This window comes from Salvelinus namaycush, chromosome 2 (assembly GCF_016432855.1).
Source record: "Salvelinus namaycush isolate Seneca chromosome 2, SaNama_1.0, whole genome shotgun sequence".
Taxonomy (NCBI): domain Eukaryota; kingdom Metazoa; phylum Chordata; class Actinopteri; order Salmoniformes; family Salmonidae; genus Salvelinus; species Salvelinus namaycush.
The window spans coordinates 22,885,826-22,957,914 of NC_052308.1; the positions used below are offsets into that span (position 1 = coordinate 22,885,826).

The 72,089-nt window shown below is 41.7% G+C and overlaps 4 protein-coding genes and 1 long non-coding RNA gene across 5 annotated transcripts in view; 1 reads left to right on the forward strand and 4 right to left on the reverse strand.

The window, feature by feature from the left end:
* LOC120024908 overlaps positions 1 to 612 on the forward strand; it is a 1,642-nt gene extending 1,030 nt beyond the window's left edge. Inside the window, exon 4 of the long non-coding RNA XR_005472956.1 lies at positions 1 to 612. This exon is cut by the window's left edge and continues 67 nt beyond it. This is a non-coding gene — a long non-coding RNA (uncharacterized LOC120024908).
* Positions 613 to 2,990: 2,378 nt separating this feature from the next.
* On the reverse strand, positions 2,991 to 26,850 carry grm6b (glutamate receptor, metabotropic 6b). Its single transcript, XM_038964388.1, has 10 exons — positions 26,308 to 26,850; positions 22,928 to 23,144; positions 22,632 to 22,767; positions 22,315 to 22,469; positions 22,029 to 22,169; positions 21,720 to 21,920; positions 6,858 to 6,997; positions 6,106 to 6,729; positions 5,618 to 5,929; positions 2,991 to 3,230 (listed from the first exon to the last, which is right to left on the reverse strand). Exons 1-10 carry the CDS (start codon positions 26,848 to 26,850, stop codon positions 2,991 to 2,993), a joined length of 2,709 nt encoding a protein of 902 aa, XP_038820316.1.
* Positions 26,851 to 30,292: 3,442 nt separating this feature from the next.
* Positions 30,293 to 33,582, reverse strand: comtb (catechol-O-methyltransferase b). Its single transcript, XM_038969285.1, is given in 5 exon segments — positions 30,293 to 30,475; positions 30,651 to 30,782; positions 30,930 to 31,123; positions 33,075 to 33,192; positions 33,412 to 33,582. Coding segments are annotated over 5 exon segments (798 nt in total).
* A 3,814-nt stretch (positions 33,583 to 37,396) lies between these two features.
* Positions 37,397 to 42,546, reverse strand: LOC120020690 (SRSF protein kinase 3-like). Its single transcript, XM_038964401.1, has 13 exons — positions 42,216 to 42,546; positions 41,993 to 42,101; positions 41,790 to 41,877; positions 41,265 to 41,352; positions 41,033 to 41,139; positions 40,722 to 40,887; positions 40,412 to 40,437; positions 39,243 to 39,615; positions 38,842 to 38,939; positions 38,569 to 38,676; positions 38,410 to 38,479; positions 38,228 to 38,320; positions 37,397 to 38,048 (listed from the first exon to the last, which is right to left on the reverse strand). Exons 1-13 carry the CDS (start codon positions 42,544 to 42,546, stop codon positions 37,864 to 37,866), a joined length of 1,842 nt encoding a protein of 613 aa, XP_038820329.1. The 3' UTR covers positions 37,397 to 37,863.
* A 5,636-nt stretch (positions 42,547 to 48,182) lies between these two features.
* ccdc120b (coiled-coil domain containing 120b) lies at positions 48,183 to 58,153 on the reverse strand. The gene is made up of 10 exons (XM_038969296.1): positions 58,001 to 58,153; positions 57,811 to 57,916; positions 56,621 to 56,739; positions 54,405 to 54,509; positions 54,182 to 54,302; positions 53,786 to 53,845; positions 51,986 to 52,136; positions 50,220 to 50,321; positions 48,827 to 49,843; positions 48,183 to 48,707 (listed from the first exon to the last, which is right to left on the reverse strand). Exons 2-10 carry the CDS (start codon positions 57,857 to 57,859, stop codon positions 48,611 to 48,613), a joined length of 1,821 nt encoding a protein of 606 aa, XP_038825224.1. The 5' UTR covers positions 57,860 to 57,916; positions 58,001 to 58,153; the 3' UTR covers positions 48,183 to 48,610.
* Positions 58,154 to 72,089: the final 13,936 nt, after the last annotated feature.

The window sequence follows — 72,089 nt, forward strand, 5'->3', positions numbered from 1 at the left end:
CCTCCCAAGATCTCCATCTGCCTTACGCTTAACAGTTTTCTGGAGTGACCTGTGACCTTTCCATACCTGACTGATGCATGTGTGTCAGTTGCACCTCTGACACTAGGGACCAGCCCGTCTGGGGCAATATAGAGGAGCAACCTGAATAGGTTTACCGGTCAGGTAAAAAATAACTTGGACATCTTGAGGGCCTGCTCCAAGCTTTGGGCATGAATGGGCATAGCTGCTAGTTTGATGAAAATATTTAATTTGGTTTATTGAGACTTCATTTGGCTCATGAAACCCCCTGTCTGTTTAGTAATTTTGTGTTGAGACATTTCATTTTTGTCTGGTTTATAATTTTGAGTGTGAGGAAGAGTTATCTGCTGACTGAAATATATCATTACTAGCATCTGTGACATGTCAGGCATTTGACTCGGTTGCACATTACACAAATCCAAATTTTAGCCATCTTTCACACTTGAACATTTCTTGTTTTACTTACTGTCTGAATATTGTAATACAGCATTGTATTGAATATTTTGAAGTTGTTTCCCATTTGGGGCGGAAGGTAGCCTAGTGGTTAGAGCGTTGGGCCAGTAACCGAAAGGTTGCTAGAGCGACTCCCCGAGCTGACAAGGTAAACATCTGTTGTTCTGCCCCTGAACAAGGCAGTTAACCCACTGTTCCTATGTCATCATTTTAAATAAGAATTTGTTCTTAACTGACTTGCCTAGTTAAATTTAAAAAATCCCCAGAACAGCATCCTCTTGTTTCAAGTGCAATTTCTTTTAGATGCATACTTTTACTTGTGATTATTGCGTAAGATCTCGTCAAATAATAAACTATTGTTTTTTCATAAACTGTTGAGTGTGGTGTGTTAAACTGTTTGTTTCTCCATTCTACACAGACCTGGATAGGGTTTGCTGCAAGATGCGTCTCACTATGATACTGTAGTGTATCTCCACAGGGCAAGTAATGTGTCACACTCTAGTCTCCACACTACAGAATGGTTAGCTTACCCAGTAAGTAGTTCTGTTTTACTGTACAGTTTCAATAAATCTCCCACAGGGGGCAATGGTAGCCTCACTCAATGGAAGAAAGCTACAGCTATATAAGTACAATACTTAGGTGGAAGTGTGGGGTACTGTATGTACTATTGGGTTTTATCAAATGGAGTTGTCATTATTCAAATTTTAGTATAACCGTATTTGAAAATATAAAATGCCTATCATTTACATTTTTTTCAATCACCTTTTTCCCTTAACCTGAGCATAACCCCGGCAAAGTAAAACATTATCTTACTGCAAATAACAATGTTGCAATCTGAGCCACCACTCCATGGCGTTCGACCTCACAAAATAGAAACTCGGTACCCCTCAGCAGAGTGAATGCTGCATGCGTTCTGTGATCTAGGACTGCTAGGAATGTGACCTTAACTGGGCTAACGTGGTTTTGTGGACCATTATGGTGCCACAATATTCATTTACAAATAGGTTTACATAAAATCACTATGTAATTTAAATGAAGGAAAACATGTAACATTTTGATACCACAAACCTGTGATTTTATGGCACAATACTGACAAACAAAAGTAGTCATTCGAAACACAAATTATATTCCCAGTGAAATCTAGTGTTACCATAACTGTTCTCACAATCACAACCCCAGCAGCACTGTAAAGATATTTGGAACAATCTAGGGAAATGCCATACATTGTTGTGTAGTGTCTACCATAAGTTGTTCTAACAACTCAATTGTCCCAGGTGCCTTACAGAACACAATATCCTGTTCAGAATCACTGGTTTCCTGTTTAGAGAGACTGCAGCAGCATATACAAGTCTTTACCGCTAAAACAATTAACACAACTGAACCAAAGCATTTACTGTAGATGTTATATTAAAATGGTCCCTTATATGAGGTTTGATCTGGTAGTATTGATGTCAGTAATCACAATTCCCTACAATTGTTTCTCTTTAAGTATGTCCTCCAAGAACCCTACACCTATTCCAGGATTTAGTCATGTATAGAAAAGCTAGTTCCTTCCGGTGAAATCAGTAAAAAAGAACGAGTCAAAGTTAACACTCATACACACAATACTATGGAAGCATTCCTATAATGTACACACAACCCATGCAGTGCTGATTAAATCAAGCAAACAAAGCTTCATTGTTTTCAAAATATCCTACTTTGGATCATCCAGTCGGGAAAAGTTGATCAACTACTGACCCAAATAATTGTCCTGAGGAGAAAAATCAAAGACTATTTCATTTCCATGGTCAATTTGAGATATCCTACTGTAAAAGGAGACACTGTGTCCTGAAGTCTGGCAAAGCTGTCTACAATGTTCATTGTGTTCTGTTCAGGAATCAGGATGATCCAGGAGGATGATCCAATGTATCAACTGTTCCGTTTACAGTCAGGTCACAGCACTTGTTGCGAGTCAGTCAGTGTTTATTTAGAATGACAAAGTTAGCGTCTCCTTTTCATTTTATTTCCATCCCACCCATGTGACAGTGTAGCCTTCACCATTGATCAAAAGCTGTGCTTTGCCAAGAGAGACCATGCTAAGCTGTCATCTGTAAGGCGCCAAGTGTCGCATTCATCTCTGGTTTCCTGCTGGGTTATCTAAAGTGATTGAAGAGAGAGACAATTACTATTGTCTTAGTGAAAAATGAACACTGTAATCTGTTTCTGTCATTGTGAATACATACAGTAACACAGGTGAAGGATCAGTGGACACAGAAAAAAGGGTTCCGAAGGGGTTCTTCGGCTGTCACATAGGAAAACCATTATTGGTTACAAGTAGTTAACTTTTTTGGTTCCAGGTAGAACACTTTTGGTTTCCATGTAGAGGTTCTACATGGAACCCAAAAGGTTTCTAAATGGAACCGAAAGGGTTCTACCTGGAACCTAAAAGGGTTCTCCCATGGGGACAGCCGATGAACCCATTTAGGTTCTAAATAGCATCTTTTTCTATGAGTTCAGACTGGACACCGTCTCTGCTTTACTCACTGTGATCTGTCAGGGACTATGGCGCCACTTTTGGACTCTCCATTCTGCTTGTCTTCTTTCTGGGAGAGTTGTGTGGTCACTGCTGAAGCCACAGCCTTGAAGCTGCGTTTGCGTTTCTGCATGTTCTGCTCCGGATGGAAGATGATGACATAGACCTTAGGGATGTACAACATGCCGAGCGACACAGTGGCACTCAGGCTCATGGACACCGTCAGGGTGGTGGTCTGGATGAACATCTGGAGCAGATAGAAGGCAGGGTGAAAGTTAACAATAAATACCTCAGTATAAACCTATACATTTTACAATAGGGGTTGGATTGCCTGGCTGGGTACTACGTGATGTCACGCCCTGACCTTAGTTATCTATGTTTTCTTTATTATTTTGGTTAGGTCAGGGTGTGACGAGGGTGGGTATGCTTGTTTTGTATTGTCTAGGGTTTTTTGTATGTATACCACACTGCGCCTTGGTCTCCTCCCTATGACGGCCGTGACACGTGAATTGCATGTGTTGCATTCACAACTCAAAATATAAATTTTCTTTACAAAAATTTAAAAAAATATCCTATGCCTGTAATTCCTTCTATTAATCAGAGAATAACATGAGAATGAGTATATAGTATTCTGAGAATATGCTGAGAATACAGTAAACATTCAATAAACAATGTATGGAGGTTGTCTTACATAATATATTCCATGGCAATCCCCATGACACCTTTATTATGCCTAACTACTATACGATGTCTGAAGAAGCTATATGATGAGAAATCTCAGCGGTACACAGCATACAGATGTTGTTTCTTCATCTGAATGTTCAGGAGCTGTTCTGGATGACTGTGTGATAATGCTCTCGGTAGCCGATGTGAGCAAGACCTTTAAACAGGTCAACATTCACAAAGCCGCGGGGCCAGACGGATTACCAGGACGTGTACTCAAAGAATGCGCGGACCAACTGTCAAGTGTCTTCACTGACATTTTCAACCTCTCCCTGACCGAGTCTGTAATACCTACATGTTTCAAGCAGACCACCATAATCCCTGTGCCCAAGGAAGCGAAGGTAACCCGCCTAAATGATAACCGCCCCGTAGCACTCACATCGATACCCCCTGTATATAGCCTCGTTATTGTTATGCTATTGTTACTTTTTATGATTTTACATTTTTTACTTTAGTTTATTTGGTAAATCTTTTCTTAACTCTTCTTGAACTGCACTGTTGGTTAAGGGCTTGTAAGTAAGCATTTCACAGTAAGGTCTACACTTGTTGTATTCGGCGCATGTGACAAATAAAGTTTGATTTGATTTTAGACGGCTGTGTTTTTAGCCGAATACAACTATAACTATAAACACTGAGGAGTGGTGCTCTATTCATGGGTATTTTACCTAATCATCTTGGTGTTCCTCTGTTGTCAGCCTGGCAACAACAATAATGAGAACAGACTTGTGGTCTGAGTCCAATGCACTGACAACTCAAAAGCAGTACACCTCATGAATTAATAAATAGCTACATGGCACAATATCCTGAGGGGATAACCCACATATCTTTTTATTTCTATATTCTCTGTCCTCTTCTTTGTTATGGTTTTTATTGGCTCTCAATGGCCAGCACTGATGTGGGAACGCATGGATGACCAGAGAGCACCGTTCACATCCGTTAATATTAAAGACATCACTGACCCCAGGCTAGTGCTAGGTACAGTATGGCTCGGCAACTAAGTGGCATTGAAATATGACAAAGAGCAGTTCTAATGAGACCCAAAGGCAATACAGACCAGAGAGAGATATTTTCTTATCATGTGCATCAGCAATCAAGTCAACCATCCACACCAAAACAACACACATTGAAGCAAGTCAGTAGAAAATGTAAAAACATAGCCAACCCTAAGTTTGCCGTGCTCTCCCAAATCTAACACCTTCCATTCACACTTCCCTAATGATCAGCATGCAATTATTGACACTTTTCTGAGTACCTCTCAAAATCTAATGCATCAATACCCCTGCATTCCTATCTAATAACACTGTTTTACTGTTATTGTGCTGTTATAATACTGTCTGCAACTAATGCAATCTGACAACTAAATGTTATTGATGCTATATTTAGACATTCTAAGCTATGAGTAACTGTGTAATTGAAAAGCATGTATGGGGTATTTTTTGTCACTCAGGGACCCATTTTGTCCCTGAGCTCATCTGACCTCATTTCTGAGTTCCCCTATCTTTGATTAATTTCATTTCCATTTGCAGAGGGTAAAATACTTTTAATTCACCTGGGGGTTGGATCATTTCAATTTGACTGACTCTTAATAACACACCCTACTAGTCTGAACATACTTCCATCTTTTAAATCCTGACCATTGTTCCACTGCTTTGTAAGCATAGAAATAAGCCACAAGCTAAATTGGCATCTGTCATTCAATGAAGAGGATGCTCAACATACTGTGAGTACGACAGGTAACAAACTATCATTTGATAACAGTGTTGACAGTTCGTCAATAGAGAAGTTAGCTCTAGAACCAATTCTAGAAAACATAGTTTTAGGGTTGCTTTTTTTAAAAGCACATCAAAAATGAACTTTTTTCCCGCAGGGTAAATACCAGCAATTATATAAATATAACATTGAATTTCAAACCTTCTCAGTAGACTGGGCTGTGCCAAAGAAGATGGGCACAAAGGCCAGCCACACAATGCAGGTGGTGTACATGGTGAAGCCAATGGGTTTCGCTTCGTTGAAGGTCTCAGGCACCCCTCTGCTCTTGATGGCGTACACAGTGCAGGTCACCATCAGCACGATACTGTAGCTCAAGCAGAGGACCAGGGCCAGGTCGGACATGTCACATTTCAGGACCCCACGTGCAAACTCTGGGTTGGGCGGGCGCTGCTCCTCATAGTCTATGATGGTGTGTGGGGGCACCACTCCGAACCAGATGAAAACTCCAAGTAACTGTGGATATACACAGAATTAGCAAAATATTGATGTGGCCCATGGTTCAGCAGTTCGAGCTAATTCTATTATATACCATTCCAGACACCATTTCCTGTGTCTTTAACAAAAAACACTGTTGTATTACTGCCTCGTTTTCATCACATGCAGTAGGAGAGAGGCAGAAACCCACTCACCTGCACTCCAATGAGTATAAAGGTGATGATCAGCTGAGAAGCAGGGCTGATGAACGGAGGTGGCGTGACTGCTTTCTTGCCCTGCTCAAAAATACGGTAAATGCGGTTGGTCTTGGTGAGCATAGCTGAGTAGGTAATACACATGCCCAGGCCCAGCAGCAGCCTGCGGAACGCACATACTGGGGCGCTGGGTTCTGCAATCATGAGGAAGGTGATGAGGTAGATGAGGAAGATGCCTGTCAGGAGAACATAGCTGAGCTCCCGGCCGGAGGCCCGGACGATGGGGGAGTCGTTAAAGCGGATGAAGGTGATGATGCATCCAGAGGTGGCTAATATGCCCAAGACAGCCAGGAACACAGGGATGATGGCCCAGGGGGAGCTCCACTCCAGCTTGATAATGGGTGTGGACCGGCAGCCCGTCCGGTTTGGCATGGGACGCATGTCGAAGGGACACACGTCACAGTTTAGCTCATCCCGCTGGTACTGATATCCGTCACACAGCTCACAGTGCCAGCAGCAGGGCACACCCTTCACCATCTTCTTCCTCTCTCCTAGCTCACAGGGGAAACTGCACACCGAGTCAGGGACTGCACTGTCCCCACCCGACCACTGCATCTCCTCAGCCTTCCACAGAAACAGAGACAGAAACAGACATAGTGACAGAAACAATGCTGAAGAACATCAAGTGATAACAACACTGATAAAGTGAACATCAACATAGCTAAATTAAATAGGCCAAAACAAATGTTTACATTGAGTCGCAGATGGTTTGTCCACTGGCCAATACACCGGTAGCCAGGGTTGGTGGTGTTGGAGAGTTGGAACTGGAAGATGTCATAGCGACCAGGAGCATCTCCATTCTCATTGAACATGACCCCAGTCCCTGCACTGCCTGTTGAATAGAGGAGCAAGGACTTTCAACAGGGCTACCCACTATTGGGCAGTATATTGTATGCACCATAAAGGGTCAGTAGTGTTCCCTGGTGCAATGCCTTTACCTTTGACCAAAGAAAAATGTAACATTAGAGGAGGTGAACCTATAAGACTCGTGTCTCATGCAACCAGGGCAAAGCTGAGCATAAGATTCTTCCTGTGGAGGGTTCTTTTCCATACATGATACTATTCTTTCTGTAATCTCTAGTCTGTTGCCTTAACACTATAGCTTGTTCCTGCCTGTTCCGTTCAGGCACTCAATCAGAGAGGGCTTTCTATACAAAGGTCGTCCACTAAGAGGGAAAAGGAAATAGCTATGCTTTCATAGAAAGCTCCTTGGACTCCAAACAGTGATAAAGAAACATATTTTTTATGAAAGATGGAGCTAAAAAGAGGAGTGTGTCTTGTGTATGAAGAAAGAAGAGAGGCCCTGGGGAAGAAGAGTGCATTGAAGGGATGTGCTGTGTACTGTGGCGTAGTACATTAGCAGAGATCAAGGCTAATGCAGAGTACAGTGCTGTCTTCAGACTGAACTCCCTCCACACTCCTCTCTTAAACCCATGGGACGTGATGGGAACCAGGAGTGGAAAAGGCTTCACGAAACCATGCATTAGGCACACCATGTCATTTTAATGTGGAAATTTGGGTAACATTTGGTTGAGAAGTTGATCAATGAGATTTCAACATGTATTCACCCACTCAGAAAGGCAGCCAGAAGGTTGTTGAATTCTCAATATGTTATCACTATGCTTTCAACAATCTTAAAGCACAACCAAATTCCAATGGAAAAACAATGTCAGAATTTTGGTTTAGTTGTCATCTAAATGTATTATCACTGCACTTTCAACCATTTAAAATCACAACAAAGTTTAATAACATTTTACTGCAGTTGGCTAAATCAGGGTCACAAAGAGTGTTTCTTGTTAGTCTTAAACAAATCTACTTTGAAACAAAAGTATATACCTCACACACACTATTAGGGGCTTAAAAAAATGAAGACACCTGTTGTGTATTGATATTCTAGTTTTGTCCATTTAGGGCACATGTAACCCCCCTTGCTTACCTACGTTGAAATGCTTGGAATGTTCTTCCTATGGAACGCATTAAACAATGCCCACGTTAATTTCTACTCCCGTCTCATGTCCTGTCCTTATATTAGTTGTGTAAGTAATACAGTGTGCTATACAACAAAACTGGCGACGAAGAAGAGACGTTCTCACGTTTGTGCTCATCATCTTTGGCAGAAAGTCTGAGTTAAAGTCGTTATTTTTCTTTCGCCGTAGAAAGACGCAAACAAAACGTGGAGCTCGCCAGTCGAGTGATGCTTGCTAGCTTTTGATGACACTGCAACGAGAGCCTCGAGGGATAGGAAGAGTTTCGCTGCGGGAGAAAGTGAAGTCAGCTTGAGTTAAAAGAAAGAAAGAAAAGGGTCTGGGAGTAAGGGACCGTCTAAAAAGTGTGAGAAAGAAAAATAAACCGAAAATGTCTGCATTGATTGGAAATATAGGAACATTTGATGAATCTGTGGAACAATTGAGTTCTTACACAGAACGTTTTAAGTACTTTGTGTTGGCAAATGGAATTAAAGCAGAAGTCGTTGTGCCAACATTTCTGACTGTTATGGGGGGAAAAACATTCAATCTACTGCGCAGCCTAGTAACGCCTGAAAAACCAGGTGATAAATCATATGATGAAATTGTGGCTACCTTAAAAGGACATTATTCTCCCAAACCACTGATAATCGCAGAGAGATTCCGGTTTCATAAGAGAAATCAAGATGAGGGGGAATCAATCTCACAGTTTGTGGCTGTATTGAAACAGTTATCTGAACACTGTGAATTTGGGAGATCAATGAGTGACACTATACGTGATAGGTTAGTGTGTGGCATGCGCAGCCAGGCAATTCAGAAACGCCTTTTGACTGAGAGTAACTTAACATTGCAGAGAGCAATAGAAGTGAGTACATCAATGGAAATGGCAAATAAAGACGCACAACAGCTAAGTGCATCGACCAAAGTGCATAAGGTGTCTACGTGGTTAAAAAAACAAGGCAGGAGGTGGCAAGCCATGCTATCGCTGTGGGAAACCAGGTCACCAAGCAGAGGAGTGTTGGTGCAAAGACTTAGACTGCAGAAGTTGTGGGAAAAAGGGTCACATCAAACGTGCATGTAAAAACAAAAAGACACAATCAAACAAAAGTACTGAACAAAGGAAAAGCGACTTCAGGAAGTACACAAAGAAAGTGCATAAAATGGAGCACACAGAGGATGAACAAAGTGATACCCTGTCTGAAGGTGAAGAATCTTTGCATGTTATGTCCATTTCAGACAATGGATACGGCTACTGGGTGACACCACTACTGGATGGAAACGCAGTACGGATGCAAGTGGACACTGGAGCAGCCATATCTTTGCTGTCTGAGGCTGTATACAAGGAGAAACTACATCACCTCACACTACAGCCCACAAAGATGACGCTGAAAACATACACTGGTGAGTTTGTTCCAGTGAGAGGAAGCGTGATTGTTACGGTGGAGCTCAACAAACAGAAGGTAAAGCTACCACTCTACATTGTGAAAGGCAACCATCCAGCATTGCTAGGTCCAGTGAATGTTAGTGAATGGGCTACACCCATTGTTCCAGTCATAAAAAAAGATGCATCACTCAGACTCTGTGGTGATTTCAAAGTCACCATTTAACCCAGTCTTGACTGCTGAAAAATATCCACTACCCCTCATTGACGACCTCTTTTCTGGTTTAGCTGGAGGACAAAAATTCAGTAAGATAGACTTATGTCAGGCCTATCTACAGATGCATGTGGACCAAGAGTCACAAGAACTGTTGACCATAGTGACTCACAAAGGACTGTACAGGTACTGGAGGCTTCCTTTTGGAATCACCTCAGCTCCGGCCTTGTTTCAGAGAGCTATGGACCAGATACTGAGCGGGCTCACTGGGGTCCAATGTTACCTCGATGATCTACTCATCACCGGCAAAGACGAGCAGGAGCACCTGAGAAACCTGAACGCTACACTACAGAGATTGGAGGAGTACGGTCTGAGGGTCCGGAAGGACAAATGCGAGTTTTTCCGGCTCTCTGTTGAGTACCTGGGCCACGTCATCGACAGTTTGGGGCTCCACAAGGCGCCATCGAAGGTGAAGGCCGTTGCGGAAGCTCCATCCCCACAGAACGTGAGTCAGCTGAAATCATTCTTAGGACTACTGACATACTACGCAAAGTTTGTGCCAAACGTAGCTAACATGTTAAAGCCACTGCATGTCCTGTCCTTATATTAGTGTGCTATACAACAACACCTGTATCACAATATTACACGTTATATAAATCACAGAACACTGAAATATAACAAAACAGTTTGACATAGAAACACCGTATTTTCAGTGTTTTATTATTTTTTATACTGTTGATTAATTACGAAATTATGAAAAAAATAAAAAACATTCCACCCATGACGCCACTAAAAGGTGATTTGGTATTTTGACTAGAGGTCGACCGATTAATCGGAATGGCCGATTAATTAGGGCCGATTTCAAGTTTTCCTAACAATCGGAAATCGGTATTTTTGGGCGCCGATTTATTATTATTTTTTAAATTTATTTTTTACACCTTTATTTAATCTTTATTTAACTAGGCAAGTCAGTTAAGAACACATTCTTATTTTCAATGACGGCCTAGGAACGTTCTGCAGAACGACAGATTTTTAACCTTGTCAGCTCGGGGGATCCAATCTTGCAACCTTACAGTTAACTAGTCCAATGCTCTAACACCTGATTACATTGCACTCTACGAGGAGCCTGCCTGTTACGCGAATGCAGTAAGCTAAGGTAAGTTGCTAGCTAGCATTAAACTTATCTTATAAAAAACAATCAATCAATGACTGTCATTGCTCCAATGTGTACTTAACCATAAACATCAATGCCTTTCTTAAAATCAATACACAAGTATATATTTTTAAACCTGCATATTTAGCTAAAAGAAATCCAGGTTAGCAGGCAATATTAATCAGGTGAAATTGTGTCATTTCTCTTGCGTTCATTGCACGCAGAGTCAGGGTATATGCAACAGTTTGGGCCGCCTGGCTCTTTGCGAACTAATTTGCCAGAATTTTACATAATTATGACATAACATTGAAGGTTGTGCAATGTAACAGGAATATTTAGACTCATGGATGCCACCCGTTAGATAAAATACGGAACGGAATAAACGTTTTGTTTTCGAGGTGATAGTTTCCGGATTAGTCAAAGGTACAGTGGGGCAAAAAAGTATTTAGTTGAAGTTGAAGTGTACCTATGATGAAAATTACAGGCCTCTCTCATCTTTTTAAGTGGGAGAACTTGCACAATTGGTGGCTGACTAAATACTTTTTTGCCCCACTGTATATGGTTTAGAGAGAAATAGTCGACGCGTTATAATTCCTGTAATAACTTGCGGCTGAACTTGAAAGGGGTTCCTTCGTTATTTTACCGTTCATGTCTTCCATAGAGAATGTCTTGATCTACTTCAAATAAGGTCTGTGTTTCGCAGCGGAGCAGACTGACAGGGGACCATGCAGACAAGCTCTGCTTTCTGCACTACAACCTAAAACTTAACTGGGAATATTGAAGACCCATGAAAGCTGGTGGTTCGTTTTAACATATGTTCATGTTATTTGAGACTAAATAGATTTTATTTATGTATTATATTAAGTTAAAATAAAAGTGTTCATTGTTTATTCAGTATTGTTGCAATTGTCATTAATACAAAAATGTGTGTGTGTATGATATATATATAAATACATATATATTTTTTTTTTAATCGGACTATTAAAACTTCTTTGGGATAGGGGGGCGCTATTTTCACTTTGGGAAAAAATCGTGCCCAATTTAAACGGCCTCGTACTCTATTCTAGATCGTACAATATGCATATTATTATTACTATTGGATAGAAAACACTCTCAAGTTTCTAAAACCGTTTGAATTATATCTGTGAGTAAAACAGAACTCATTTTGCTGCAAACTTCCTGTCAGGAAGTGAAAAATCTGAAATCGAGGCTCTGTTCCAGGGCCTTCCTATTCATTTGCTTGAAATCTATGGATATACATGCACTTCATACGCCTTCCACAAGAGGCAGTGAGAGGTGGAATGGGGTGTCTAGCTTGATCTGAGGTCGAACAAGAGCTCTTGGAATGACGTGACCCCAAATTTCCTTTGTTCAGCAAGGCGCGGGAAGGAACCCTGGATTGCCTTCTGAAAAGCTTTCGGTATAGACGGCTAATATCTCCAGCTTTGATTTTATTTGATACATGTGATAATATCATCGTAAAGTATGTTTTTTCAATATAGTTTTATCAGATTATTGAACGTTTATCGGGAGTTTTGGCGTTTTCCGTTCTCTGCGTTTGAAGATGGACAACTTCGCGTCACTTGGCTAGCTTTGGTTGCTAATTCGACAGGAGAAGAGGACATTCTAACACCAAACAACGATTATTCTGGACAAAGGACTCCTTGTACAACATTCTGATGGAAGCTCAGCAAAAGTAGGAACCATTTATGATGTTATTTCGTATTTCTGTGGAAAATGTTTAGTACTATTTTCCGCCCTCATTGCAGGCGCTGTCTCGCTATAACGTAAGCTGTATGTCGTACTAAAGTTATTTTTAGAATTCTAACACGGCGATTGCATTAAGAACTAGTGTCACGATCGTCATAATAAGCGGACCAAGGCGCAGCGTGAGAGACATACATCTTCCTTTTATTAGACGAAGACTTAACACGAAACACTCTTACAAAACTAACAAAACAATAAACAACCGTGAAGCTATAAACGAAAGTGCACACACAAGCTACTAACGTTCAACATAGACAATTACCCACAAACACCTAAAGCCTATCGCTGCCTTAAATATGGCTCCCAATCAGAGACAACAATAAACAGCTGTCTCTGATTGAGAACCAAATCAGGCAACCATAGACTTTCCTAAACACCTACACTGAACACAACCCCATACATACTACAAAACCCCCTAAACAATACACACACCCTAAACTAGACAAAAACACACAAACATCCCATGTCACACCCTGACCTAACTAAACTAATAAAGAAAATCAATATAACAAAGGCCAGGGTGTGACAACTAGTGTATCTTTCATTTGCTGTACAACATGTATTTTTTAGTAAAGTTTATGATGAGTTCTTTGATTAGATTAGGTGAGTGTCAGAAATATATCCGGATAATTTTGTGCAGTTTGGCTACGTATTCACATTGTAAAACCACGATTTGTACCGCTAAATATGCACATTTTCGAACAAAACATATATGTATTGTGTAACATGATGTTATAGGACTGTCATCTGATGAATTCTGTCAAGGTTAGTGAATCATTTTATATCTTTTGCTGTTTTTTTGCGATCGCTACCTTTGCGGTGAATGAATGCGGTTGTGTGGTTGGCTATTGTGGTACGCTAATATAATGCTATATTGTGTTTTCGCTGTAAAACACTTAAAAAATCTGAAATATTGGCTGGATTCACAAGATGTTTCTCTTTCATTTGCTGTACACCATGTATTTTTCATAAATGTTTTATGATGAGTATTTAGGTATTTCACGTTGCTCTCTGTAGTTATTCTTGCTGCTTCGGTGCTATTTGTGATTGTAGCTGCAATGTAAAACTATGATTTATACCTGAAATATGCAAATTTTTCGAACAAAACATAGATTTATTGTATAACATGTTATAAGACTGTCATCTGATGAAGTTGTTTCTTGGTTAGTGACTAATTCTATCTCTATTTGGGGGTTTTGTGCAAGCTACCTGTGCTGTGAAAGAAATGTCTGTGCTTTTTTGTATTTGGTGGTGAGCTAACATAAATATACGTGGTGTTTTCGCTGTAAAACATTTAAAAAATCGGACATGTTGGCTGGATTCACAAGATGTTTATCTTTCATTTGCTGTATTGGACTTGTTAATGTGTGAAAGTTAAATATTTCTAAAAAATATTTTTTGAATTTCGCACGCTGCCTTTTCAGTGGAATGTGGGGCTAGACAGGTTAATCGGTATCAGCTTTTTTTGTCCTCCAATAATCGGTATCGGCGTTGAAAAATCATAATCGGTCGACCTCTAATTTTGACTGCAGGAAAGGTCTACAATGGGAATACAAAGTCAGATATTTTGTATTATATCACTGTGCTTCATCTATTAGCACAACTAAATGACCTGGATTGCAGTTGAGATTACATTAAGAGTGCAAGTGATAAATGCCGTTCAAGATTCTGCACAGATTAATGTAGCAACTGTGAAGATCTCCACAGACCTGGGATCTTTGCATGCTATCTCTTCAACATGCACACTTTCTATGATAACATAAGACATTTATAGTTACAGTAACCTCAAAATGTGGCCATGGACGTGTTCCTCATTTTAGGTTGAATAAATACTGATACATTAGTTTGTAAAATAGTCTTAACTTTAGGCTATTTACTGTATTATAAAAGTCATATTGAATTGTACCCAACCAAATATCACAATTTAAAGGAGATGTATCTAATACTTGGACAGTTCCATCTGAGCCTCTGGCTTAATCCTATTCTTTAACTCGTTTTTGGGGTTAAGTTGGAGACGTGAATCCAACATATGATTTATTTGTCGACAAGTTCAGAGACTATTTACTGTATTGCAAAGTTATATTGAATTGTGTTTGGTTGTCAACGCATGAAAATATTAACATTTAAAGGAGATGTATCTTTTGTGCCACGGAATTAGTCTGGCTTTAATTCCAGTTTGTCTGGATTCATGTTTCCATATCAACCAAATTTCTAAGTTAAAGAATAGGACTAAATCAAATCAAATGATTTAAAGTGCATTTAAAGTTTGATTTGATTTCGTCTTATTCTTTAAATTAGATTTTTGGTTGAGATGGAGATGTGAATCCAACATATTAATTATTAACTTGAACATTACATTTGAAATCAACTTGAAACCAGCTTGAAACATTAGGACCTATGTATATTGTCTGTTTTTAGTTTAATTCTAGGTTGATTTGAAACAATAGCTATTGATGACTTCAAAAATGCTTTATAGGCCTAAATAGCAACATTGATTATACAGTTGAAGTCTGAAGTTTACATACGCTTAGGATGGAGTCATTAAAACTTGTTTTTCAACCACTCCGCTTATTTCTTGTTAACAAACTATAGTTTTGGCAAGTCGATTACGACATCTACATTATGAATGACACAAGTCATTTTTCCAGCAATTGTTTTCAGACAGAATATTTCACTTATAATTCACTGTATCACAATTCCAGTGGGTCAGAAGTTTACATACACTAAGTTGGCTGTGCCCTTAAACAGCTTGGAAAATTCCAGAAAATTATGTCATGGCTTTAGAAGCTTCTGATAAGCTAATTTACATAATTTGAGTCAATTGGAGGTGTACCTGTGGATGTATTTCAAGGCCTACCTTCAAACTCAGTGCCTCTTTGCTTGACATCATGGGAAAATCAAAAGAAATCAGCCAAGACCTTGGGAGCAATTTCCAAACGCCTGAAGGTACCACGTTCATCTGTACAAACAATAGTACGCAAGTATAAAAACCATGGTACCACGCAGCAGTCATACCGCTCAGGAAGGAGACGCGTTCTGTCTCCTAGAGATGAACGTACTTTGGTGTGAAATATGCGAATCAATCCCAGAACAACAGCAAAGGACCTTGTGAAGATGCTGGAGGAAACAGGTACAAAAGTATCTATATAGTAAAACGAGTCTTATATCGACATAACCTGAAAGGCCGCTCAGCAAGGAAGAAGCCACTGCTCCAAAACTGCCGTAAAAAAGCCAGACTACGGTTTGCAACTGCACATGGGGACAAAGATTGTACTTTTTGGAGAAATGTCCTCTGGTCTGATGAAACAAAAATAGAACTGTTTGGCCATAATGACCATTGTTATGTTTGGAGAAAAAAGGGGGATGCTTGCAAGCCGAAGAACACCATCCCAACCGCGAAGCACGGGGGTGGCAGCATCATGTTGTGGGGGTGCTTTGCTGCAGGAGGGACTGGTGCACTTCACAAAATAGATGGCATCATGAGGGAGAAAAATGATGTGGATATATGGAAGCAACATCTCAAGACATCAGTCAGGAAGTTAAAGCTTGGGTCTTCCAAATAGACATTGACCCCAAGCATACTTCCAAAGTTGTGGCAAAAGGGCTTAAGGACAAGAAAGTCAAGGTATTGGAGTGGCCATCACAAAGCCCTGACCTCAATCCTATAGAAAATGTCTGGGCAGAACTGAAAAAGTGTGTGCGAGCAAGGAGGCCTACAAACCTGACTCAGATTCACCAGCTCTGTCAGGAGGAATGGGCCAAAATTCACCCAACTTATTGTGGGAAGGTTGTGGAATGCTACTGAAACATTTGACCCAAGTTAAATAATTTAAAGGCACAGCTACCAAATACTAATTGACTGTATGTAAACGTCTGACCCACTGGGAATGTAATGAAAGAAATAAAAGCTGAAATAAATCATTCTCTCTACTATTATTCTGACATTTCACATTCTTAAAATAAAGTGGTGATCCTATCTGACTTAATTAAGACAGGGAATTTTTACTAGGATTAAATGTCAGGAATTGTGAAAAACTGAGTTTAAATGTATTTCGCTAAGGTGTATGTAAACTTCCGACTTCAACTGTATATACAAAAGCAACTTAGTGGATTTGGCTATTTCAGCCACACCCGTTGCTGACAAGTGTATAAAACCGATCACACAGCCGTGAAATCTCCATAGACAAACATTAGCAGTAGACAGTGGTGGGAAAAGTACTGTCATGACGTTGGCCACCGGGTAAGATTTATGACCCCCCCCCATAAATACCTTTCTCCCTTCCCTCTCTCTTGACTCTACAGAAGGACTCTTGAATAGCCTTTGTCAAACATAGAGAGTCTGGGAACATCAAACAAGTGGAGGGAAAGGAACCATATTTCGGTAATAGAACCAGTTGAAAATATGCGTTGGTACTTAATGAATATGATGTCAGTTCGGTTGTCATCTGAGACATTATGACTGATGACACGACGACCTAAACTGTATCTGGGAAAGTCTACACATTATAGTTATCAGATTCACATGGAATTGTTGTGCAATTCAAATGTTTAACTATAAAATTATTTGTGAAAAGATTAAATGTAATTTTAGCTTCCAAATGAGAGATTTGGGTTTTCATAAGGTTAGGGCTCTGCTCAATCAGTGGCCCGCCCCTGTGAAGAGACATGGGTTATAAACTATGAAACACACCCTTCTCCCTCCACTATATAAGCCCTTGACGAAAATGTAACCTCCTGTTCCGGGTACATTAGGACTACGGTCCGATGTCAGAAGGATTCAGATAATAACTACAGAACAAAGCCAACCTCAACGTGAGCTTTGGTTGTGAATGGTATGAACTTTGAACTCTTATTCGCTACAGAAGTGATACCTCCTAGCCGTTGAGTTAGCAGCGGCCGCTGTAAACGTGGGCAAGGAAAGGACTGACAGAGTATCCCGTCTACCACACAACGACGCCACTACAACGTATCCCGTTCACCACCAGAGACACTCTTCAAAGGACAAAGGACTCTGTTGGGCAACACGGCCTTCCATGTACCACCAACCTATTGAAGCGCAGCTCAGAGTAAATATTTATTGCGTTTTCCTTTTCCAAATGGGCGGTAATTTAGAATGCATAAGATTCTGTATTTACGATAGAGTAGCTGCCTACGGCCCGATAGAGACACAGCTTCTCCCTTTGTTCTTCAGTCTTCCCGCTCTTTCACTCAAACCCAACCCCCGTTCTTTGTGTAACCAGCTGTCATATCTGTTCCGTCCGCTAGGGACATTTTCCTTTATGACATAATTTGTAATCAAGGTATGATTCATTCTGTGTATATGTAATTAATTCTGTGTGATTAGTTAGGTATTTAGTAAATAAATAATTAAACCTCATTTTGTATTGCTGATTCAACTTGTTAGCCAGGGTTCGTAAAGATAACCAAGAATTTACAACTTTCAGATGAGACTGAAATAAGGTGACGATTAATATTGACTGCTATTGATGTAAAATATTACTAGGTCTTTAAGAGTTTATTCGGAAGATAACTGCTCTATAAATATTATTTTGTGGTGCCCCGACTTTCTAGTTAATTACATTTACATGATTAGCTCAATCAGGTAATATTAATTACAGAGAAAGGATTTTATAGAATAGCATGTCATATCACTTAATCCGGCATAGCCAAAGACACAACAGTAACCAATGTTCATACTTGAGTAAAAGTAAAGATACCTTCATAGAAAATGACTTAAGTAAAAGGGAAAGTCACCCAGTAAAATTTTACTTGAGTAAAAGTCTAAAAGTATTTGGTTTTAAATATACTTAAGTATCAAATGTAAATGTAATTGCTAAAATATAATTAGGTATCAAAAGTAGAAGTATACTGTAAATAATTTCAAATTCCTTATATTAAGCAAACCAGACGACACAATTTTCTGTTTTAAAAAAATATATTTACGAATAGCCAGGGGCACACACCAACACCCAGATATACTTTACAAATCAAGTATTTGTGTTTCGTGAGTCCGCCAGATAGGAGGCAGTAGGGATGACCAGGGATGTTCTCTTGGTAAGTACGTGATTTGGACCATTTTCCTATCCTGTTAAGCATTCAAAATGTAACGAGAACTTTTGGGTGTCAAGGAAAATGTATTGAATAAAAAGTATATAATTTCCTTTAGGAATGTAGTGAAGTAAAAGTTGTCAAAAATATAAATAGTAAAGTACAGATACCCCAAAACCTTAAAGTACTTTTACTTAAGTACTTTACACCACTGGCAGTAGAATGGCCTTACTGAAGAGCTCAATGACTTTCAACATAGCAACGTCATAGGATTCCATCTCTCCTACAAGTCAGTTCGCCCCAATAAGTACCTTCATTGTGAAGTGGAATCGTCTCAGGAGCAACAACAGCTCAGCCCCGAAGTGGTAGGCCACACAAGCTCACAGAATGGGACCGCCGAGTGCTGAGGCGCAAAACACATAAAATTTGTCTGTCCTCGGTTGCAACACTCACTACCGAGTTCCAAACTGCCTCTGGAAGTAACTGTTCGTCAGGTGTTTCATGAAATGGGTTTGAATGTCCCAGCAGCCGTACACAAGCCTAAGGTCACTGTGCACAATACCAAGCATCAGCTGGAATGGTGTAAAGCTTGCCGCCATTGGAGCAGTGGAAATGAGTTCTCTGGAGTGATGAATCACGCTTCACCACCTGGCAGTCCGACAGTCAAATCTGGGTTTGGCGGATGCCTGGAGAACGCTACCTGCCCCAGTGCATAGTGCCAGTTTGGTGGAGGAGGAATAATGGTCTGGGGCTGTTTTTCATGGGTCGGGCTAGGCTACAGCATACAATGACATTCTAGATGATTCTGTGCTTCCAACTTTGTGTGAAGAGTTTGGTGAAGGCCCTTTCCTGTTTCAGCATGACAATGCCCCCTGCACAAAGTGAGGTCCATACAGAAATGGTTTGTCAAGATTGGTGTGGAAGAACTTGACTGGCCTGCACAGAGCCCTGACCTCAACCCCATCGAACACCTTTGGGATGAATTGGAAAGCCAACTGCGAGCCAGGCCTAATCGCTCAACATCAGTGCCCTCTTGTGGCTGAATGGAAGCAAGTCCACACAGCAATTGTATTTTTAATATTTTATTTAACCTTTTTTAACTAGGTAATTCAATTAAGAACAAATTCTTATTTACAATGACGGCCTACCAAAAAGCAAAAGGCTTCCTGAAGGGAAGGGGGCTGGGATAAAATATAGGACAAAACACACATCGTGACAAGAGAGACACCACAACACTACATAAAGAGAGATCTAAGACAACAACATAGCATGGCAACAGCACATGACAACACAACATGGTAGCAACACCACATCACAACAACATGGTAGCAACATAACATGGAAGCAGCACAACATGGTAGCAGCACAAAACATGGTACAATCATCTACAAGTCTATGCTAGGTAAAGCTCCGCCTCTCAGCTCACTGGTCACGATAACAACATCCACCCGTAGCACGCGCTCCAGCAGGTATATCTCACTGGTCATCCCCAAAGCCAACACCTCTTTGGCCGCCTTTCCTTACAGTTCTCTGCTGCCAGTGACCGGAACAAATTGCAAAAATCGCTGAAGCTGGAGACTTATATTTCCCTCACTAACTTTAAACATCAGCTATCTGAGCAGCTAACCGATCGCTGCAGCTGTACATAGTCCATCTGTAAATAGCCCACCCAATCTACCTACCTCATCCCCATATTGTTTTTATTTACTTTCCTGCTCTTTTGCACATCAATATCACTACTTACACACCATCATCTGCTCATCATCATCTGCTCATCTATCACTCCAGTGTTAATCTGCTAAATTGTAATTACTTTACTACTATGGCCTATTTATTGCCATACCTCCTCATGCCATTTGCACACACTGTATATAGACTATTTTTTTTCTATTGTGTTATTGACTGTACGCTTGTTTATTCCATGTAACTCTGTGTTGTTGTTTCTGTCGCACTGCTTTTTCAAGATGAAAAAAATATATATATAATATTATTATTGGGCACAGACAACAGCACAAAAGCAAGAAGTTAGAAACAGTAAGAGTGTCCATGATTGAGTGTTTGAATGATGAGATGGAGATCAAACTGTCCAGTTTGAGTGTTTTTGACAGCTCGTTACAGTTGCAGCGAAATGAAAAGAGGACCGACCCAGGGATGTGTGTGCTTTGGGGACCTTTAACAGAATGTGATTGGCAGAACGGGTGTTGTATGTGGAGGATGAGGGCTGTAGTATGTATCTCAGATAGGGGGAGTGAGGCATAAGAGGGTTTTATAAATAAGCATCAACCAATGTTGCGACATCTAGTGGAAAGCCTTCCCAGAAGATAGCAGCAAAGGGGGGACCAACTCCATATTAACGCCAATGATTTTGGAATGAGATGTTCGACGAGCAGATGACCACATACTTTTGGTCTTGTAGTGTACTTTATACAAGGTTTGTCTATGTTGAAAATTCGTTACAATGATGACACAATCCTGTGGTTGAAATTTCACCATCAAAACAACAGTTGATAACTTCTTTCAAATCCAATGTATTTTCCATTTAGATTCCACGTCACAATACGTTGACAAATTACGTTGACACAACATTGATTCAACTGGTTTGTGCATTTTCTCTTATACACTTTCTAACCATTTTTTTTATCATTTAATTTATCAAGAATATACTCTGATTTGACAGCAACAACAAAAATAAAAGTCAGGATGGAAAATTTATTTTCAAACTTGATTTAAACAAAGTCTATAGAATGTTCCAAGACCTGATGGAAGCTGTTGGAAATTACTGCCTGCCTGACATCTCTACCTGTTTTGGTGGGATGGAGTTTTGGCCTTCCATGGTGACATCATCATGCACTAAATTAGTTAAAAGACCACTCAAACCACTCCCAGACAGTCCTAGCAAAAGTTGTGCTTGAGAAATTGCCCTTTGCTAAGAAGCAATTTTTGTACTTAATTGTTATCCAGAAATGATTTGATATTGCGATGAAAACGAACCTTTAATGACCTGTGCTCCCTACATTTCCAACTCACCATTAAAGTTGACTGAGCGAATGTATTGGAGCAGCTTACTCCCTTCCACTGGGTCCATCTTCTCACAGACACCCATGGAGCCCGGACAGAGGTCCAGGTGCATGCTGTGTAAGGCATGGGCCATGACATACACCGCGTCAATCACAAACTGTACCTTCCCTTCCTGCTCATACTGAGATTCCTGAGCGATTCTCTCTTCACCTGAAGAAGGGAGGAAGGGTGGCATACAATGGTTAAAGCCAGTGTAGCCTATAAATAAATCTGCTGATTTGAGATATAAAATATGTCAGAAATAACCTCTTCTCATACCTGTACATTTTCTCCTACCAAGGTCGTACTTGATACCTGCTCGGGTCAGTTTACATTTGAAGTCGTCCTCCCAGTATTCAGCAAACCAGATGTTCCTTCTGTTGTTTTCCAGAGATCTTGAGGTGAAGTAGTTGTCGAACCCTTGGCAAAGAACCAACAGAGGACAAACAGAGCATCACTATCACCATATGTTTAAGACTTTCCCATCACCCACTGAAGTTAAAGTCATACTGAATACCAAAATATAATGTATCTCTGCAATACCTTTTCCATATGTTTTCCTTACCGTCGATGGAGGCTCTCTTAGGGAGGATGGTGACAGCCCCCTCAGCCACATCCTCCTGGTCCAGGATGGGCGAGCTCTTGGCCCCCCAACTGTCAGAGCCCACAAAAAGGAAGTGACCCGTCAGGTTGGCCCTCTTTGCTGCCTCTAAGACACGTCTGTGAGAAGTGGTGGTAAGACATTAGCACACTGGTCCTTTAGTAGCTCTAGACTCTATAAGAACTTGGTACTGTGGAGCTTAGAGAACAAGTAGCATGGTGGTTATGTGACAACCTTCCTAGGGAAAGGAAAGGAAAAGTTACTACTAAGTTACCACTCACCTGATGTCATCCTCATTGGCAAAGATGATGACCCCACGAGCATTAGAGGTCTCCATTAGTCTCTTGATGATCTTATCAAAGCCCCCTGGTTTGGGCTCTCGGGGGATTTTAATGGATTGGGCGATGCATAGACCTCCTGAATAAAGGGAGACGAAAGACACAAGATCCAATCCATCAAGGTGTTTCTTCATTGGACCTCATATCCTCCCCATACAGTACCATCAATTGCAACACCATAGTGGCCATGTTTACGCTACATCAGAAAATGTCAATTTACCACTAAATTCAGTACAAACCTGCCTCTCGAGATATCTGGAGGAAGGCATCGACACCGCTCTCTCCGTAGTTTCCTTCTGAGGCCAGTGTAGATACGTAGTTCCACCCCATAGCCTTGACGATGTCCACCATTGCCTGGGCCTGGTAGGAGTCAGGAGGGACCACACGGGAAAAGAACTCATAACGGCTTTTGTCACTCAGCTCTGGAGCCGTGGACGCATAACTAATCTGGGGGATCTGAAAGATACAGATGTTACATGATGTTAATGGCTGCATATGCTGAACTTTAAGAAGAGACCAGAGACAATCATTAGATTCAAAAGGAAGGTTACTGGATGTTGGAAAGTTACTGAACCATGTGGGCCTTTCTCTGCAGCACCAAACACCATGTGTCATTTATCAAATCAATCTTCGTCTGGATAAATCATACACACAGTTGGTAAACAAACAACATAATACGTTATGATGACACATTGCCAGGCATTTTGTCCCAAAACAACACTATAATGGAGGGTGCTGAATAGTTCTCACTTGTCCAGTCAATGTAATCCACTGGAACATTCATACAGTGTAATATTGCTACATCTTTAATTACTGGTCTGTGTCGACCATAAAAGCCAACGTCATGGTAAAATACAGATGATAAATTTCACCGCAGTAAAAGCATTTGTTTGGAAAAAAATTGATGAGAAGATAAATTTACTGGTGTGCTACTTCCTTAATGACACAGTTTATGTGAGTGGTCTTGGCTCTGACCCCACTAATACCTGCCCATGGTTTAATGAGAGGTTCTTTGGAGGGATGAGGAGAGAAAGGTAGACACAAGGGGTTGTGAAGGGAGAAGGAGAGAAGAGAGAGAGAACCATTTCACAGATTATCTGGAGATTATATGGGTTTTAGTCAAATTACATTAAGCACAGAGGGAGAGAGACAGAGATCAAGAAACAAGGTTACCATTTCTTAGCTGTAAGCCATACAATATATTTAATTCTGATGGCCACATGCAGTTTACATTTGTTGCTTTACTTTCACCCTTTCCCTCTAGTGGGAACATTCATATATTACTCTGATATAGATCTAAGATCTTAATTTGATCACCCTGTTGCAAGTGAACTTTCCTGCAATACAGGACATTTTAATATTGTAGTGTATTTGAGATTTAAATAGGCTTCTGAAGTTTGTAATTTCCACTTAGAAATTTCAGACTTGATTTTCCCATACGAAAAATATATTAACCCCTACAAAAATGTCCATTAATTATAATCCACATAATAATTTACATTTCCTGTTTCTGCAGGATTATTTTCTTGCTGTTGTAAACTGGCTCAAATTAAGATCCCACATCTGCATGAATACCATATATGGCTCCAACTATATAGTCTTCTGTTGGGGAGAGTGAAATTCAATACACCAAACAGTGATGTGATCAATGATAACATCAATAGTAACATTCATTTCCAATATTTACATTCCAACACTAATTCCTAAAACAACATTAAGCCTCCTTTAAACCAAAAGACAAGGATGTCATCAATTATCTTCAGAAATCAATTGATTATGGCTGTCAGACAGTCTATCAAAAATAAATAGACTGTTCTGCTATGTTGCAACCCTATCAGGCTATTTGGCCATGCCATGTATATTGTCAGTGCCACGTGTGTTGAGTTCAATGACATTTACAGGGATCTCTGACCTCAACCCTATAGACAAACCTTACCCTTCCCAGAGCTCTTACAATTCACTCTCAAGACCAGGACAACTCAAATGTTTAATAAATACCACAGAGAACATGTAGTTCAATGTCATGTTAGAATATTATGTATTGTGATTAATATGAGAGAACAATCATATTAAATCATGAAAATTACGCTTCTAAAAAAAAATCTCTCTGACTCTGGTATTAGATAGAGGTGATACTATGCATATTAAATCAGACTGAGGTCATCACACATCAGACTCTATCTGAGTAACTGTGCAAACTTTAGAACAGTACATTATGGGATGGAATTTAAGGATTTGGGGCACTGGCCAGCTCTTAGACCACATTTTTAAGTAGCCCAGGTCCAAAATCTGTGCCATGCAATATTTGAAAACACAGTTTCTCTAGCCAGCAGGCTAGTTGGACACATTTTCTACAAGGCTGGTCTAAAAATACTAGCCTCTGGCTAGCAGGCTGACTTAATTTCCATCCCTGAGTACATACGTACAGGACAAGCCCACCATTTAGTTAAATCTGCAGAACACCGGCTAGAAAGTTGCTGATATCGTAGAACCAATGTCATCCCTCTGGCCTGATGCTCTATTTTCAGACTGGGTCCTGAGCTGCTGAGAGGGGCTTAATGGAGGATGGGATCTATAATTCTGTAGTTAACATCTTCACGATATGCAAGGTGACGCCTTGGTTCCAAACTAATAGCTCTCCATAAAGATAATTAACTAGTGACAGAGGACTAGAGATGGTAGATGCTTAGCTTCTTGAACCTGAAGATTATTTAACCTAGTTGAAATGGCTAGTTTTAACAGCGACATTTCTAGATTACTAGTGGGTCATTAATGAGTCATGTCACTGAGGGATTTAGGCAGCCTTAGTGTCCCGTTATAGCAATCAGCAGTGTATCTTATATTGAGTTTGTGTGAAATTAAACAGTTGAGAAAAATGCCAGGGTGTGAGTTCACAGCTGATTCATCAGGAAAACCTATTCGCGGCTCAGAACATGGGTTCACAGGGGAATAGCGTTCACTTTCCATAGACGTCATACCCTACTGCTACATCCCACTGGGCACAGACGTTAGTTCAATGTGTAGTTTTGATTTATATCAGAACACACAATTGCCCCACACATTACATAATGTAAAGGTATATTAAAGGTCCGATGTAGCTGTTTTTATCTCAATATAAAACAATTTCTAGGTAACAATTAAATAACTTACTGTGATTGTTTTTAATTAAAATGATCAAAAAGAAACAAAAATAGCTTTAATTTCTCAAGAAAGAATTTAGCCAAGATTGTGTGGGAGTGGTTTGAGTGGGGAGGGAAAAACTGAAAATGTGCTGTTATTGGCAGAGGTTTGGAGCTCTCTTTCTTATTGGTCTATTAACTGCATGGTGATGTCACCATGGAAGGCCAACACTCACTCCCACCAAACCAGGAAGAAATTTCAGGCAGTTTTTTCAAACAGTTCTTACACTAAAGGCATTATCATAATTTCCACAATTTCACAGTATTATTCAAACCTCATAGTGTGGAAATATATATAAAACATTGGTAAGTCAAGTTTTTGACTGCACTGGGCCTTTAACTCTGATGAAGAATATATGTACGTGTGTGAGGATGAGGCTGTAGCATGGGAATATAGTACAGTGAAGGCTGACAATGCACAGCACAAGAAGGAGTCTCACCGCAAAGAGTCTCAGCACGTTAGCGACCATGATGGACACTGAGCTGCCCGATGCCCCGATTACTCCGACCACCCTCTCCGGTTTGGGAATGATGGGTGGCTCGCCATTAGAGCAGCGCACGTCCGAGTTATCCTTCTGGATGAGGGCCTGGACGAAGGTGAGCGACTGCTCCAGGGCGTAGGTGTCTCTAGAACAGGTGTCCAGGATTCTGGCCCCCAGGGTGATGTTAGGCAGGAGTTCAGGGTCACTGTTGATCTGATCCAGGGCATACAGCATGGCCTCCATACGGTGAATACCTTTCTCCCGCTTGATCTCCCCACAGGGCACACCGGCTGGCCCACGGGAGTGCACTGGGAACAGGCCACCCAGGGTGATGTCCCCCTCAATCTTGATGGAGTGTGGTTGTGTGCCCTGCTGAGCCCATGTCTCTGGACTTAGACCCAGAAACAACATTAACAGTAACCTGGGGAATGTTGTTACATGACATCCAAACGGTGGACCAAACCCACAGCAGGACTGGGATTTGTGGCACTGTGATATCATGATTTTGGCCATCAAAGGTTCCTGTATCCAGTGTTAAAGTACCAGGCTCCTCCCTCTACCTTTGATACCTGTGAACAGTTTAATGAGGACATGTTGGTCTTTGGTTAAGTTATATACATCTGTATAGCTTTCATTACATACATTTTAAACTAACACTGCATGAGTCAAATAACTGTTTATCATACAAATTGCTCTGCAAATGCTCTAACCATGGCAGCAGAAATTACTATACACTATGTCTTGACATCACTGGCATATATACTGAACAAAAATATGAATGCAACATGTAAAGTGTTGGTCACATGTTTCATGAGCTGAAATAAAAGATCCCAGAAATGTTCCATACACACAAAAAGCTTATTTATCGAAACTTTTGTGTTAATATTTGTTTACATCCCTGTTAGTGAGCATTTTTCCTTTGCCAAGATAATCCATCCACCTGACGTGTGGCATATCAAGAAGCTGATTAAACAGCATGATCATTACACAGGTGCACCTAAAAGGCCACTCTAAAATATGCAGGGGGGGGGGGGGCGGTCAGTAATAAAGCCCTTATGTGGGGAAAAACGAATTGTGTACCGCTGCCCAGTCATGTGAAATCCATAGATTAGGGCCTAATGAATTTATTTATATTGATTGATTTCCTTATATGAAATGTAACTCAGTAAAATCTTTGAAGTTGTTGCATGTTGCGTTTATATTTTTGTTCAGTGTATAATATTCCCAAACATTATCATTCAAGTAGACAATATAGGACATGCCACTTCAGTTCTTCACCACAGTCTCAAAATGAGCATAACAAATTTGTTTAAAAGTGTGTGTCTGTGTCCGAGAATATCTACTGCTCCTAGACTAAAAAATCAACCCGCTCAAACGCCACAGCAGAGAGTCTTCATGAGTAAAGGTTATCTGTATGAAAAAGGTTAGATGATAAAACAGCCAAGAGAGCAGCAAAGTGCATAGTAATAACAATGCATAAATATTTCACAGAAGCTAACATGGACAGATACAATATATGTGTTTTCTGTTATTTTTATTATGTTCTGTAATACTGTTTAGGTTTAATGAAACATAGGGGAGACATAGGGGTGAGAGAAATAGAAGAATTAAGGTGCATGTTCAAGATAAAAATATGAGTTGTGTAAGGAACAAGGAATTTCATCCCGATATGACGCTAAGAATATATATACTGAAATATATATACTGAAATATATATACTGAAATATAGCTCACAGTTTGACTGCCTATCCAGCTTACTTTTCTTACATTTTCACTATGTGAGGGGGAGATCCGAATAAGTTATAACAGTATTGAAAATTGGTAAAATATTTGGTGTACCCGTTTCCTGCAGTCAAATGACCGAGTGGCCTCAAGGGTGGAATGTTATATTGCTCATCATTTTTCATAATTAATAAACTTTTCTTTTTTGAAGCTGCCAAAAATCTGGTGTTTCTATGTTAATTTAAACGGTTTTGTTATATTTCAGTCTTCTGTGATGTATATAAAGTGGTATATTGGAATGCAAACTCAAAATATAATACATTACAACTCTATATCTGACATGGTACAGGTGTCTTTCTTAAAGCCCATAACCATGTGTGTGAGGTGTATACTTTTGTTTCAAAGTAGATTTGTTTAAGACTACCAAGAAACACTCTGTGTGACCCTGATTTAGCCAACTGCAGTAAAAGGTTATTAAGACATAAACAACTAAAGATATTTAAATTACAATAATATTGTTATGCAAATATGATGTTCCACAGAGTAAGTATAATTAAACCTTTAAACCTTTTGTTGTTGCAAAACAGAGTTTTATCTTAGTTGTATGATTATCATCCAACCAAACATCACATGCTATCATTTGATGCACATATCAATATTGTGCAAACAATGAAAAAACTATGTTGGATACTGGCCTGAAGTCTACACAAATTCTGCAAGGCCTTGAAATAGAGATGTGACACATATTTGTACATAAATATAAGAATTGACTGCTTACCTGAGCATTGCATTTGGACCAATCTTGATTTGACCCATCACGCCATCATTCCCAAATAGGCCTATTCCCATATTTAATATGTGATGATATTCAGTGCCGGTTTCTTCGTTGTTTTAGCGAAAAGTAAATCTATTAACATCTCAGATATTATATTTATTTTCCCAAAATAACTGTAATGGACTCAAATCGTTAAATAACATAAAAAAATGTGTTTTAGTTCATAAAAACATATTGAAAACGTTGGCTTTCGAGGCTTCAGTGTATAGCATCATGTCTAAATCAGTAGAAAAAGTAGAAAAAGCACATTACGCCACTGAGATTCGACAAATCACTGCCAAATCCCTTAAAAGCTCTCCCCCTCTCGCTCTCTGTTTCTCTCTGTCACTCCCCCACTCTCTGTTGACCCCCCTCCCTCTCTCTCTCCCGAACCCTCTTCTCTTTCAGTGCACTAATGGCCACAGATTGGGATTATCATGCGGGCGTCTGTGAAGAAATCCCTAGGTGGACTAGCCTATATATTTTTATGCAGCTGTACTATATGTAGTCCCTCCCCCTTTTATGATGGAACACCGTCACTGTCTCACTTTGCAGGGGAGATTAGAAAGGCATTGATTTGATTCATACATTCTCATACACACCTGTTAATTCACATGTCGAATATCATGTAAGGGACATATTCTACCAACTATCAACTGAAACAATACTGTGATTCACAATCAGGTGCATCTGGTGCATTTGTTTCTCTACTGTATAGATGTGATCATTTTCTATAGCATCTCCAGGATAAGTCACATTAATCAGTACTGTTAATATCCGACTTAATTTTACCTTAGTGATCTGTTTGATACCCATTGGATTTGATCAAATCATAGATTTAAATCTATAAAATTAGTTTAAAGCAGTGCAACATAGACCTTTCTCACAGAACCTTTAATAACTCAATGTAGATCTGATACAGTGTCATAACAAAATATTAATAATTATTTGAAGTTGCTAGATATGGTGTAAGACTTTAGACCATTTTCTGTCTGCCTAAACTGGAAAGAAGGCTATAAATGCTATGAAGTTATGATGGGACCACTGCATGCTGCTTTTCAGTTGTCTGATTGAATCTCTAAAAAGGCACACTACTGCCACCTAGTGTATTAAATCCATGTTTGAAAAAGACATCACACTACTGTAATTCTGCAGCTGTAAAACTGATGGTATTTTCATCAGCAAGACAGCATTGTGACAATGTCAAAACACAAGTAGAAATAGTTTTTCAACGACATATTTGCTTACTCTAGATAACATCAGTTCTACAGGTAAAGAAATGCTTAGCACAGTAAGTTACAGCATGTCATAACTAAGATATAAGGCGTCACTTTAAATTGAAACTAACCCAAAATGTTTTATCAAGAGAGAGTTACAGTGTTTTAAAGCAAGAGGCTCACTGTTTGGCTAGTACCCTAAGAACACAGACTTCTCCAGGACGTTCTCTGCTTTAGTGTACTCCAGGTGTGATCTGTAGTAGTGGCTGTTGTAGCGAGAGCTGTTGCGTACGTACTACAGATAGTCAGGGGTTCCTGGACAGATGACATAGTCTGCCAGCATCACTGTGCCTTTCTGTATGAGACCACACTCCTAGAGAGAGAGGGAGATAGGAGGATAGAGTTGGGGGAATGGGAGAAAGAGAGGGAGAAAGAGAGAGAATAATTACAATTGTTTTGTGTTTTGATTGATCATATCAATGTAAGAGTGTAAGACTATCAATGATTCCCTATAATCACAGGACGGTCAAATTAGTTATCTTACATACCTCCAGAAGTTTTGTGTCAGGAAGGTAGCAATCTTTCCAGTGGTCCCGGAAAACTAAGTCAAACGCCTGGACTCCGAAATGCTCCTTCAATCGAGGGATCCAAGCTCCTGAGGCTCCCTCCACTAGCTGCACCTGGACAACAGTACTGAGATCTCATCTAAGCTTCTGAGCTACAACTGACCTGTATGTTGTAACATCTACAACCCACCCATATTTACAGGAATGTACATCCCGTTCATCATCATGTCATTATGTTAATCCATCCCAATCTCCTTTTACCTTCTCCTCCAGTCCTGACCATCTGATGACTTGACGAGCAGTGGCAGAATAATCTGGGTTGAACTCCAAGGTAATGACACAGGCTCCAGGGGGTAATAGGCGAGCTATTCACACTGTTGAGTACCCCCAGTAAGTGCCTAACTCCAAGACATCAACTGGACTCACTTCATTGACCACAGAGTCCGGAATGGAGCCTGTAATGAACACATACAGTGTATAGACACACACACACACACACACACACACACACACACACACACACACACACACACACACACACACACACACACACACACACAAAGTTGTGGCCTGAGTCAAGACCAGGTAGACATGTGGCCTGGGGTGGTCTAGCAATCTAAGCCTTTGCCTCTGGAACACATACAGTAAATACTGCTGCAGGCTACTGCTCTTCTAGCACTATCTCTCTATCCAATAATCATACAACAAGACTGAAAGAAATATAACGTAAACTCACCCCATTCCGTACAAATGTGCGTAACCGCAACATTCAAACGAGGCTACAAAGAAAACTAATGGGACTGTAGCGACTGTGTTGACTTCAAAATCGGGGGTGTGAACTAGGTTTCTATTCAAGCGTTGATCGACATCGTAATGGCTCTATAGTATTGGAGAAAAGTTGAAAAAACTGACCCTCCGTTACATCGTGACGTGTCATGTCGTAACGTACAGCACGCATAAAGCAACTATTTTTGTCTTACAATCTCTCTCCACCAGGTGTAGCACTTCTCTCATCGTTTAAAAACAAGAAATGGACAGTGACGGGGGTAAGGGGGGGATACCTAGTCATTTTTTTGCGTCATCATTGCATGTGGTCATCATTCTCAAAGCCGCTATTTACTTCTAAGATCACTTTAGCACCGCCCTAAAAACCCGATTCATATTCGACACAAACCTTCAAATAGGTATGTAATGACACATTATATAAACTCTTTATAGTGTTTTATTTACATTTTACAATTTTCCCACACAACATTCTATCACGCATTAGTTTCGCTTCCCCACCCGCCATTTTTAAAAAGATCCGACGGGGCTCATTGCCTGCTTGAATTATGCAGAAACGGGCAGCGTTTAGGTCATGTAATTGATTCTGTTGGAAAGGGGAGAAATTGTGCTTTACAATGGTATTGACAGTACAGTTGATCTGGAAGTATTACGTTTTTGGGGCGCTAAAATAAGGGCAATTGTACGGACCAAGGCGATGTACGAGTTTACGTGAGTTTACGTTATACATTCACCTCCAAAATGATTAGCACCCTTGATGAAGATAAGCAAAAAAGACTGTATATAATAAAACAAATATATATGTATTGTTATATACTACTACAATTGCTCAAGAAAAATATTTGTTTAACAAGTAAAAAAAAAAATAATAATACTAACAATTTTGTCTCAGCTCACCAAACCACCCAGTTCCAAATTGTTACATTTGTTAGTTGATCTCAATGAAGGCTTTTTATGGCAACCCTTCCAACTAGCCTATTGGCCTAAAAGTGGCGTGTAACTGTTGAATTGGAGACTCAAGATGCAACCAAGTTCTGTAATTCTCCAACTGTGGCTCTTGGACTTTTCTTTGTCCTACTCCAGGCAAGTTTACCACTGTTTCAGTGGTTTTAAACGTCTCAATTGTTTTCCTAATAGTGCTAAGAGGTATATTTGGTTTTTAAGTCGTTTTTTTGTACACATTGCCTGATTTATGAAAGTCAACAACCATTATTCTCTTTTCATTTGTGAGTTCTTTGCATTTCCCCATTGTGATTTTACATGCGTGTTACCTAATTTTGATACCCCATTGAAACAAGAAACCATGGAAGGACACAATACAGTTCCTTAAACTGAGATTAACTTTAAGAAAGTATAATGTTAATGCAGATTTGATTTTGTTTGATTTTATTTATAATAATCTTTATGGGTGCCATTTTTAAAAACTTTTAAACAAAATCTCTTTCTCTGCGCAATTGTATTAGTATAAAATAATATAGATATATTTTATACAGACTTTTTCACTCATCTTTATAAAGGATGGCAATAATTTTGGAGGTGACTGTAGATATAAAGAAGATTAAGTATGAAAAGGACTTTGCATTCAGCTGGTTATCGATAACCCATTCAAAGAACATACAGCACCTTTCTCATCGCCCACATTCATGGCCCATTCTCTATGTTTGCAGAAGTGGTCGATGGCTGTGATCACACTTTGGGGGTCTACTACAGCGGCTTTCCTCTGCACTGCCTTCAGAAGATGCTAGATATTTCAGAGGGGAAATGACAGCTGGTATTGTAACTACGATGAGGCATACATTACGTTACACGATTGGGCCTAGATCAAAGGGATGACACACACACTGCAATTTCACTCTGAAACTCTGGAAGGGAAATACTGTCCTGAAACCTTTGAATGAATCACAATACCAACATACTTTTAAACCAAAGACTGAACTGTAAATCTGTTTAGAGAGCTCACCTGAGGACGTGATGTCCAGGTCAAAGTGTCCAGAGCACGCTCCATGATGACATCATGCCACAGTAGTGCCAGTCTTCCATGATACTGCATAGCTGTGGGGATCACCCAGCGGTAGAGAGCAAAGAGGAAAGCTGCTCTGCCGATCAAACCAGAAAGAAGGCTCAGCCACATGCTAGGACACACAAGATGAATTAACTTTAATATAAAATATTTTTTGTTTAGTGGCTGCTTATATTTGTCCTAAGTCTTTTTTGCATATGCCAACTCCCCCTGAGACACCCTTGGAGTATTTATGATAAACACATAAGTACCATAGAAACACTGTACCCATTTTAAAATATTTTGCAATACAGTATGTCCACAAGAAATCTGTATGACCATAGCGAAATTAATAGCTCCTTTAGTACTACGCTAATGAAAAGGGTGTTTACTATGTAGCAGATGACACTCAAACATATCCTCCTGCGTTATTATTTAACCCCTGTTGTCATTTCCACTCATTACTCTCCAGCAGAGAGCAATTTATATTAATATTATAAACAAATACATTAATGTGTCCATGTGATATCGATTATGGCAGCCCCCGGCATCTCTCTGATTCAGAGGGGTTGGGTTAAATGCGGAAGACACATTTCAGTTGAATGCATTCAGTTGTACAACTGACTAGGTATCCCACTTTCCTTTCCAGTTAAGTGTTACAAAATAATACTAACTAATCCCACTGGACTATGACAAAGTAACAACAAATATATAAAGTGTCTATGCATTAAGAAAAGACAGTCAACAATATAGCGCTCATATTGAAAATCCAAACCACCTCTGAAACATGGTGGTTGAGTTGAAGAAAAGTGCAAAAAGGATAAGAACTCAGCCTTAAGCCAAAACACAGAAAAAAGGGAATTTCGGGTTTTCTGTGAAAACAGATAAGAGCATGGGGGGGCCTCTTAAACCTTTAATAGAAAATGTAACTCCTGTCTGAAAGACCAGGAGAGCCTGAGCTGAGGTAATGCCTATTAAGTTGGGCTTTGAGTTGCATAGCAACAGGCAGAACAGGTCAAGAGCTGTGAAACAAAAGCCATGGCACTGGGGTTGTTAGCATCTTTACTTTGGCTTTCTTACACATGTACTGTATCTACATACATAAAAGCCTCTGGAAATGAATAAGGCATGGTTTGCTCAGTCAGGCGCTTTGAGAGAGTGTCTTCATTTGATGGCAAATATACTTTGAGTTGTTTGATGAAGCAAATTAACTGTACCATATTCCAGTGGGCATTTTACACCCCAGTGAATCAAGGTGCTTGGTGACTAAACTGAAAATCTATATAAAAGAGAAAATATTAAAGTCAGATTATACTAAATGATTATAAACTGCAATGTACTCAATGAACTCAATGAAACACAACTCTGAAGATCATTCCAGGGTGAGGTGAAGAGAAAAACACATGCCACACATATTTATCTTCAATAACCTCTGATGTAATTATGGCATCTGAAAAGTTCCATTCAAATCTACACAATTCAACAAGTCAAAAATGTTAAAATGCTCTGCAATATCACAAGATGTTAAAAAAGAGAAGACAATTCACTGCACTGTTAACATAAAAACACAGTTGCAACCAACAATGCAAGCATGCACAAGGTAGTAGCTATTTAGTTTACTACTTCACGATGCAAAGACAGATCAAAGACATGCAAACACCATAACATTACACGGATCTCACTTCCATCTGAAGCTTGTCTTTCTCCAATCAGGGTGGTGATATTCTTCCTTCTTGATGCTGCCTCTCACCATAAAACTGATTCACACCTGCCAGCAGTTTGTGTCTCACACATGAGACTAACCCCTCCCTAAGCGTCAATCTGCAGTTTGTGTCTCACACATGAGCGCACGCTCACATTTTCATGAGACTAACCCCTCCCTAAGCGTCAATCTGCAGTTTGTGTCTCACACATGAGCGCACGCTCACATTTTCATGAGACTAACCCCTCCCTAAGCGTCAATCTGCAGTTTGTGTCTCACACATGAGCGCACGCTCACATTTTCATGAGACTAACCCCTCCCTAAGCGTCAATCTGCAGTTGCTACATCCATTTTTAGACTTTTAAATGAATGATGTATACCCATTAATTATTTGAAGAATATAACTTATTCATGCCTCATGAGCTGTCGTTCCCCATCAGAACAAACTATATATGCTTGTTTTACTCCTTTGTTTGTAAACAATGTAAATTGGAACAAACACTGTATAGCCTTAAAACATGGATGGTCAGTCCTTGTATCTATAGCTCTGTCCATGAGTTTGAGTGGTTACATTTATCCAGCCCCCTCCCTCGGCTGTTTACCTAAACGGTGGCTGGGTGGCTGCTTTGTTATTGTTTGAACTGCAGATTGACACTTTAATGTGAACTGAGAGGAATGTGTGGCTGTGGAGGTCTCACTGAAGCACACTTTCAGTCATCAACACATACTCACAGCACACTCACACAGAAAGAAGAGACGGCACAGAAGGAAGCAGTGAAAACAGGGGAGGTATGGCTTACCCTGCATGGACTGGGTGACCGGGCTACAGTTTTGAGCCCTACTGAACAGTATCCTAATCCCCTTTGAAGCCACTGCTTCTTCGTCATTCCATTAGGTCTTATGCACAGGAGGTTGGTGGCACCTTAATTGGGGAGGACGTGCTTGTGGTAATGGCTGGAGCGGAATTGGTGGAATGATATCAAATACATCAAACACATGGCTTGATGCCATTCCATTTGCTCCATTCCAGCCATTATTATGAGCATTCCTCCCTCAGCAGCCTCCACTGGTCTTATGACAGGATTCAGGTGAATCACATAGGCTGCGTATAGACAGGCAGACTAATTTTTTATATTTTTTCCACTAATTGGTCTTTTGACCAATCACCAATTAGTGAAAAGAATATCAGAATTGGGGTGCCTGTCTAAATGCAGCCATAGAGTATTCTGAATTCATACATGAATTGGCTAAATTAACACAATGTCCAACCCTATTTCTATTAATTCTGTCAAAATCTTTTTTATCTTATTATTCAGAGAAAAGCGATAGATAATGAAAGCCTTGTATAAACAAATAACATTTATTCAATGAAACTCAAAAACAAAAATAGACCTTTCCCAGCAGGGGCGGACTGGCCATCTGGCATATCTCTCCAAATCAAAAGTTATTTTCTTCACATCAAATGTTTTAAATAATCAGACAAAATATATTGATAGTTGACTGCTCTCCCTGAGCAAACAGAAAAATAACATTGCAGAAGATCAGCTGAAAAAATAACACTTGCTGAATATCAGCCATTACCCACTATTTAAACATCATATTAAAGCACTTGTCCCAGCCTGTTTGACACTGTGTCACCTGTGTAACCTCTGTGGCATTGGTGAGACTACTCTGTATCCATGAGGAGATCCAGATCGGGTTCAGACACCGGGCAGCGGTGGTGACTCTGTGTCCATGAGGAGATCCAGGGAGGGTTTAGACACCAGACAGTGGTATGATGTCTATGAGGAGATCCAGGGGGGTTTTAGACATCGCACAGTGGTATGATGTCTATGAGGAGATCCAGGGGGGGTTTAGACACCAGACAGTGGTATGATGTCTATGAGGAGATCCAGGGGGGTTTAGACACCAGACAGTGGTATGATGTCTATGAGGAGATCCAGGGGGGGTTTAGACACCAGACAGTGGTATGATGTCTATGAGGAGATCCAGGGGGGGTTTAGACACCAGACAGAGGTATGATGTCTATGAGGAGATCCAGGGGGGGTTTAGACACCAGACAGTGGTATGATGTCTATGAGGAGATCCAGGGGGGGTTTAGACACCAGACAGTGGTATGATGTCTATGAGGAGATCCAGGGGGGGTTTAGACACCAGACAGTGGTATGATGTCTATGAGGAGATCCAGGGGGGTTTTAGACACCAGACAGAGGTATGATGTCTATGAGGAGATCCAGGGGGGGTTTAGACACCAGACAGTGGTATGATGTCTATGAGGAGATCCAGGGGGGGTTTAGACACCAGACAGTGGTATGATGTCTATGAGGAGATCCAGGGGGGGTTTAGACACCAGACAGTGGTATGATGTCTATGAGGAGATCCAGGGGGGTTTTAGACATCGCACAGTGGTATGATGTCTATGAGGAGATCCAGGGGGGGTTTAGACACCAGACAGTGGTATGATGTCTATGAGGAGATCCAGGGGGGTTTTAGACATCGCACAGTGGTATGATGTCTATGAGGAGATCCAGGGGGGGTTTAGACACCAGACAGTGGTATGATGTCTATGAGGAGATCCAGGGGGGTTTTAGACATCGCACAGTGGTATGATGTCTATGAGGAGATCCAGGGGGGGTTTAGACACCAGACAGTGGTATGATGTCTATGAGGAGATCCAGGAGGGTTTTAGACATCGCACGGTGGTATGATGTCTATGAGGAGATCCAGGGGTGTTTCAGACACTGGGCAGCGGTGGCTCTCTTCTCTGGGAGGGGCTCCAGCATGGTGAGGAGGAAAGCACTGAACTGGACTGCCTGTTCCCGCGGCCACTCATACTTATCCAGCAGGATCTCACACAAACTCCACGGTTTCAGCCTTGAGATGCGCCGCAGATGCCCTGTGAGCAAACAAGGGAAAGAGTGTTACATGATTACACTAGCAATTGACTGAACAGGATATGTAAACGGAATTTGATATTGTGGGTGAAACTAAAATAAGGGTACATTTTCACCAAAATATGAATCATATGCTAAAGGACAGCACTATGGTGGATACAACAATTGTGAATAGATATACCATTGTGATTGAAATATCGCTTGGAGTTTCTCCCTGAGAGGGCAAACTGGGGTGGAAGGGGTCCCAGCAACTCAATTATGTGAGCAATGTGATCTGATGGGAGACATTAAAGCGTTTTTTTAAAGAGCAAGGACAATCACCAGGAAAAACACAGGACAGAGAGGAGAAAGGATAAGGCTTACCTTCCTCTCGTGAGAAGTTGTCCCCTGAATGGGGTTCAAACAGATACTCCCCGGTAGCCAGCTCAAACGCCTTTATGGAAATGTAAGACTTCTCAGTAAAAGATATTTCGGACAGCTAACATTAACATAAGGGTGGATGTGGTGCTCCTGGGTTCTCACCATGCAGGCTATGCTCCAGATGTCTGCAGGAGTGCCATAGTCAGACCCAATCAGGACCTCAACAGAGCGGTACTGGCAGGTCTGGATGTCTTCTGTGAAATGTTTGTACTGGAGGAGAGCAGAGATGAAGACTTAGCACTCCATACCATGAGCAATTAGTTGATAATAAGCCGTATCATTTGAATGTAATGTATTTTGTCTTCTAAGACACTGTATTTATTAATACATATATTCATTCAAATACATAATGTCTGTAGTCAGATAGTAACTCACCACCCAGCAGGCGTTTCCCAGATCTGCAATCTTGATGCTGATTTTATCAGCATTCTGTGGCTTCAGAAGATTCACCAACAGATCTGTTTCACTTAACCCTGAAACAAAATATAAAGCAGATACCTCAGATAGATATTACTGAATAATTCTGCACCTGTCCACTACAATAACGGATGCGCTGTGAGTGCTCTGGTGTAAAATGGTTGCTTTGTACGAGGTATTACAACATGCAATTTCAATCATATAAATTAACTCAATCATCAGCATATGCATGACATAGTATATTGCAAATCATAAAAGTTCATTTGAAAGACTAGTGGGCAGGTATTCTGACATGTATACTACACGGTAATATGCTATTACAATATACTCTAAACTGCTGGCTCCAGAGCAAGACTGACCATGTGATGGTGATGAGGGCAGGTTGTCTCTCTGGGTAGAATGATGTAACACTATAGATTGTCTAGAGCAGTGAGACATTGTAGTCAAAGATGGTGCATTTTCCATCGGTGCCGAGGCCGACTCCTTGCTGTCAGAGCCCATTGCTTCTTCATGCAGCAGGGTCCATCTCCAAGTAGTATGCACAGGACCTGAAGGCTTAGGGGACGAGGTGGAATTAGGGGTGCTACAGGGAGTGGTGATATTAGAGAATGACACATGAGGTTTCTCCCTCTTCTGACGGCCAACTAAAGTGTCCTCGCCCTTCTGCGGCTGTTGTTGTTTCTTCTCCTTCCTCGACAACCTGGCCATCGGGATCCTGGAGACCTTCCCAGTCTATGAGCACAGTCACAGTAGTTTGATGGGAAACTTAAAATGGGATTCACATCTCTCATGTTGCAGCATGCAACAGTGTTCAAATGTATTTTTAAACAATCTCTGCAAATATGGTACATTTTCTTAAATATCAGAACTGCATATCCCCTTTTCATGCAGTGCATGCTAATTATCGATGAGTTTATCAAGGTGAGCAATTTCACTACAAATGCAAAGGTGTAGTTATGAATACAGATTGAATACATAAAGACTGAATACAAACAGACATTTCTAGAATACATAAATACTGAATACAAACAGCAATTTGTAGATAGTACATCTTCATTCAGAAATGCTGTTATTGTGCAGGTTATACACATTTTAAACACACACATGCACGCAAACACACACACACACACACACACACACACACACACACACACACACACAACTGCACTGCTTTCATGGTTGAATGAGTAGAAAACCTGAAACAATACCGTAACTATTGACAACAGCCAAAACAAATGATATAACATAGCACATTTCCAGATCAAAGCTTTTCTCCAAAAGGACCTTCTGAGGGCCAATATGCAGTGAACCAGCACACACTCACAATGCCAAGACCATCTTACCCAAACCCCAAGAGCCTGGAAAGCCACTGTCAATTTCCCCATCAAGTTTGACACAATCTAATACCCAGGTTATGACAGGAAGGGAGACAGAGGAGATAGATGAGGTAATCAAAAATATTTTTTCCACCTTTGTAGCACTATGATTGGTTTATGCTTTGAGACAATAATAAAGTTGATTGTCATACCTGCTTTTCTCTTAGACTGGTGTTCGCTGGCATCAGTAGTAGATGAAGATATCAGCAGGGCACAAGAGAGCATGAAATCAAATCATAGAGAAGAAGAAAAAAACAGACCCATCTATTGAAATCATATTAAACTTGTTAATCATCTATTCCTATTATTCAGCACTGTTATTGTATCGCCATCTCTCTGTAACAAATCTTTTCCATTTCCCTCCATCTAAAAATAAAATAAGTCAAACAGACAGAGGAATGCCACAGGGATATGTACTTAGTGACACGTGTATGCCAACATGGAATTGAGAGCAATACTAACCTGAACAGCTTGTGGGAGCAGAAGACACTGGCAGCTCCCATAGCTTGGTGTCGGCTGCCAGCTCCTGGACGTAAACCTCATCCACTCTCAAAAGGATGTTCTCTGGCTTGATGTCTGTGTGGATAATCTTGCATTTAGTGTGCAAGTAATCTAAGCCCTGAAGAACCTGTGATATGAGACAACAATGGTGATATACTGTGGCTACATGACAGCAGGGAACACACAAAGGAGATCATCCGTTCACAAAAGCTGCTCTGGATGATAAAATGCTAGAGAGAGAATTTGGAGATCACAGGGGAAAGACACAGCACCTGTCTAAGGATGCTCTTAACGCAGGGCAGGGGAAGGCCAGTGTAGTTGGATTTGATGATCCACTTCAGCAGCTGGTGACCCAGCACTTCAAGAACCATGCATACATCTGACACATAACTGAATCAAGGAGAAACCATTTACATTAAATGTGCAAGTTAACACATGACACATGTTGTATGATAAAGATATTATGGGTAAAAGGATAACATGTAGGTGGCTTTTAAAGGATACGCTCCCCATTGACTCCAGAGACTTTGAAGTCATCAATAAGCTGCACAACAGTGTCACGTTTGGGGTCAGATGGATCACTGTCCCTTACCTAAAAGCAATATATAACAGGACATAACTGGGGAGTAAACATATTCCTTTTTATTATCACCATTGTGCAACTAATAAAATTATATAGTTCCTACTAAACCTGGTTCTGGTTGATGAACAAGCAAGTAATTACGCTGATTAGGCCACAGGTTGACATTTATTGTCATGAATCTTGGCCTGGAGGCAGAACTGAGCGATTTCTGCTAGATGGGCCAGCTGCAATGTCACAATTGGCTATATCATAAAAATGTATTTATGACAACAAAAATGTTTTAATTTAAGGTTAAGGATAAGGATAAGTTTAAATTCAAAATCTGATTTGATGACTTTGTGGTTATGCCAGCTAGTGACCACACTGTAGAGCTGCCTCCTAGGCAACCTGTGATTAGGCATACATAGCAGAGAATAAAATGTTGAACATGGGCATATAATACTGACACATTTCAGAAGCTTGATCTCATCCAAAGCGGTCTCTGTGAAGGTTGGAGCACTCTTTACCAACTTCAGAGCCACGAAACGCCTCTTCCTACACATACAAATAAACATTGTGAATCACTTGCTTCAGCTGTCATAATCACAATATGAAACCGAAGGTCAATCAATAACAAAAACAATGTTATCAGTATAACTATTATAATTACTCCATGTCCCAGCCTAGCCACACAGTAGAGAAGTGGCCCCATCCCAGCTTCTTCACCACCTGGTAACGATCAATGAATATCTCTCCAATTTCCACCGGGAAGTACCCACCTACAATAAACAGTGAAACCTCTTTCCGATCAACAATAAACGGTATACAACAACTCCTTCTACCACACATGATTGTATTGTTGTTTGGTTATATTTGGCACACTGGTGAAGTACCTATGCAGTAATCAGATGGATTCTCCTGTTCCTCGTCATCTGATCCCAAAATCTCAAGTGAAGGGGGATATGAATTTAAAGGGGCTGGGCTGGCAGCAGGGGGTAGTTTGATGTTAAGGGGTGGTTTGGGGGTAGGGGCAACTAGTGGTTTAGGGGTAAGGGATTTGGAGGTAAGGGGTGATTTGAGGATAAGAGAGGGTTTAGGGGTAAGCAGTGGGTTGGGGGCAGTGGATGAACTGAGGGTAAGGGTTGGGTTGGGGTTAACAGCAGGTAAACTGAGGGAAAGGGCTGATATTGCAGCAGCATATCTAGATGAAGGTTCATTGGACATTGTGACAAGGGACACACAATAAAACAAGGAGCCGACGCCTTCTAGCCTAGACAGCACAGGTTATGCAAGGGCAGGATTGAAGAAAATGGAGATGAAGATGGTACACGCAGAAGGCCTACGGCAAAAAGAAAAACAGACAAACTGTTCACTAAACTTTCACTGTTCACACTATTATAAGTTGACCTAATAGGCATTCATACATATGATATATGAGGTTAATTCAGGCGACACAACATGGCCAATATATCTACACACTGAGTAAGCCTATTCAAATTCTACATTTAGTAAATCTTATAGTTCTAGAGCCTGGCTGCAATGACATTTGAAAGGGCCCAGTGAATGTGCAAGAGTCCATTTATTTTTAGCTGGGTTTAGATGAATGGCATGTCAACGTAAATAGCTCTTCAAAGCTAGCCTGTAACTTTATTGACTGAGTGCATGCTGTCTAGGAGTCTTCATTTTAAACCTGTGACAATTACAGCTATTGATACGACCGTCTCAGTCAAGTCATTAAGGTGTCAAAGAGTTGTTAAGAAAAAGTAAATCCTTTGACCAATTCAGAACTGCCAAGTCCAACAAACCTAGCTATGTCCTCTAAAGAAAAATAAAATGCTTTGTAACAGATATGATTTACATTTTTATAACAGATTTGTACAACTAACTAGCTAGCTAATGCAACGCGTACATTAGCCTGAGTCTGTTCTCCACAAAAGTTGTTTAGTTATTTGTTACAGATTGTCATTGCTTTGAAGCAACCGACTTCAAATTCATACGTTGCTACAATGTGGCATATCAAGTAACAATTGCTTATAAACTTTATTACACCCTGTAACTGTGAAAAAACGCTGTAATATTTACCAAATACTTACCGGTACATATAATAATGAAAAACAGTGTCCTCCGATTAAACCAGTAAACTGAAGGACCGTTCCTTCTTCGTCAACGTTTGCTCTACTATGAGTCGCGAACGAACGGCTCTTTTGAAAGGATCTTTTTGGTTAACATTGGGAACCGAATCGTATCAGTGAAATATTCATTCATTTGGCTCCCTGATTTGCATACTGCTGCTACTGCTTTTTTAGCTCAAAATAACGTTTTTCTACGGTTATGTTACAAAATAATTACCTAAAGAATGTAAATCCTCACTACAGAAACAATAAATAGTGGGGAGAGCGCATCAATGTGGTCCACGCAAAAACGAATAATTTGGCCAGGTAAAAATATATTTGAACGCGCATTTCACGATCTGAGATGGTAGCTTACCTTTTGGGCTTTACATTGGAGATTTGCGATTTTTCATGGTTCTAGTTAAAGTTTTAAGCATTTTGAACAAAGAGCCGTTTGGGAGCCAAATTAGTCGGCTATTTTACGTGAACGGAGCCAAATGGGCCAGCCGGCTCACCGAAAAGACTCGGATTTTTATTTTTTATTTTATTTTATTTATCCGTTATTTTACCAGGTAATTTGACTGAGAACACATTCTCATTTACAGCAACGACCTGGGGAATAGTTACAGAGGAGAGGAGGTGTATGAATGAGCCAATTGTAAACTGGGGATTATTAGGTGACCATGAATGGTTTGAGGGCCAGATTGGGAATTTAGCCAGGACACAGGGGTTAACACCCCTACTCTTACGATAAGTGTCATGGGATCTTTAATGACCTCAGAGAGTCAGGACACCCATTTAACATCCCATCCAAAAGATGGCACCCTACACAGGGCAGTGTCCCCAATTACTGCCCTGGGGAATTGGGATATTTTTTAGACCAGAGGAAAGAGTGCCTCCTACTGGCCCTCCAACACCACTTCCAGCAGCATCTGGTCTCCCATCCAGGGACTGACCAGGACCAACCCTGCTTAGCTTCAGAAGCAAGCCAGCAGTGGTATGCAGGGTGGTATGCTGCTGAATGCCCATCACTAGCTGGCTCCGTGTGCATGCCTGCCCATAAGCACAGCACACGTTCTGAAAATGACATGAGCTTTGCCAGTGTTTGACTGGACAGTACATGCTGTGTGGCTGGCAACACCATAAGCTACACTAGCAAGCTATTTAAATATGTTTTAAATATGTCAAATTGTGCCAAATTCTTGAAACAAAGCCAAAGTCATTAGAATTAGGCTAATAAGGATGAACCGATGAAATTACCTATGACCTATGATATACATACTTTATTTGAGGCAAATCCCTCACAGTAATTACTGTAAATACATGAAAATCAATATAGTTTTTAAAAAATGATTCCAGTCCAAGATTTTGCATTTACCATGATGATACTTTATTTAAAAAAGATCAATGAATGTACCCCATCCTCCTCAAACAAACTGTACAGTATTTCTCACCCCTTTGAAATATGGACATACTGTAATAGGATGAAAAAATATCAGGAGAAAACAGATAGGGATTTCAGTCAATATATCACAAACAATTCCAGTCAATCAACATACAGTGGGGCAAAAAAAGTATTTAGTCAGCCACCAATTGTGCAAGTTCTCCCACTTAAAAAGATGAGAGAGGCCTGTAATTTTCATCATAGGTACACTTCAACAATGACAGACAAAATGAGAAAGAAAATCCAGAAAATCACATTGTAGGATTTTTAATGAATTTATTTGCAAATTATGGTGGAAAATAAGTATTTGGTCAATAACAAAAGTTTATCTCAATACTTTCAATACTTTGTTATATTGGCAATGACAGAGGTCAAACGTTTTCTGTAAGTCTTCACAAGGTTTTCACACACTGTTGCTGGTATTTTGGCCCATTCCTCCATGCAGATCTCCTCTAGAGCAGTGATGTTTTGGGGCTGTTGCTGGGCAACACGGACTTTCAACTCCCTCCAAAGATTTTCTATGGGGTTAAGATCTGGAGACTGGCTAGGCCACTCCAGGACCTTGAAATGCTTCTTACGAAGCCACTCCTTCGTTGCCCGGGCGGTGTGTTTGGGATCATTGTCATGCTGAAAGACCCAGCCACGTTTCATCTTCAATGCCCTTGCTGATGGAAGGAGGTTTTCACTCAAAATCTCACGATACATGGCCCCATTCATTCTTTCCTTTACACGGATCAGTCGTCCTGGTCCCTTTGCAGAAAAACAGCCCCAAAGCATGATGTTTCCACCCCCATGCTTCACAGTAGGTATGGTGTTCTTTGGATGCAACTCAGCATTCTTTGTCCTCCAAACACGACGAGTTGAGTTTTTACCAAAAAGTTATATTTTGGTTTCATCTGACCATATGACATTCTGCCAATCTTCTTCTGGATCATCCAAATGCTCTCTAGCAAACTTCAGACGGGCCTGGACATGTACTGGCTTAAGCAGGGGGACACGTCTGGCACTGCAGGATTTGAGTCCCTGGCGGCGTAGTGTGTTACTGATGGTAGGCTTTGTTACTTTGGTCCCAGCTCTCTGCAGGTCATTCACTAGGTCCCCCCGTGTGGTTCTGGGATTTTTGCTCACCGTTCTTGTGATCATTTTGACCCCACGGGGTGAGATCTTGCGTGGAGCCCCAGATCGAGGGAGATTATCAGTGGTCTTGTATGTCTTCCATTTCCTAATAATTGCTCCCACAGTTGATTTCTTCAAACCAAGCTGCTTACCTATTGCAGATTCAGTCTTCCCAGCCTGGTGCAGGTCTACAATTTTGTTTCTGGTGTCCTTTGACAGCTCTTTGGTCTTGGCCATAGTGGAGTTTGGAGTGTGACTGTTTGAGGTTGTGGACAGGTGTCTTTTATACTGATAACAAGTTCAAACAGGTGCAATTAATACAGGTAACGAGTGGAGGACAGAGGAGCCTCTTAAAGAAGAAGTTACAGGTCTGTGAGAGCCAGAAATCTTGCTTGTTTGTAGGTGACCAAATACTTATTTTCCACCATAATTTGCAAATAAATTCATAAAAAATCCTACAATGTGATTTTCTGGAATCTTTCTTCTCATTTTGTCTTGCATGGTTGAAGTGTACCTATGATGAAAATTACAGGCCTCTCATATTTTTAAGTGGGAGAACTTGCACAATTGGTGGCTGACTAAATACTTTTTTGCCCCACTGTAGCTCATTCTCCGAAAAGCTACAACTAATACACTTGTAAATGTTAGTTAACACCACACTTCTCTGTCTGGTGCTGAATGGGTTTTATGACAGTTTTATGATGTATTTCACAAATAGATACAAAATGTTATAAGTTCATAAATATACAATATATATTCTGGATAAATTTCCTTCGAGCTAAATGTATATTCATTTATGTTTTACAGACATAAGTACATCACCTGAAAAATACATTTACGACCCCCAATGCACAGCAGTTTGGTCATCAGTTTCAGGTTTAGACTAGCTTGAAGAAATTCACACACTAACTATTGAATGTGAAAACACCAACATTTAAAACCAATATAACATTCCATTAAAGGTACTTGAGATAAAAGGAATAGCTTTACCTGTAAAACATGTCAATAGATGAAGCCATGACATTAATCAGTTAAAATGAATAAGCATTATTAGCTACTCATACATTTCTTTCCAGAGGTATTCATTTCCTACCATTCAGGTTGTTAGTGATGCCCTTTTATAACGGTATAATCATGAACCTAAGATACACAAGAACAAACAAGCACATGTCATGGGAAGCTTATAAAAGGGCCGTTCTTGAATTGCGGTGGTATATGGGAATGGCATTAATTACTTTAAATCATTTTTACCATTATAACATTGTGCCACCAATAGGAGTAGCGTACAACATGATACAACGGAAACGTAATCTCATACTACCACATTTATGAGTTCTGACATAAGGCCTGCTCATGCCAACAGTCCCATCCCCTAGCCCTGTTCTAGTTAGACCCCTTTTAATTTCTCGACATTAAGTTGACATCAGTTTATAAAGGAATTTCGAATCAAATCTAGCTTATTATCATGATACATACAGATCCAAATATAGGGTTTATTGTTGATAATGTTGTTACAATCTTATAAATAAATAATATTATACACTACATCACTTTAATCGTGAATGTCCAAATGGGCCACAAAACTTCCACCTTGACGTAGACTTGAACATGAACTTCAACCTGGTAACACTTTTCTTATTTGCTCAAACTTCATACGCTGTCAACCATTTTCTGGTTTTAGTGTGTCTCTCTTGGGGACAATTTCTCCATCCCACTGCTGCAATTGGTTAAGGCTTTTGACGTTCATAAAGTGCTCTGAAGGAAAACGTGCTACGCAACTGAATGAATAGAAATTAATAGAAAGTTCATTAAATGACTGTCATAGACCTCTAAAGTCCTCAAGTTTTTATCTGAACTTGACTATTATGCCCTTTCAGCAGTTGGACTCTTAGGAAATGCAGGAAAAAAGAGCTCGCATGAAACAACAATTTGGCAACAACAGTAATTTCTTTCATTTGTTGATTGAAGACCAAGCTTTGAAAGGATTTGTGTTCACTTGAAAAACATGAGAAATATCAAGCACGGTTGAAATGTGTATGTTTGATGGACAGATGAAGAGATAAGACATATATATTCATGTTTACAAACAGGTTAATTTACACGTTCACTGATGTGTTTAAATACTTTTTAGTTGATATGAGTTCATTATATATTTTTGTAAATCACAAGACACTAAATTACCTCTTTTATATAACTATTCTTTATATCTCAGAAGATACAAAATAGTAATTTAGAATACATATACTTTATTCTGTAAAAAATTATATATTGGGAGATTTGTTAGGTTAAACAAGGAGGATGTTTGTTACATGTGGCTTGGGTCTGACCAACAATAGAATACAGTATACAGTATACAGTAGCTACAGAATAACAATATATTCTGTGACTCCTGGGACAGCTCCAGTGCAAATCCATTTCTCACTTCGCGATCTAGGGGTCAAAAGTTGGTGGGCTCATTTTCAACAGAGGGCATTCAGAACAGCTTTACAGTCTTTTTCTGCTGTGGTTGTAATGTTTTTTTTAGCTTGTGAGGTCACCTTATATCAGCTCCTTTTACAGTGTTCGGGTCTGTCTGTCTGTCTGTGCACATGTGTGTTTGAATATATATTCAGCTACATCAGACCAAAGTGCCAGGGTCAGCACTGGGCTCCTTTGGAGTCATGTCTTGCATCTGAGGATGAATGGGCTCTTGATAGAGTGAGAACTCCATTGACCTGCCATAGAGAGGGCACAAATCATTACAGTACTCAGCAAACAAACATGATCAAAAGTACTCTAATGTGCACCTGAGTGAATGTTACCAACAATCATTCCTAAGTAGAGAAATACTCACCTTCCATGCAGTGGGTGGCCATGGAAGCTGGCTGACTGAGACATCTGGGACCTATGGAGTGGATCACCTTGTATAGACTGAGCCTGGTGCACCAAAGGGTGGGGGTGTGAGAGACGGGAGACCCCTGCATCATGCCCCTTTGATGTAGTGGTAGGGTAGCCGAGGGCGTTCCTCAGATACCAGTCTCTGAGACCCTCCAGCGCCAAGGCTTTATGCAGACTCCTCGTCGAGTCCTCAGGGGTGGGGAGAGAGAACTGGGGAGGCCTGCGATTGAATGATGGGCCGGACAGCTCAGTCTGGAAGGGGTGCAGGTTGGGAATGGAGGAGGTAGTGGAGCTTGGGGCAGGGTGGGGAGACTCATAGGCAGAGAGCAGGATGGCGTCCTGCTGCAGGGGGATGAAGGGTCCGCAGGACTTGGTCCGGGTGACTTTGACTCTGCGATGCTCTGCCTGGGAGCTATGGATCACTCTGGGACTGTAGGAAGGGGCAGCGCTGGGAAGATGCACCTGGGAGTGGGAGAAGCCATTGGCGTGAGGAGGCACTGCAGCAGTGGACGATCGAGGAGAGGAAATGTCCTGCCAGATTCTACCTGTTGACTGGTACAGCTGGTGTTGCACTTGCATCCTCTGTTGCTTTCCCCAGATGTAATCCATTAGGAGCTCGTTGTAACCCCCCCCTTCTGCTGCTTCTACTCTCCCACCCATGGACAGCCGCAGGTTGGCCTGCTCCTGTCTCTCAGGACTGCCCAGGTGGATGTGCCTCAGCTTGCCGTCAGTGAGGGCCTCAGAGCTTTTGTAAGGCCCTCCTCTGGGGGGCATCCCATTCCTGGGGGCTGGGTCCTCGGGGAGACTGGAGCGGTCAAGCAGGGCCTCAGAACTGTTGCTCCGCCGGGCACGGGAGCTGTAAGGGCAGCCTCTGCGCTCCGAGGAGGAGCCTTCCTGGGCCAGGGGCTCCATATGTGGTACATCCAGGCTGCCAGACCACTGCTTTAGTGAAATCCCACCAGAGTCATCTGATCTGAAGGCGCGATAGAGAGCAATGAGCATTTGATGGGCTTATTGTGATAGGTTATTGTCATAATGTAAACACACTATCTTTACATTTAGATTTTCAAATGATTGAATTTGTCATATCAAACCTATGAATACAAAAATAAATTTTAAAAAAGAGCATGATATAAGTCAATATAACACTAAGCACCTGACTTCTCACAAAATAAAATCATCTTGGGAGCCTTGACTGGAATCTTGAGAGCCATCACTGGCATGTTCTGTAGCCTAATTACCTGCTGCACTCATTGGTCATTCGGTAAGCCTCTCTGTCATCATAGTGGGTGGGTAGCAGTGGATGTGCTGCATTAAGCAGAAGCACTGGACCAGAGGAGGAATATTACCTGACATGAACACTGATTGGGGCGGTTCGGGCGAGGGGGGGGGAAGCAGGAACACTTCTGCCTTCAACATTAGATGCACTCCTTGGTAGAGAATGACTAGGGCTAGGGAAAAACATCAGAACATAGCATTAGACACAAAAAGAAGGAGTGCTTTACACATATATACAGTCTTGGCCAAAAGTTGAGAATGACACAAATATTAAATTTCAAAGTCTGCTGCCTCAGTGTCTTTAGATATTTTTGTCAGATGTTACTATGGAATACTGAAGTATAATTACAAGCATTTCATAAGTGTCAAAGGCTTTTATTGATAATTACAGGAAGTTAATGCAAAGAGTCAATATTTGCAGTGTTGACCCTTCTTTTTCAAGACCTCTGCAATCCGCCCTGGCATGCTGTCAATAAACTTCTGGGCCACATCCTGACTGATGGCAGCCCATTCTTGCATAATCAATGCTTGGAGTTTGTCAGAATTTGTGGGTTTTTGTCTGTCCACTCGCCTCTTGAGGATTGACCACAAATTCTCAATGGGTTCTTAAGGTCTGGGGAGTTTCCTGGCCATGGACCCAAAATATCGATGTTTTGTTCCCCGAGCCACTTAGTTATCACTTTTGCCTTATGGCAAGGTGCTCCATCATGCTGGAAAAGGCATCGTTCGTCACCAAACTGTTCCTGGATGGTTGGGAGAAGTAGTTCTCGGAGGATGTGTTGGTACCATTCTTTATTCATGGCTGTGTTCTTAGGCAAAATTGTGAGTGAGCCCACTCCCTTGGCTGACACGCAACCCCACACATGAATGGTCTCAGGATGCTTTACTGTTGGCATGATACAGGACTGATGGTAGCGCTCACCTTGGCTTCTCCGGACAAGCTTTTTCCAGATGCCCCAAACAATCAGAAAGGGGATTCATCAGAGAAAATTACTTTACCCCAGTTCTCAGCAGTCCAATCCCTGTACCTTTTGCAGAATATCAGTCTGTCCCTGATGTTTTCCCTGGAGAGAAGTGGCTTCTTTGCTGCCCTTCTTGACACCAGGCCATCCTCCAAAAGTCTTCGCCTCACTGTGCGTGCAGATGCACTCACACCTGCCTGCTGCCATTCCTGAGCAAGCTCTGTACTGGTGGTGCCCCGATCCCGCAGCTGAATCAACTTTAGGAGATGGTCCTGGCGCTTGCTGGACTTTCTTGGGCGCCCTGAAGCCTTCTTCACAACAACTGAACCACTCTCGAAGTTCTTGATGATCCGATAAATGGTTGATTTAGGTGCAATCTTACTGGCAGCAATATCCTTGCCTGTGAAGCCCTTTTTGTGCAAAGCAATGATGACGGCACGTGTTTCCTTGCAGGTAACCATGGATGAGAGGAAGAACAATGATTCCAAGCACCACCCTCCTTTTGAAGCTTCCAGTCTGTTATTCGAACTCAATCAACATGACAGAGTGATCTCCAGCCTTGTCCTCGTCAACACTCACACCTGTGTTAACGAGAGAATCACTGACATGATGTCAGCTGGTCCTCTTGTGGCAGGGCAGAAATGCAGTGGAAATGTTTTTGGGGGATTCAGTTCATTTGCATGGCAAAGAGGGACTTTGCAATTAATTGCAATTCATCTGATCACTCTTCATAACATTCTGGAGTATATGCAAATTGCCATCATACAAACTGAGGCAGCAGACTTTGTGAAAATTAATATTTGTGTCATTCTCAAAAGTTTTGGCCACGACTGTACACACACACACACACACACACACACACACAGTGACATTACCTGATAGAGCTGGTCACAGAGTTACGGCGTGTTCTCATTTCATAGTATATCTCCACTGGGGACAGTTTCCTACAGACCTGGTGGTCTGGGCTGCCCAGACGGGGCTGGGACATGGAGCGGTGGTCTTCTGCCACACTGGGAGAGGACTCCTCTGAGGGAGGGAGAATATGGGGTTTGGTCTTAACTAGAGTCACTAACTCACAATTGACACGCAATTACAGTAAACAGGTCATTCTCTTTCATGAACATTATCAGGCAGCAGCCGTGTAATTCAGAATTTAACGAGGAGAAATGTGATTCTTCGCCCCTCTCATTTTCAAGATAAGTCATCCAGTAACTGATTTATAAACTATGAACGTGAAGAGCACCAAATAATACAATCTCTCTTTTTCTGCGGCATCACAGAATAATGTAATGATACTAACTCCGCTTAGACATTTTGAGAATATTTTGCACAACTGATATACAGTTGAAGTCGGAAGTCTACATACACCACAGCCAAATACATTTTAACTCAGTTTTTCACAATTCCTGACATTTAATCCTAGTAAAAATTCCCTGTTTAAGGTCAGTTAGGATCACCACTTTATTTTAAGAATGTGAAATGTCAGAATAATAGTAGAGAGAATGATTTATTTCAGCTTTTATTTCTTTCATCACATTCCCAGTGGGTCAGAAGTTTACATACACTCAATTAGTATTTGGTAGCATTGCCTTTAAATTGTTTAACTTTGGTCAAACTTTTCGGGTAGCCTTCCACAAGCTTCCCACAATAAGTTGGATAAATGTTGGCCCATTCCTTCTTACAGAGCTGGTGTAACTGAGTCATGTTTGTAGGCCTCCTTGCTTTTCAGTTCCGCCCACAAATTTTCTATAGGATTGAGGTCAGGGCTTGTGATGGCCACTCCAATACCTTGACTTTGTTGTCCTTAAGCCCTTTTGCCACAAATTTGGAAGTATTCTTGGGGTCATTGTCCATTTGGAAGACCCATTTGCGACCAGGCTTTAACTTCCTGACTGATGTCTTGAGATGCTTCAATATATCCACATAATATTCCTCCCTCATGATGCCATCTATTTTGTGAAGAGCACCAGTCCCTCCTGCAGCAAAGCGCTGCCACCCACATGCTTCACGGTGGGTATGGTGTTCTTCGGCTTGCAAGCCTCCCCCTTCTTCCTCTAAACATAACAATGGTCATTATGGCCAAACAGTTCTATTTTTGTTTCATCAGACCAGAGGACATTTCTCCAAAAAGTAACATTTTTGTCCCCATGTGCAGTTTCAAACCATAGTCTGGCTTTTTTATGGCAGTTTTGGAGCAGTGGCTTCTTCCTTGCTGAACGGCCTTTCAGGTTATGTCGATATAGGACTTGTTTTACTGTGGAAATAGATGCTTTTGTACCTGTTTCCTCCAGCATCTTCACAAGGTCCTTTGCTGTTGTTCTGGGATTGATTTGCACAGAACGCATCTCCTTCCTGAGCGGTATGACGGCTGCGTGGTCTACATGGTGTTTATAGTTGCGTACTATTGTTTGTACAGATGAATGCGGTACCTTCAGGCGTTTGGAAATAAATGTCCAAGTAGATGTCCTAACCGACTTGCCAAAACTATAGTTTGTTAACAAGAAATTTGTGGAGTGGTTGAAAAACGAGTTTTAATGACTCTAACCTAAGTGTATGTAAACTTCCAACTTCAACTGTATTTGTGGAACAGACAAAGATAACTGTTCAATGATTTTACAGACCAGCTTTTACAGATTCAGTTGTTATTATTGCATTTGCAGCTCTGACTGACTCACCATTGTCATGGGACGTTGAATCTGACATGGAGCTAGTACTCTCCGACATCACTGTGTCCTCTGGAAGATAAACAAACACAACCTGTCATCACAGGCAACAACAACCTCAGTAATACATAATAAATAAAGATGTTTTATTGTCACATATACTGGATAGGTACAGTGAAATGTTGTTTTACACAGTACAACACAGGCAGGAAATGGAGACCAAATACACAGGCCATCACAGCATCGGAAAGGAGAGGAAACTGGCTCATATAAAAGTTAAATTCTATGTGTGGTGAGAGGTTGTTCAGCCTTTTCTCTGTGGATATCATGGTACTGTAACATTGTGCAATATCTTTATGTATAGCTGTTAATACATCTTGGAACTTGCTGTATGCAGTACTACCTTACCTGTGTGGCATCCACGGTGAACGGTCCTCCTGCTGTTGGGGACATTCCTGTCTGGCTCCGAGTGTCTGTACAGAGCACCACTGAAGAGTGTTTTCATCTGCCTTCGCTGACCTGTCTCATCCTGCACAAAGCAATAACTTAGTCAGTGATGTGTTGATAACCAGTATTAACAGACATATAGGTCCTCTGTGACCAGTGTCATAGTCTCTGAATGTTCTCTGACCTCTCCCTTGGTGTTGTTATGTGCCAGGCCAGCCCTGCGCTGTACAACAGGAGCTCTCTCTCCTGTCTCCAGGGGAAAAGCATGTGGGACCATCCCGGTCAGCTCCTGCAGATATTTTCATACTTCTTTTTACCACTATTTTCATACGGCCAATGCCAAGTCAAATTTCATACTGTCTGTAATTAAATATATCAAATAGCAATAGGAACAAACGTAATAAACATTTGTATCATACACAGGCTGGAGACTGTAACAGTGTATATTAAAATTAGCTAGAACTAATGCTACTGTGATAATATGAACATTGGTCAATAATAGTATCATTTGAATGGTAGTGCATCAAACCACCACATCTAATGCACTAAACAGTATATAGAGAGCATTTCCATGCATGAATAATCTTAGTCTGGAGAGAAACTGAGACACATCTGTGTTGAATTCTAAACCAAAATCAGGGGAAATGTGTGAAACAGCTGTGAGTGAAAAGCTGGATTTGGTGCCTGGTAAAGTATTTTGATCTCTGTCTCTGGAGAAATCAGGCTAACATTCATATGCTTTCGCTACATATTCTTGACTGACACTGCTCTGCAAGGGGAAAATGTTAAAGGGTGACTGCACTTCCTGATTTTACCTCGTTTTAGATTTGGTTTATTAAGAAAGGCTCGCGGCCATGACTGAATTAGAACGTGAGTTGGTTTAGTTTTTAACGTTTTTTTTTCATTTAAACTAGGCAAGTCAGTTAATAACAAATTCTTATTTACAATGAGGGCCTACCCCGGCCAAACCTGGTCCAATTGTGCGCCGCCATATAGGACTCCCAATCATGGCCGGATGTGATGAAGCCTGGATTCAAACCAGAGACTGCAGTGATGCCTCTTGCACTGAGATGCAGTGCCTTAGACCGCTGCGCCACTCGGGAGTCTAGGTGTGTGTTTTGATGTGGGTGTCTCTTGTGTGTGTTCGCAGGTGGGAAGAGTTAGCCAATTTATTTCGGCAATTAGCTTTAGCCGGCTGGTGTGCGACTGTGGCAAAATTGGTTTGACTTTGGATAGCCTCCGGGGCTAGTTAGGAGCTGTCAATAAATTACACATTGTAAATGAGACAATATTTTGTTGCTCACCTTTTAGTTCTCATTAAATGCTTTCAATATTTGTAAATCAATTTCTACAATTTATCGTTGGTTTGAGATTTTTAAGTCATTGAAATTTTAACATATTGTTCCATGTACATTGTGTAATTTGCAGAAGGTCCCTAACTAGCCCTATAGGGATTTCCAAAGTCAACCCAAATTTACCACAGCATTACAATTGGGTCACGTACAGCTGCACTCTGAAATGCTGATTACTTGTGTGCTGCCAGCTGTGGGCATGTGGACATTGTGATGCAATTTCGACCACAAGTCTCACAAAACTCTGTTTTTGACGAGAATGACTTTGACCAAAATTATCCTATTTACACTTTGTCAATTTTGACAGTAGAATAAATGTTTCTGACTCATTTCAATGCCACTTAGGCTGTTTCCTAAACAAGAAGTTGCTTTTTAAGGGCAGTTGCTCTTTAAACTTTGCTTTGTAACAACAAGTTGCCAAAAATTGTTCTTTCATCTGTGCAGCCAAACTCATTGAGCCTGATTTATTATTTCAGGTGGTTGAGGTTTACAGGGGTTGAGAGCTTCTCTGTATTGAGTCAGATACAGAAAACAAACCTAACGTTGGTTCTTGCTTTCCATTAATCTGATAAAGCACATGTCTCGATAGCATGGCTTGGGTGTATGGAGCCATTCCCTCTAACGTGCTTTGAGCCCTACAATAGTTTAAAGGTAGGAGAGAGGAACTGACCTGAGCCCAAAAATGGTTAAAAGGTAGGGGAGAGGAACTGACCTGAGCCTGAAAATGGTTAAAAGGTAGGGGAGAGGAACTGACCTGAGACCTACAATAGTTAAAAGGTAGGGGAGAGGAACTGACCTGAGCCTGAAAATGGTTAAAAGGTAGGGGAGAGGAACTGACCTGAGCCCGAAAATTGTTAAAAGGTAGGGGAGAGGAACTGACCTGAGCCCGAAAATGGTTAAAAGGTAGGGGAGAGGAACTGACCTGAGCCTGAAAATGGTTAAAAGGTAGGGGAGAGGAACTGACCTGAGACCTACAATAGTTAAAAGGTAGGGGAGAGGAACTGACCTGAGACCTACAATAGTTAAAAGGTAGGAGAGAGGAACTGACCGCCTCCAGCAGACACACTTGTCTCAGCTCTCCCACTCGGCTGCTGAGGATGTCCTCCAGGATTTGCTTTCTCTCCTGTAGTGCGGAGATGCGCTCAGCTTGCAGCTTGCTGTCCTGATCTACACACCAAAAAACACGTCAACATGTTCAGTTAAGACAACAATTATACAATTACTATGTAACAGCAATGGTGTTACTAAGTACCTAATATCAGAAACCCAGAACTAAAATATTGCGTACTTGTGCCAGATGCTCGATTAAGTTCTGGGGGCAGACGTGTTAACAATCAAGCTTCATTTATATAGCTGATTTCAGACATAAATGTAACACAATGCACTTAACCCCCCCCCGGCAGGTAGCCTAGTGGTTAGAGCGTTGGACTGGTAGCAAGATCGAATCCCCGAGCTGACAAGGTAAAAATCTGTTGTTCTGCCCCTGAACAAGGCAGTTAACCCACTGTTCCTAGGCCGTCATTGAAAATAAGAATTTGTTATTAACTGACTTGCCTAGTTAAATAAAGGTAAAACATTTTTTTTTAAATAACTAGCCCCCCCAGAAACAAAACAACAATGAAAATAAAAAACATAATTATGTTAAGAGGATAGAAAAAACTAAACAATTACAAAAACTGAAATACTAAAAAAGCACCCTAAGGAAAAGCAAAGCTAGAAAAGTGTGTTTTAAGATCCCTTTTAAATATGTCTACAATTTCGGCCCCCCTCAGGTTCTCTGGCAGGCTATTCCAGAGGCAGGGAACATAGTAACTAAAAGCTGCCTCTCCATGCCTCTTGGTCCTAGGCTTTGGGATAGTTAAACGGCCAGTACCAGAGGACCTGAGGGACCTACTGGGTACATAACTCAAAAGCATGTCTGATAGTTAGAAAACATACTACAACGAAGAGCGGAAGCAAGGCGGTTGCTCCACCCCACTTTCTCTGCAAGTTTTGGGCAGGTCTATGGACCAAATGTCCCATGCCCTTCCGAAATTCGAAAGATGCAAATACCTGCGAAATCGGGAATTGTCCAAATTATCGGTGACAAAGAAATCTGTACAACGGAACAAAGTTCCTTGTTAGTCGTCACATCCCAGTCTGTTGACAGACACCACGATACCATCCTATCTTACATGCGTCTGTCCACGCGAGATTACTAAATACCCCAACATCTCTTTGTGAAGGTGTAAAACTCACCTGGAGACCCCACACCCATGGATGTGAGGAGACGCCCTTTGACCTCCATGTGGTCTGATTCGTGAGGTCTTGCTTCTCAAACCTCAGCGAATCAAAACCTCACCTACTGAGAGAGTGCAATGTGGTTACCTAATAGAAATGGGACAAATAATTTGGCATAGAGAACAGGTTGGCTTAAATATTCAAATACCTTGCAACTTCAAGCATATGTTCTCCAGGTGTCTGGTTAGCCATCTATTTTTGTTAAGCCAGTAAGAAATGTGCGTCTTCCACTAGTCCCCAAAAGTAAAGTGATCCCAGCCACCACCAGTGGGGGGAGCCACTATGCCTCTCTTCAAGTGTCCAATGTTAAATCCTGTAACAGAAAGAGACAGAGCATTTACATTTTAAGTAATGTGACTAAACACAAATAGGCCTACAGTTAACACAGAATGTGACAGACTATCAGACCTAGCCTGTCTATGTCCATTGTATGTGCATTATTGAAAAAGTATGCTTTTTGGAATTTGTATGGCTTCACGTTAACAGGTTCATTCAAAGGTTTTCTTAAGCACGGCTGTGCTGCTGTCGTAGGGACGAGGAGGAGCCGATCTGCCTGTCTGACTGCCTGTCTGACTATCTATACTAAACAAAAATATAAATTCAACAATCAACAAAAGATTTTACTGAGTTACAGTTCATATAAGGAAATCAGTCAATCGAAATAAATTCATTAGCCCCTAATCTATGGATTTCACATGATTGGGAATACAGATATGCATCAGTTGGTCACAGATACCTTAATACATCAGATAACCAGTCAGTATCTGTTGTGACCACCATTTGCCTCATGCAGCGCGACACATCTCCTTCGCATAGAGTTGATCACTGATGATTGTTGCCTGTGGAATGTTGTTCCACTCCTCTTCAAAGGCTTTACAAAGTTGCTGGATATTGGGGGGGAACTGGAACACGCTGTCGTACACGTCGATCCAGAGCATCCCAAACGTGCTCAATGGGAGACATTTCTGGTGAGTATGCAGGCCATGGAGGAACTGGGATATTCTCAGCTTCCAGGAATTGTGTACAGATCCCTGCGACATGGGGCTGTGCATTATCAAGATGAAACATGAGGTGATGAGGGCGGATGAATGCCACGACAATGGGCCTCAGGATCTCGTCACGGTATCTCTGTGCATTCAAATTCCCATTGATAAAACGCAATTGTGTTCATTTTCCGTAGCTTATGCCTGCCCATACCATAACCCCACCATGGGACACTCTATTCACAACGTTGACATCAACAAACTGATCGCCCACACGACGCCACACACGCTGTCGGCCATTTGCCCGCTACAGTTGAAACCGGGATTCATCTGTAAAGAGCACACTTCTCCAGCGTGTCAGTGGCCATCGAAGGAGAGCATTCGCCCACTGAAGTTGGTTACGACACCAAACTGCAGTCAGGTCAAGACCCTGGTGAGGACAAAGAGCACGCAGATGAGCTTCCCTGAGACGGTTTCTGACAGTTTGTGCAGAAATTATTCGGTTGTGCAAGCCCACACTTTCAGCAACTGTCCGGGTGGCTGTTCTCAGACGATCCAGCAGGTGAAGAAACCAGATGTGGAGGTCCTGGGCTGGCGTGGTGGTCTGCGGTTGTGAGGCCGGTTGGACGTACTGCCAAATTCTCTAAGACGACGTGGGAGGCGGCTTACGGTAGAGAAATTTGCATTCAATTATCTGGCAACAGCTCTGGTGGACATTCCTGCAGTCAGCATGACAATTGCACGCTCCCTCAAAACTTGGAGACATCTGTGGCATTGTGTTGTGTGACAAAACTGCACATTTTAGAGGGGCCTTTTATTGTCCCCAGCACAAGGTGCACCTGTGTAAAGATTATGCTGTCTAATCAGATTCTTGATATGCCACACCTGTCAGGTGGATGTATTGTCTTGGAAAAGGAGAAATGCACACTAACACGGATGTGAACTAATTTGTGCACAACATTTGGGAGAAATAAGCTTTTTGTTAATATGGACATTTTCTGGGATCTTTTATTTCAGCTCGTGAAACATGGGACCAACATTTTACATGTTGCGTTCATATTTTTCTTTACTGTAGGTAAAATGTATCTCCTAGCGCTGACAATAATGTCTTAGAAGACGAGTGAGAGCGAAACAGCATAAATAATGTATGGAGAAGAAAAGATGGAGAGAATCCTAAACCACGTGTGTGTTTAATGTCTCAATTGTCAAATTGTCTCAATTGTAATACAAAAAAAAGAATGAACCAAAAGTAACAGCAATGACCTTGCCCTGAAAGTAAGACAAAACATACTGTGTTTATGCACAGTTGTACACATTCACTGAAGACAGCAGGGACCCAACATTTTATATTGTGACAGCATTCTCCACACAGTGGCTCCAAAACTTGTTTGTGTTGTGAGGCGAGCCTTTGGGATTTTCCTGTAACTCACCAAATAAACAAAAACAATATTTTTTGTCAGAAACCCAGGAACATGGCTCACAAGTGGGTCTTGCAGAATCATTTTGGAAAATATGTTGTAAGGGGGTTAACAGAGATACACTACATGACCAAGAGTACGTGGACACCTCCTCGTCGAACATCTCATTGCAAAATCATGGGCATTCATATGGAGTCACTCCAGAGAACGTGTTTCCACTGCTCCAGAGTCCAATGGCGGCAAGCTTTACACCACCAGTCGACGCTTGGCATTGCGCATGGTGATCTTAGGCTTGTGTGCAGCTGCTGGGCCATTGAAACCCATTTCATGAAGCTCCCGACGAACAGTTCTTGTGCAGACGTGGCTTCCAGATGCAGTTTGGAACTTGGTAGTGAGTGTTGTAACCGAGGACAGACGATTTTTACGCGCTTCAGCAGTCAGCAGTCAGCCTACCACTTTGCAGCTCAGTCGTTGTTGCTCCTAAACGTTTTTACTTCACAATAACAGCGCTTACAGTTGACTGGGGCAGCTCTAGCAGGGCAGACATTTGACTAACTGACTTGTTGGAAAGGTGGCATCCTATGACAGTGCCAAGTTGAAAGTTACTGAGCTCTTCAGTAGGGCCATTATTATGCCAATGTTTGTCTATGGAGATTGCATGACTGTGTGCTCGATTTTATACACCTGTCAGCAATGGGTGTGGCTGAAATAGTCAAATCCACTCATTTGAAGGGGTGTCCACATACTTTGTATACACAGTGTATATCTGACATCTCAACAAGAACCTTTGAAGCCTGCCGGCATTGGCCAAAGCTTGCTCATCTCAGTCTAAATAAGTCAAGAGGTAGCCTATCATTCTACTTTATGGTATTATCCTGAATTCCATGAAAGCTTTGTTCCAAATCAGGCCTTATTCCCTTACGTTACAAAGAGAGCATACAGAAGTGATACTATTCAGTGCCAAAGCATCTCTCGCTGAGACTCCAGAATCTCAGTCATAAACAACAGGCAGCTCCTTGCAGTCTACTAAATAACAAAATGCTTCTTTCCTAAACAAAACACCATCAACAATACAGAATGCCTCTAGGGGTAAGACTACGGTTTGATCATTTCTAAGATGTGTACAGATAACGGCACCATATTATCATAGTTAAAAATGTAACATTTATCTACCACCTCAGTCATACAATACAAGAACTCCATGCTTCACATACACTATATGTCCAAAAGTATGTGGACACTTGCTCGTCAAACATCTCATTCTAAAATCATGGGCATTAAAATGGAGTTGGTCCCCCCCTTTGCTGCTATAACAACCTCCACTTTTCTGGGAAGGCTTTCTACTAGATGTTGGAACATTGCTATGGGGACTTGCTTCCATTCAGCCACAAGATTAGGCCTGGCTCGCAGTTGGCGTTCCAATTCCTCCCAAAGGTGTTCGATGGGGTTGAGGTCAGGGTTCTGTGCAGGCCAGTCAAGTTCTTCCACAACAATCTTGACAAACCATTTCTGTATGGCTATAGCTTTGTGCACAGGGGCATTGTCATGCTGAAACAGGAAAGGGCCTTCCCCAAACTCTTGCCACAAAGTTGAAACACTTCAGCGAGCAGGCCTTTCTAATCGACCTGGCCGAGGTATCCTGGAAGGATATTGATCTTATCCCGTCAGTAGAGGATGCCTGGATATTTTTTTAAAATGCCTTCCTCACCATCTTGAATAAGCATGCCCCATTCAAGAAATTTAGAACCAGGAACAGATATAGCCCTTGGTTCTCTCCTGACCTGACTGCCCTTAACCAACAGAAAAACATCCTATGGCGTTCTGCATTAGCATCGAACAGCCCCCGTGATATGCAACTTTTCAGGGAAGCTAGGAACCAATATACACAGGCAGTTAGAAAAGCCAAGGCTAGCTTTTTCAAGCAGAAATTTGCTTCCTGCAACACAAACTCAAAAAAGTTCTGGGACACTGTAAAGTCCATGGAGAATAAGAACACCTCCTCCCAGCTTCCAACTGCACTGAAGATAGGAAACACTGTCACCACCGACAAATCCACTATAATTGAGAATTTCAATAAGCATTTTTCTACGGCTGGTCATGCTTTCCACCTGGCTACCCCTACCCCGGTCAACAGCACTGCACCCCCCACAGCAACTCGCCCAAGCCTTCCCCATTTCTCTTTCTCCCAAATACAGTCAGCTGATGTTCTGAAAGAGCTGCAAAATCTGGACCCTTACAAATCAGCCGGGCTAGATAATCTGGACCCTTTCTTTCTAAAACTATCTGCTGAAATTGTTGCCACCCCTATTACTAGCCTTTTCAACCTCTCTTTCGTGTCGTCTGAGATTCCCAAAGATTGGAAAGCAGCTGCGGTTGTCCCCCTCTTCAAAGGGGGGGACACTCTTGACCCAAACAGCTACAGACCCATATCTATCCTACCCTGCCTTTCTAAGGTCTTCGAAAGCCAAGTTAACAAACAGATTACCGACCATTTCGAATCCCACCATACCTTCTCCGCTATGCAATCTGGTTTCAGAGCTGGTCATGGGTGCACCTCAGCCACGCTCAAGGTCATAAACGATATCTTAACCGCCATCGATAGGAAACAATACTGTGCAGCCGTATTCATTGACCTGGCCAAGGCTTTTGACTCTGTCAATCACCACATCCTCATCGGCAGACTCGACAGCCTTGGTTTCTCTAATGATTGCCTCGCCTGGTTCACCAACTACTTCTCTGATCGAGTTCAGTGTGTCAAATCGGAGGGTCTGTTGTCCGGGCCTCTGGCAGTCTCTATGGGGGTGCCACAGGGTTCAATTCTTGGACCGACTCTCTTCTCTGTATACATCAATGATGTCGCTCTTGCTGCTGGTGAGTCTCTGATCCACCTCTACGCAGACGACACTATTCTGTATACTTCTGGCCCTTCTTTTGACACTGTGTTAACAACCCTCCAGGCGAGCTTCAATGCCATACAACTCTCCTTCCGTGGCCTCCAATTGCTCTTAAATACAAGTAAAACTAAATGCATGCTCTTCAACCGATCGCTGCCTGCACCTGCCCGCCTGTCCAACATCACTACTCTAGACGGCTTTGACTTAGAATATGTGGACAACTACAAATACCTAGGTGTCTGGTTAGACTGTAAACTCTCCTTCCAGACTCACATCAAACATCTCCAATCCAAAGTTAAATCTAGAATTGGCTTCCTATTCCGCAACAAAGCATCCTTCACTCATGCTGCCAAACATACCCTTGTAAAACTGACCATCCTACCAATCCTCGACTTCGGTGAGGTCATTTACAAAATAGCCTCCAATACCCTACTCAATAAATTGGATGCAGTCTATCACAGTGCCATCCGTTTTGTTACCAAAGCCCCTTACACTACCCACCACTGCGACCTGTACACTCTCGTTGGCTGGCCCTCGCTTCATACTCGTCGCCAAACCCACTGGCTCCAGGTCATCTACAAGACCCTGCTAGGTAAAGTCCCCCCTTATCTCAGCTCGCTGGTCACCATAGCAGCACCTACCTGTAGCACGCGCTCCAGCAGGTATATCTCTCTGGTCACCCCCAAAACCAATTCTTCCTTTGGCCGCCTCTCCTTCCAGTTCTCTGCTGCCAATGACTGGAACGAACTACAAAAATCTCTGAAATTGGAAACACTTATCTCCCTCACTAGCTTTAAGCACCAGCTGTCAGAGCAGCTCATAGATTACTGCACCTGTACATAGCCCATCTATAATTTAGCCCAAACAACTACCTCTTTACCTACTGTATTCATTTATTTATTTTTTTGCTCCTTTGCACCCCATTATTTCTATCTCTACTTTGCACTTTCTTCCACTGCAAACCAACCATTCCAGTGTTTTTTTTACTTGCTATATTGTATTTACTTCGCCACCATGGCCTTTTTATATTTTTATTTATATTTTGTTTGCCTTCACCTCCCTTATCTCACCTTACTTGCTCACATTGTATATAGACTTATTTTTTCACTGTATTATTGACTGTATGTTTGTTCTACTCCATGTGTAACTATGTGTTGTTGTATGTATCGAACTGCTTTGCTTTATCTTGGCCAGGTCGCAATTGTAAATGAGAACGTGTTCTCAATTTGCCTACCTGGTTAAATAAAGGTGAAATAAAAAAAATAAAAAATAAAAAAATAAAAAGTTGGAAGCACAGAATCTTCTAGAATGTCATTGTATGCTGTAGCGTTAAGATTTCCCTTCACTGGAATTAAGGGGCCTAACCCAAACCATGAAAAACAGCCCGAGACAATTATTCCTCCTCCACCAAACTTTACAGTTGGCACTACGCCTTGGAGCAGGTAGCGTTTTCCTGGCATCCACCAAACCCAGATTCGTCCGTCGGACTGCCAGATGGTGAAGTGTTATTCATCACTCCAGAGTCCAATGGCGGCTTGTGTGCGGCTGCTCGGCCATGGAAACCCATTTCATGAAGCTCCCGACGAACAGCTCTTGTGCAGACGTTGCACGATTTTTACACGCTGATCGCTTCAGCACCCGGCAGACCTGTTCTGTGAGCTTGTGTGGCCTACCAATTCGCGGCTGAGCCGATGTTTCTCCTAGACGTTTACACTTCACAATAACAACACTTACAGTTGAACGGGGCAGCTCTAGCAGGGCAGAAATTTGATGAATGAACTTGTTGGAAAGGTGGCATGCTATGACGGTCCCACGTTGAAAGTCACTGAGCTCTTCAGTAAGGCCATTGTACTGCCAATGTTTGTCTATGGAGACTACATGGCTGTGTGCTCGATTTTATACACCTGTCAGCAATGGGTGTGGCTTAAATAGCTTAATCCACTATTTGAAGGGGTGTCCACATACTTTTGTATATATAGTTTACCTCACACATTTCACATGGGCTCCAGTCATGGAATTGAGGCGGTCCTGTTTGCTCATACTAGTGTGAAGTTCCCCCTGTGTGACCTATTGAGAGACACAGAGGAGCCTCTTAAACAAACAACTGTCACAGTAACGATTCACTGTGTATTGACACTGACAGTCTGACCCAGCCCATCACATGAATCCACTCCATTCTTATTCATTTCACTTAATCTGCACTGAAGAGGACATTGTTATTGACCAAAGGGAGGTGGTTTAACAAAATTTGACCTAAATTCTTAACAATGTGCCATTCAACAGTCTAAAAAAACATGGGGATAAGGAGCAAGACAGAGATTGAGAGGAAAAATGGAGAGACAGACAGGAACAGTTGGGTTTACCAGCAGGAACAGCTGGGTTTACCAACAGGGACAGCTGGGTTTACCAACAGGGACAGCTGGGTTTACCAACAGGGACAGCTGGGTTTACCAACAGGGACAGCTGGGTGTTCTCTTGGAGGGAAGTGGCGAGTTGATGCCTGGAGCCATAAGGTAGGCATCTAGGATTATTTTCCTTAACACAAACCAATCAATACACAAAGCACAGCAAGGCAGTGTGAGTAGCTAGATCTCAACATTCCACAATCAGTTTAGAATGTTTATAAATAATCAAGATATGTTCATAAGTAATCAAGGGAAACATGGCATGAGAGGGGTGAGGACCGGGGGTGTCTGGTAAAACACAACAGGACTCCTATGGTGTGAGTCAGAGGTAACTACTGACACATCAGGATGGCAGATGTGTTCTGAGAACACACATTTGTTCACAGGTACAATAACTCAGCACTAAAATCACATTCCTGAGTGAATCCTACGGGAAAGAAAGGAGTTTTAGAGGAAAATCCACACTCAGTAAGACCAAATTTGATGAGAGACAGATCATAGAAACAACAGGGATTAACTAGATGAAATGGACACCTGGGAGTTTTAACAATATGATAAGGCTATAGGAAGGGTTGGGGAGTAACTGATTACATGTAATCTGATTACCAAAAAACAAAATGTATTCAGTCATGATTGATACAACAATGGCGCCGGAGGGGAGGGCTGCCGTCTTATCGGCTCCAACCAACCATGCTATTTAAAAAAAAAATTGTGTTGTTCGTAAGTTGTTTTGTACATAATGTTGCTGCTACTGTCTCTTATGACCGAAAAGAGTTTCTGGACATCAGAACTGCAATTGCTCACCTCAAGCTGGACGAAGAGTTCTTCAATGAGTCGGACGGGAGGGATATACTACTACAGACACCCGACCAGGCCCAGATCCCCGTGATTCGCTGGAGAAGGAAACAGAGATTTAATGGAAAAAGATCAGGGTGCCTTGCAAGGATCAGGTGACGAGTGGCTAATCTGCCCTTGCCTTCCGTCCTGCTAGCTAATGTTCAATCGCTGGAAAATAAATGGGACGAGCTGAAAGCACATATATCCTACCAACGGGACATTAAAAACTGTAATAACTTATGTTTCACCAAGTCGTGACTGAACGACGACATTAAGAACATACAGCTGGTGGGTTATACACTCCATTGGCAGGACAGAACAGCAGCCTCTTGTAAGACACGGGGCGGGGGCCTATGCATATATGTGAACAACAGCTGGTGCACGATATCTAAGGAAGACTCAAGGTTTTTCTCGCCAGAGGTAGAGTTTCTCATGATAAGCTGTAGACCACACCATCTACCTAGAGAGTTTTCATCTGTATTTTTCATAGCTGTCCACCACAGACCGATGCTGGCACTAAAACCGTGCTCAATGAGCTGTATACCGCCATAAGCAAACAAGAAAACGCTCATCCAGAGGCACCGCTCCTATTGGCCGGGGACTTTAATGCAGGGAAACTTAAATCAGTTTTACCTCATTTCTATCAGCATGTTAAATGTGCAACCACAGGGGAAAAAATTCTAGACAACCTTTACTCCACACAGAGAGATGCTTACAAAGCTCTCAATCGCCCTCCATTTGGCAAATCTGACCATAATTATATCCTCCTGATTCCTGCTTACAAGCAAAAATTAAAGCAGGAAACACCAGTGACTCGGTCTATAAAAAAAAGTGGTAAGATGAAGCAGATGCTAAACTACAGAACTACTGGAATATGTTCCGGGATTCTTCCAATGGCATTGAGGAGTACACCACATCAGTCATTGGCTTTATCAATAAGTGCATCGAGGACATTGTCCGAACAGTGACTGTACGTACATTCCCCAACCAGAAGCCATGGATTACAGGCAACATTCGCACTGAGCAAAAGGGTAGTGCTGCCGCTTTCAAGGAGCGGGACTCTAACCCGGAAGCTTATAAGAAATCGCGCTATGCCCTCCGACGAACCATCAAACAGGCAATGCGTCAATACAGGACTAAGATCAAATCGTACTACACCGGCTCCAACGCTCATCGAATGTGGAAGGGCTTTCAAACTATTACAGACTACAAAGGTAAGCAAAACCGAGAGCTGCCCAGTGACACAAGCCTACCAGATGAGCTAAATAACTTATATGCTCGCTTTGAGGCAAGTAACACTGAAACATGCATGAGAGCATCAGCTGTTCCGGACGACCGTGTGATCACGCTCTCCACAGCCAATGTGAGTAAGAGCTTCAAACAGGTCAACATTCACAAGGCTGCAGGGCCAGACGAATTACCAGGACGTGTACTCCGAGCATGCGCTGACCAACTTGCAAGTGTCTTCACTGACATTTTCAACCTCTCCCTGTCTGAGTCTGTAATACCAACATGTTTCAGGCAGACCACCATAGTGTTCTTGGGCACAGCGACTAAGGTAACCTGCCTAAATGAGTACCGACCCGTAGCACTCACGTCTGTAGCCATGAAATGCTTTGAAAGGCTGGTCATTGCTCACATCAACACCACTATCCCAGAAACCCTAGACCGATTCTAATTTGCATATGGCACCAACAGATCCACAGATGATGCACTCTCTATTGCACTCCACACTGCCCTTTCACACCTGGACATGCTATTGTGAATGCTAGTGTGAATGCTATTTGTTGACTGCAGTTCAGCGTTCAACACCATAGTGCCCTCAAAGATCATCACTAAGCTAAGGACCCTGGGACTAAACACCTCCCTCTGCAACTGGATCCTGGACTTCCTGACAGGCCGCCCCCAGGTGGTAAGGGTAGGTAACAACACATCAGCCACGCTGATCCTCAAAAAGGGGGCCCCTCAGTGGTGCGTGCTCAGCCCCCTCCTGTACTCCCTGTTCACTCATGACTGCACGGCCAAGCACGACTCCAACACCATCATTCAATTTGCTGATGACACAAAAGTGGTAGGCCTGATCACCGACAACGATGAGACAGCCTATAGGGAGGAGGTCAGAGACCTGACCGTGTGGTGCAAGGACAACAACCTCTCCCTCAACGTGCTCAAGACAAAGGAAATTATTGTAGACTACAGGAAAAGGAGGACTGAGCACGCCCCCATTTGCATCTACAGGGCTGTAGTGGAGTAGGTTGATGTGGACGCCAAGATCCTTGTCATTCATATCCCAACAAACTAACATGGTCCAAGCACACCAAGACAGTCGTGGAGAGGGCACGACAAAACCTATTCTCCCCTTGGAGACTAAAAATATTTGGCTTTAAAAAAAAACTTTTTTTAACCAGGTAGGCCAGTTGAGAACAAGTTCTCATTTACAACTGCGACCTGGCCAAGATAAAGCAAAGCAGTGCAACAAAAACAACAACACAGAGTTACACATGGAATAAACAAATGTACAGTCAATAACACAACAGAAAATGACTATATACAGTGTGTGCAAATGGTGTGAGGAGGTAAGGCAACAAATAGGCCATAGTAGCGAAGTAATTACAATTTAGCAAATTAACACTGGAGTGATAGATGTGCAGATGATGATGTGCAAGTAGAAATACTGGTGTGCAAAAGAGCAAAAAATAAATAAAAACAATATGGGGATGAGGTAGGTAGATTGGATAGGCTATTTACAGATGGGCTGTGTACAGCTGCAGTGATCGGTAAGCTGCTCAGATAACTGATGCTTAAAGTTAGTGAGGGAGATATAAGTCTCCAACTTCAGCAATTTTTGCAATTCGTTCCAGTCATTGACAGCAGAGAACTGGAAGGAAAAGCGGCCAAAGTAGGTGTTGGCTTTGGGGGTGACCAGTGAGATATACCTGCTGGAGCGCGTGCTACGGGTGGGTGTTGTAATGGTGACCAGTGAGCTGAGATAAGGCGGAGCTTTACCTAGCAAAGACTTATAGATGACCTGGAGCCAGTAGGTTTGGCGACGAGTATGAAGCAAAGGCCAGCCGACGAGAGCATACAAGTCGCAGGGGTGGGTGGTATATGGGGCTTTGCTGACAAAACGGATGGCACTGTGATAGACTGCATCCAATTTGCTGAGTAGAGTTTTGGAGGCTATTTTGTACATGACATCGCCGAAGTCGAGGATCAGTGGATAGTCCGTTTTACGAGGGTATGTTTGGCAGCATGAGTGAAGGAGGCTTTGTTGTGGAAATAGGAAGCCGATTCTAGATTTAATTTTGGATTGGAGATGTTTAATGTGAGTCTGGAAGGAGAGTTTACAGTCTAGCCAGACACCTAGGTATTTGTAGTTGTCCACATATTCTAAGTCAGAACCGTCCAGAGTAGTGATGCTAGTCGGGCGGGCGGTGTGGGCAGCGATCGGTTGAAAAGCATGCATTTAGTTTTACTAGCGTTTCAGAGCATTTGGAGGCCACGGAAGGAGTGTTGTATGGCATTGAAGCTTGTTTCTAGGTTTGTTAACACAGTGTCCAAAGAAGGGCCAGATGTATACAGAATGGTGTCGTCTGCGTAGAGGTGGATCAGGGAATCACCCGCAGAAAGAGCGACATCATTGATATATACAGAGAAAAGAGTTGGCACAAGAATTGAACCTGTGTCACCCCCATAGAGACTGCCAGAGGTCCGGACAACAGGCCCTCCGATTTGACACACTGAACTCTATCTGAGAAGTAGTTGGTGAACCAGGCGAGGCAGTCATTTGAGAAACCAAGGCTGTTGAGTCTGCCGATAAGAATACGGTGATTGACAGAGTCGAAAGCCTTGGCCAGGTTGATGAAGACGGCTGCACAGTACTGTCTTTTATCGACGGCGGTTATGATATCGTTTAGTACCTTGAGCGTGGCTGAGCTGCACCCATGACCAGCTCGGAAACCCGGATTGCACAGCGGAGAAGGTACGGTGGGATTCGAAATGGTCAGTGATCTGTTTGTTAACTTGGCATGGGTCCTCAGAGAATCCTGACGGGTTGCATCCCTGCCTGGTATGGCAACTGCTCGGCCTCCGACCGCAAGGCACTACAGAGGGTAGTGCGTACAGCCCAGTACATCACTGGGGCCAAGCTTCCTGCCATCCAGGACCTATATACCAGGCGGAGTCAGAGGAAGGCCCTAAAAATTGTCAAGGACTTCAGCCACCCTAGTCATAGACTGTTCTCGGCAAGCGGTACCGGAGCGCCAAGTCTAGGTCCAAGAGGCTAAATAGGTCCAAGAGGCTAAATAGCTTCTACCCCAAGCCATAAGACTCCTGAATAGCTAATCAAATGGCTACCCAGACTATTTGCATTCCCCCCCCAGAACGCTGCTGCTACTCTCTGTTATTATCTATGCATAGTCACTTTAATAACTCTACCTACAAGTATATATTCCCTCAATTACCTCGACACCGGTGCCCCCGCACATTGACATTGACTCTGTCCCGGTACCCCCTGTATATAGCCCCGCTATTGTTATTTACTGCTGCTCTTTAATATTTGTTATTCTTCTCTCTTACTTGTTTTTTTGTTCTGTTTTTTGAGGTATTTTCTTAAAACTGCATTGTTGGTTAAGTAAGCATTTCACTGTAAGGTCTACACCTGTTGTATTCGGCGCATGTGACAAATACAATTTGATTTGATGTTACAAGCTAAAATATTGTAATCAGATTACAGATACAGATTTTGAAAAACTAGATGATTACTAGTTTGCCTTGGCAGCAGCTAATGGGGATCCATAATAAATACAAATACTTTTAAATTCAGAAAGAATGTTTGCGAAAAAATACAATGACACCTTTCTGTTTTCTCAATGACATGGTACTCTCTGGTACTTTTGTATACTTTTTAGACAGTTGTCCCATCGCGCACTAGCGACTCCTGTGGCGGACAGGGCGCAGTACACGCTGACCTGACACGTTCGCCAGGTGTACAGTGTTTCCTCCGACACATTGGTGTGGCTGACTTCCGGGTTAAATGGGCATTGTGCCAAGAAGCAGTGCGGCTTGGTTGGGTTGTGTTTCGGAGGACGCACGGCTCTCGACCTTCGCCTCTCCTGAGTCCGTACGGGAGTTGCAGCGATGAGACAAGACTATACCTACCAATTGGATACCACGAAATTGGGGAGGTACATTTTCTTGGGGGGGAAATAAAGGTAATAAAGGTAAGGAAAAACCCTGGCTATAGGCTACAGGAAATATATAGGACAAAACAAAGGAAGATGCTAGGAGTTAGACAATGGTTATGGTGATAAAGATGAGCTGTGGAGGGAAACATGCGGATTAAAACATGAACTGTACTGTGAGCGCAGGCAGGCAGCCCCTGTGCAGCATGCAAACCAGCCAGGAGTTTAATATTTAATTCCAGGGGGATGGACACAAGGTCAAGGCTGCAGGGTAGGGCAGGCCTCTCTCTCTCTCTCTCTACCATGTTCACTCTCACAACACCACGTATCCTTACAAACTTAGCTTATTATATGATAATATTCACAAGCTGTATAGCCCCACCACTGCAGGTCAGGCAAAAACCCATACACAGCTCAGTTAACAAATTGTCTGTCCAAATACCTATTCATTTGCATATTTAGTGCATACTACTTTAAATAATGTGATATAGGCTACTTCTGTATGTCATTGCCAAAG

Excerpts from the sequence above, each read along its gene's own strand:
- grm6b (XM_038964388.1), bottom strand. The coding sequence starts at position 26,850 with ATGATATCACAGTGCCACAAATCCCAGTCCTGCTGTGGGTTTGGTCCA. Across the intron at positions 23,145-26,307 it reads ACGTGCTGAGACTCTTTGCG|ATCCCCCAGATTAGTTATGC; the intron begins GTGAGACTCCTT and ends TGTATCTTTCAG. Across the intron at positions 3,231-5,617 it reads CAGCCCAGTCTACTGAGAAG|ATGTTCATCCAGACCACCAC; the intron begins GTTTGAAATTCA and ends TATCTGCTCCAG.
- LOC120020690 (XM_038964401.1), bottom strand. The coding sequence starts at position 42,546 with ATGTCCAATGAACCTTCATCTAGATATGCTGCTGCAATATCAGCCCTT. Across the intron at positions 42,102-42,215 it reads TCCATCTGATTACTGCATAG|GTGGGTACTTCCCGGTGGAA; the intron begins GTACTTCACCAG and ends TGTTTATTGTAG. Across the intron at positions 41,140-41,264 it reads CTCTGGAGTCAATGGGGAGC|ATGTATGCATGGTTCTTGAA; the intron begins GTATCCTTTAAA and ends GTTATGTGTCAG.
- ccdc120b (XM_038969296.1), bottom strand. The coding sequence starts at position 57,859 with ATGGAGGTCAAAGGGCGTCTCCTCACATCCATGGGTGTGGGGTCTCCA. Across the intron at positions 54,303-54,404 it reads ATAACAACACCAAGGGAGAG|GATGAGACAGGTCAGCGAAG; the intron begins GTCAGAGAACAT and ends TGCTTTGTGCAG. Across the intron at positions 53,846-54,181 it reads TCACCGTGGATGCCACACAG|AGGACACAGTGATGTCGGAG; the intron begins GTAAGGTAGTAC and ends TTTATCTTCCAG.